This window comes from Gymnoscopelus braueri (assembly GCF_963280865.1).
Source record: "Gymnoscopelus braueri genome assembly, chromosome: 10".
In the NCBI taxonomy this organism is placed as follows: Eukaryota; Metazoa; Chordata; class Actinopteri; order Myctophiformes; family Myctophidae; genus Gymnoscopelus; species Gymnoscopelus braueri.
The window spans coordinates 12,487,468-12,559,556 of NC_137611.1; the positions used below are offsets into that span (position 1 = coordinate 12,487,468).

The 72,089-nt window shown below is 42.1% G+C and overlaps 4 protein-coding genes across 6 annotated transcripts; 3 read left to right on the forward strand and 1 right to left on the reverse strand.

Annotated features, from left to right (window-relative positions):
• Positions 1–900: 900 nt before the first annotated feature.
• Positions 901–1,554, forward strand: LOC308093373 (charged multivesicular body protein 4c-like; the record flags this gene model as incomplete). The annotated part of the gene is made up of 1 exon (XM_080439709.1): positions 901–1,554. The coding sequence occupies one exon, from the start codon at positions 901–903 to the stop codon at positions 1,552–1,554; it is 654 nt and encodes a 217-aa protein (XP_080295835.1).
• A 6,092-nt stretch (positions 1,555–7,646) lies between these two features.
• LOC308092898 (mitochondrial adenyl nucleotide antiporter SLC25A24-like) lies at positions 7,647–28,651 on the reverse strand. The gene is made up of 10 exons (XM_080439025.1): positions 27,904–28,651; positions 26,756–26,882; positions 26,013–26,100; positions 25,807–25,918; positions 19,817–19,978; positions 15,291–15,431; positions 14,311–14,418; positions 10,495–10,662; positions 9,766–9,916; positions 7,647–8,670 (listed from the first exon to the last, which is right to left on the reverse strand). Exons 1-10 carry the CDS (start codon positions 28,105–28,107, stop codon positions 8,486–8,488), a joined length of 1,446 nt encoding a protein of 481 aa, XP_080295151.1. The 5' UTR covers positions 28,108–28,651; the 3' UTR covers positions 7,647–8,485.
• A 2,951-nt stretch (positions 28,652–31,602) lies between these two features.
• LOC308093881 (EEIG family member 2-like) lies at positions 31,603–51,356 on the forward strand. Of its 3 annotated transcripts, none has more exons than XR_013933906.1 (12): positions 31,603–31,849; positions 34,171–34,291; positions 35,023–35,052; positions 35,878–35,994; positions 37,330–37,376; positions 41,097–41,194; positions 42,799–42,894; positions 43,722–43,920; positions 45,661–45,800; positions 48,529–48,592; positions 49,096–50,721; positions 50,974–51,356. XR_013933906.1 is itself a non-coding variant. In XM_080440271.1 (11 exons), exons 1-11 carry the CDS (start codon positions 31,704–31,706, stop codon positions 49,136–49,138), a joined length of 1,101 nt encoding a protein of 366 aa, XP_080296397.1. In that variant the 5' UTR covers positions 31,603–31,703; the 3' UTR covers positions 49,139–51,356. The 3 variants fall into 3 exon arrangements, 1 of the variants encoding a protein (XP_080296397.1); XR_013933907.1 differs by having other exon boundaries at positions 49,096–50,705; XM_080440271.1 differs by having other exon boundaries at positions 49,096–51,356.
• Positions 51,357–53,675: 2,319 nt separating this feature from the next.
• Positions 53,676–59,811, forward strand: prpf38b (pre-mRNA processing factor 38B). Its single transcript, XM_080439041.1, has 6 exons — positions 53,676–54,146; positions 55,039–55,107; positions 55,284–55,435; positions 55,541–55,601; positions 56,891–57,150; positions 58,535–59,811. Exons 1-6 carry the CDS (start codon positions 53,913–53,915, stop codon positions 59,337–59,339), a joined length of 1,581 nt encoding a protein of 526 aa, XP_080295167.1. The 5' UTR covers positions 53,676–53,912; the 3' UTR covers positions 59,340–59,811.
• The last annotated feature ends 12,278 nt before the right edge of the window (positions 59,812–72,089 follow it).

Sequence of the window (72,089 nt, forward strand, 5' to 3'; positions counted from 1 at the left end):
TGCTCATTTCCCTGAGTGAATTGGTTGATCACACACTGAGGGCCAGTGTGTGATTAAACTGACACACTGGCCCTCAAACAAAAAATGGGCGTATGTATGTATGGTCATTTCAACACCTTCATATGTTTTCACATGTTATTAGAGCACTACGTCACGGAAGACTTGGCCATATATGTCACAAACGCGACGTCTGGATTTGGACAGAAATGTAATGTTTGTGAAGATTCTGCACCCCGTTAAAATAGCTTTTGTGATGTCCCACCACCCGCATCCACATGCCAAATTTAAAATAATAAAACCGTATACAGAATATTAGTATCTTGTATCTGTCTCTGTCTATCCGCCTGTGTCCCTTTTATGGCCATATATGGAGATCCCTGATGTCATCAATATGACGTCACAGTATACTGACGTCATAGACTGGCCTCCCAAGTACTATGATAATGGGTACAACGAGTACAGTGGGCACAAATGGGTACTCTGACAACGGGTACCCATTTGTAAACAGGTATTGCATAACCTGAGGGGCATCACTATATCTCCAAAATTAACGTTTTGTGTTTTTTCGTCAATTTAACGCCCTACTTTATCATACTTCAGCGTCACACAAAAGCATCTTACGTAGCAGTCCGCAAGCTCGAAACGCGGCGCGAAGCAACGCTCTAGCTACGCTCTAGCTACGTACTTAACTCCATATTAAGTCACAACTGATGTCATATTTAATGACGTGAGAGTCAAGGTGGCCTTCTTAAAGTGCTGCTCATGGAAAAAGCCACGGCGAAGTCTTAAAGTAGCTTACATTGTTAGAGGACTGAATTTAATGCATATTTCCTAGATTTTTTTTCTTGTGTTCCAGCCTCTCAAGAAATGGCCTCCTTGTTACTTAAGATATTCTACAGGATGTTTGGCGGGGGAGGACAAGGGCAAAGGCAACCTAGCCAACAAGAGGCGGCGATTCAGAAACTCAGAGAGACAGAGGAGATGCTAAAGAAGAAACGGGAGTCTCTAGAGAAAAGCATCGAGAAGCAACGGCTTACCATAAAAGAAAACAACACAGAAAAAAAAAAAACGGTGGCCGTGCAGGCCTTGAAAAGAAAGAAGAGGCACGAGAAGGAGTTGAACGATATCGAGGGTAAGCTGTCTAACGTCGAGTCGCAGAGAGAGGCACTGGAGAACGCCAATGCCAACACCGAAGTGCTCAAGAACATGGCCTTCGCTGCCAAGGCCATGAAATCTGTCCACGCGGACATGGACATCGACAAGGTGGACGACCTCATACAGGACATCACAGAGCAGCAGGAGCTGGCGCAGGAGATCTCCGACGTCATCTCCAAACCCATCGGCTACGGAGAGGTCTACGACGAGGATGAGCTGCTGGCCGAGTTGGAAGAGCTGCGACAGGACCACCTAGACAGGAAGCTTCCGGAGATCGACGGGGCGGAGAGCGTAGCGCTTCCCAGCGTGCCTTCCACTTTACCTTCCAGACCTGCTGAGAAGGAGAAGAAGGACGGGGATGAAATGGAGGATCTAAAGCAGTGGTCAGGGAGCATGTAGACATGGCATTTGCCACGTGCATTACAGATCAGAGATGGTCATTTTGTCCCAAACTCAACAAATCGACACACTTTTATCTCTGGGGATCATGAACAAGATGCAGGATGCATCTATCAGTCAGATATTCCTATTCCTTTCCTATTGACTTCCAAAGTTCGCGGGCCCTGCGTAGACAAACCAGCAGTTTGGTAGAGATCTGCGCTCTGAGGAGTGCACTTTTGTAGTTGATTTTATTTTTTTATTATTATTATTTCATTTTGCTACAGTAGGAAGTAATTGCTAAATGTGATAGGTGCAGCTTGTTTGGTACTCTTGAGACTATAGCAGGTTTTCTCAAACATTTTCATCGTATATGGACCCCCATTTGAAAAGATTTTGTGCCAGTGACTCCCGTAAGAGATGTTCTTAAAATGTATTTGAAAATAGCAGATATACAAGCTCACAATGCGTCGCATTGCAGTGCGTTGTGAGCTTGTAGATGAGCTATTTTTTTAATAGACCAAAAATAAAATGGCACAGTTTAAACTGTTCCTCATCTTGGTGGGGACCTCCTGGAACACCCATTTCGGATGCTGTCAATGCACTGAATGGGACATTATCACGTTTAATCAGGCTATTGATTGGTCTAAGTATGGTGAGATACTGAACTACCCACATTTAATCAGACTATTGATTGGTCTAATCAAGAGATGCTGACCTACCGACAGGGCTCAGTAGGTGTTTTGCATAAAGTACAGTTTTGGACCGCGTCGGAGGCGCGCCGTCTCAAGCGAACTTGAGCCACGAGAGGCACCACTGAGCGAGCTAAAGCGAGCGAGTTGCCGTGCCGAACGCTGCGAAGTTCGCTTGAGCCTACTCAGCGTCGTCCGAGTTATGTACCGATAGGCACAGGAATTGTAAATCATGTTTTGGGGTGAGCGTTTGCCCCAACTTTCATCAACCCACAGAATAACGACAAAACACCTACTGAGCCCCGTCGGTAGGTCAGTATCTCACCTACCTAGACCAATCAATAGTCTGATTAAACGTGATAATGTCCCATTCAGTGCATTGACAGCATCCTGTGCCTGGAACCCCCTCAAGGTCCTCAGACCCCCACTTCTGGAGAACCAAAGAAGCTGCAACTGACTGGAGTCAACACGCATCTACGTATACGTGTAACAAAACCGGTGATATTGATGTTTATAACAAAAAAAATCTGTGTCATTTTAGATTTTTTGCATTGGCTATCCAAAAATAGCAGATATACAAGCTCACAGTGCGTCACTTTGTGCCGCGCTGCGAGCTTGTACATCTGCTATTTCTGAATGTTTTTGAATAATCTTGAAGGTGTGAGAACTATGGATTTAGAAGGCATTTGTAGTATCGGCCTCAGATCTCAATGGGTTAACTTGACATCTGAAAAGATTGTCAGAGCATGCTTCTGAACTCACCCATATTCTGTTGATACAAGCTTTGAGACAATGCAGAAAAGTAATCACTCATGCGTATAAGATAATGTGATGTTTAATATGCCTTTCCATATATGGCAATTTGCTCTAGTAGAAAGAGAAAGCACCATAAATGGGAAAGCACACGTCATCAAGGATCTGTAGCTGTATATAAATTAGCTAGAGGTTCAACTTCAGCCATGAGTATTGATAAAGGGAATTGTAGTAAATTCTTCCACCACCTTTAAGATATTAACTACTTATCTACACTAACATCATACGTCAATATCCGTTACCTTTACCACAATGTCATTAGTGTTCAACTATCTAAGGCAAGTCATTGCTGCCGGATCACTGGGACGATCGTTTCTCAAGCGAAGCGCCAGCTCGTTTGGGCCTTCTCTTAAACGGGACGGTCTGGGGGAAGATGACGACGAACTGCGTAAGAAATGCGAGCAGAACATGACCAGGCTGACTGATGAAAATCACGCTCTGGCCGAAACGATCCTGACCACGGAGCTGATGATGAAGGATATGGACAAACACACGCCGCAGCACGACCACTGGGAGCAGTACAGGAGGGAGCTGACCGTTGAGAATCACGTTTTGGCCAAAGAGCTCCTGTCTGCAAAGTCGCTGATGAAGAAGATGGAGGAACAGAGGGAGGAGCACAACAAATGGGCGGAGTACAGAAGGCAGATGGGCTACCTCGATGCGCGGCAAAATAAACACATTCTAGACTAGTGGGTTTCAAAGTGGAGGCCGCCATGGGGCCAATTAGAAAAGAAAAATGGAAAAAAGCTAAATCAGACAAAAGTTATCTGGATTCCAATTTTCAGCATGTCATTAATGTCAACATTTTCAAAATCATTTAAAAATAGCAAAAGTAGACAATCTACAAGCTCACAACACATCAAATTGTAGATCTGCTATTTTCATTGTATTTTCACACTGTGGGGGCCCAACAGGATATGGCTCTTTGGGTTGGGTAATCTGGCCATGCTGACCATGAGGTTTTGTGAGTTGATCAATACTCTGCTTTCTGCCATTCTTTCGGATTCAACAACGTAAGGCTCAATTTGCTCGATGTTGGTCATGTCAGACATTGTTCATTATCGGATTAACCCCAGTTTACCTGTACTCAATTCCGCCTGTGTGCTGTGGAAGTGAGTTAGAATATACAGAGTATCACCTTCCTCCCAAGGCTAACAGAAAGGCAGAAAGATGCTGTCACAATCACAAAGCACCTGTACAAGAAAGCACCTCGCTCAGCATAGCCAGTGACAGGCAATGTTGCAATCTTCTGCTTTATTCAGATCATAGGAGAGACAGGAAACCGAGGGCAGAGAGAGAGAGAGGGGGGGGAGAAAGGCATTAGACCTGAGTTCAAATCTGATTCATGGCGTCATCATGTCTTCATGATGCCACAAGTCCGATTCAAACCCAGGTCCCTGCAACTCAAAAGGACAATGTGATCTGGTTGAGCTACAAGGCACCCCCAATAGTTTTTTTATGGCGTGGCTCTGTAGGTGGTAAGCCGTCTGAGAGTAGAAGAGGAATACCACCGCGCCTCAGCCAGAGCAAGGCCTGTCTGGTGTGTCACAGGAACGGGACAGTACAGCAGCGAAGGAGAGGACACTGGAGCAGCTCGGACATTTAAGCCTTTTTATTTTAAGATGCTTGCAACAACAGGTGAACTGACTGTTACGAATGCCGCAGGCTGAGGAGGCATTTAAATACAGAACATTTGTTTAAGCATTATTGCGTGCCAAATGTCTTGTGCACTGTGCCGGTATAGGCCATGCATTTTGAAATATTCATGAGATATTTAACTTTCATTTCATAATAATGGAAGTCAATGGTATTCGGATCGGGCGAAGACCGTGCCCAGATTTTGAGTCACAACACAAAACTGATGATGTCATAGATAAATTGACGTAATATGAAGTCTTTGTTTTTTGTTGTTTTTCCTGACTAAGTTTTGACATTTTATAGCTGCTGCGCTGCAATGAGTTGTTGGGGTAGGCCTACATTCAGCATAAATGAAACCACTATGGAACCATCAGTCACGTGTTTCTAATTCACACACAGTACAATGTTCTTTCTGAGGTCATCCAACTTTTGGTGGATGTGTAACAATTGGGCATGTTTGTGGTGGGAAATTACCATAACATGCATACAGTATGTAACAACTCTGTATGTAACAACTCTAAGCAAATACATGGTAATTTTTCGCCCCAGTGTTATTCCAACAAGTACTTTTTACAAATTGCATAATATTCCTGTGTGATCACTAGAGGCAGTACATACCACACTCAACTGTTATTTGTCCATGTAATAAGCTAATATGGCCATTCTATAAGTGACTGACCAGCACTCAAGGTCTCAGGAAAAGAGGCAGAAATGGCTACCAACTTACCTCAGTCAGGAATGTGTGTAATAGGTGATGCTGAAGTGATGAGGAGGATCTCTAGTTCACAAGTCTCAAGTTGTGGATTTTTTTTAGGCCTCACGTCTTCACAAATTACCCCCTTCCTTCCCTCACTGTAATATCTGACAATAACAATAACAACAAAATGGTGTGCCAAGGCACAAAGATGGCACAGACAACTTCAATTCCAGGTGTGCCTTAGGGATTTTGTGACAAGTTCAACCATGCATTATTATTGCTATATAATATTGCACTATACAAGAGGTTATGAATTATGTTTTAATTTAGGCCTACTACCTATGCCTATCACTACTTTGTGCACATTAATTTCCCAATGCAGAGGGCAAATAGCCTTCTATACCCACACAATAATTATTTCAACCACTTTCAACCTGGCATCCATATGTTGGGCATGATTAGACCATCATACACACAATAGCACAATATTTAAAGGCAAAAATAATTTATTAGGGAATTCTGAATTTTAGTTTTCTTTCACATTTCAAAACACAGAACAGTAACAATTGCGTCAACCTTTCGCCAACTTGCACCAGTTTCTTTTCGCCACAAGATGGAGTCAATGAGACTCCCTGCTGACCTCAGAGCAGATTGCCATACACATTTCCGAACCTAAATAAAACGCAGACAGTTATGTCAAACAGCCATAGTAAAATATAAATATCATAACAAAATAAGAATGATTGACCACATTTTAACATTAGCATTCGCTCATCCAAACTTAGTACGAGATTGTTCTCCTTTTTTAGGGGTGTGTGTGTGTGTGTGTGTGTGTGTGTGTGTGTGTGTGTGTGTGTGTGTGTGTGTGTGTGTGTGTGTGTGTGTGTGTGTGTGTGTGTGTGTGTGTGTGTGTGTGTGTGTTGATTGTGTGCATTCTGAAATTCAATTACATAAAGCAGTGGTTCTCAAACCTTTTTATTTGAAGGACCAGGACCCAATAACTCTGAGATTGTACAAAATGGGGTCTATTTGGTTCCATTTGTACACTTTCAGAATCACAGACCTGTTAAGGGTCCATTAAGAACCCTCTCAAGCAACCCTGTGAGGGTCCCTGGACCCCACTTTGAGAACCACTGAAATAAAGTAAATAAATATTAGTATTTAAGTCAAATGATCATAACCAAGCCTAGACAGGTGGCCTGCATATATACAATGACAGACATTTAAAATAGTAAATAACTGTAAACAGGAAATTTAAATCAAAAAGACCACATAAAACAGTAACACACCACAGCAGACGATATGGGTCACTTAGCTGTCAAAAATGTGCAATTGTAAATTTTCATATCGCAGCAGGATAAAACATATTGAGTGTTTGCATGCACACAGTACAGTACTCGTGTTAACCCATTCAAACCCGGAACGCATCCGTGTCATTTTACCTCATTTTGCATCACCATCTTTTAAACACTTTAATCAGATTTTATACTTTGGCTATTGAAAAATAGCAGATATACAAGCTCATAGCGTGTCACTTTGTGCCGAGCTATAAGCTTGTAGATCTGCTATGTTGGAAAAATCGTGGAAAATGTTTGCAAATCTTTGAATATATATATTTTTAAGCAAACATTTGTAACTCAAATCTTTGCTTCTGGGTGTCCCTGGAACAAAATATTTTGAGATGGGGGTCCGCAGTCAAATACATGTCATTTTGGGTTCGGGTTAGGGTTAGGTTGACATGATAAAGCTTGAGCACCACTGATATAGAAACATCAGTCTTTCATAAAACTGTTAGGATTTAGAAAACATTTTTAGAATCGGCCTCAGCTGTGGGTTAATGGGCTCACCGACACATATTAACCCATTAAGACCGGGAACGCATCCATGTGTCAATTTAAGATTACTTTGGCTATTCAAAAATAGCAGATCTACAAGCTCATAACGCGGCACAATGAGCTTGTAGATCTGCTATTTTTTGATAAATCGTGGAAAATGTTTGCAAATCTTTGAATATATATATTTTTAAAGCCAACATTTTTAACTCCGATCTGTGCTTCTGGGGGTCCCTGGAACAACATATTTTGAGATGGGGGTCCGCGGCCAAATACATATCATTTTGGGGGTCCTTGACATGGAAAAGTTTGAGAACCATTGATATAGCAACATACTTTTTTTTTTTCTTCCAAAAACTGTTTTTACGATTTTTCTAAAATAGCAGATCTACAAGCTCATACAGCAGAGCGGCACTCGGTGCCGCGCTATGAGCTTGTATATCTGCTATTTTTTAATAGCCAAAGAAATCTAAAAATGACACACAGATGCCTTCCCAGTCACAATGGGTTAATGTGTCAGACACCTTAGTGTCCTACAGTACATGTCCAAGAAGGTATCTTATTTGGGTTTCTCATCATTTGGATACAAACGTTTCATAGTTACTGTAAACAGGATATGTCTGAACTCGAGAGCAGATTTACTGGTGTTGATTAAAAAAGAAAAAAAAAGAAACGTTCACCGTATAACAGGCATTAGCCAAAGAAGCGCTAAAACATTGGTTTGGTCACAGTCTTCAACGAACAACATAGCGAGACATTCCAAGAGCCATTCTGTTAACTCTTTTCGCCGGTGTCCACTTCATATCAGTGTTGCAAACAGTAATGTCTTGTCTGCGCGTTCAAGTCTTTCCTTGGACAGAGCTCGGACACTGACGAGCGTTTTCAGTCGAGATCTTAAATATGCTTTTGCTGCATGCTTACTAATTTAGTTCCTACAAATGATTAATAAGTGGGCTGGTGAAAGGCAACCCTCTAGTTTATTATGCATTCACATCACAGGCCTTTTAACCTCGGGACCAGTTCGTTAAATCTGTGCCCGGTATGTTTGGTCTCACTTGGCACTATTTTAAGTCAATAATAATTCTTGAAATCTAAGACGTAAATCGCTCTTTTTTTTTCCAACTTTCCCAACGGTATCACGGGGGTGTCCGTGCACTCGGTTGGCTGAATCCGTGCCCGACAGTCATGTTTGGCGTTGGTCTCGTTTTTTAAACGCGGCAGTTAAAAGTCGGAGACCTTATTGCTCTTTTACTCGGCTATACTCGTCGTGGGCGAGGTTGTCATTTGGAGATCCCCAAGCTGGTCTTCATGTTCTCGTACACCACATAGCTGATGCTGACGGCGGGAATGACCTTGATGAAGTTGGGCAGGAAGCCCCTGTAGAGTCCAAAGAAACCGTCTTTGGCCACAATGCTCCTGACCACTCCACGCATCGACGACTGGTCAGAACTTACATGCAGAGAGGCTGGGGGACACACAAGTTTTATATTAACATAGCATGACGTTGCTGTCGGGGCAGAAATTAACGCCCTATGTCATACATGGGCAACTGGCGGCCCGTGGGCTACATGCGGCGGCCCCCACCTTCACTTAATGCGGCCCTCAGGTTAATATCGGAATATTGATATATTATTGATTTCAGCTGTTACAATTGCAAACATGACCCCCTTTAATTACTTCAGTCCATATTAGTAGCTTAATGACTAGTATTCAAATTCTATTTTATTTTTTATGTCCAATGTATTTGTATTTTAAAAAAAAACTAAATACATCTGAAATTAAATAAAACATTTTACTTTTCAGGATTCCAATAAAAAAAATAGCAAAAATAGCCGAATACAAGCTCAAAACGCATTGCAAAGCGCCGCGTTTTGAGCTTGTAAATCGCCAATTTTGCTACTTTTGAGTAACATAGAATGGCCTGACAGTATATGCAATGTGGCCCTACAAGCGCGAAACGCGGCGCGAAACGACGCTTTTCGATATTGTAGATCTGCTACTTTTGCAATGTTTTTCATTTGAATCCTGAAAAATAACAGCTTTGGACATATGAGGTTTCCACCCGACAGAGACGATATAATAATGTACCAAAGGCATGTTACCAAAAACACAATTAAATCGTTAACTGCAATTAATCGTCGAGAACAATTTCATGATGGTGACACTGACTACTGGGGATGGGACGATAATCGTTATTATCGTTTATCGTGATAAAAAAACGCTCACAATAATCGTATCGCGGAGATTTTAAGTTATCGTGAAATCGTCCTCCATCATACACTAGGATGAATTATTTGTTGAGCTGCAAATTCAGTACAACTTCCAAAAATAGCAGATCTACAAGCTCACAACGCAACGCGTTGTGAGCTTGTAGATCGGCTATTTTTGGCGAACGTTCCCTCCAGAATAGGGATGCTGGGAGTTCAAGTGGTTCACAAAAGTGGCATTTTAAGTTTTAAGCATATTTGGATTATCGCAATAATATCGTTAATCGCAATTAGTTTTAGTTTGTAATTGTCATACCATCCCTAGCACTGACAGGCCTAGTGATGGTACTTACCCTGCGCCTGCATGCGTGTGCGTATGAGAGCCAGTGGGTAGCTGGCCAGCTGGCCACAGGTGCTGGACATGGTACCGCAGCCCAGCAGCACCATCACTCCAGGGTTGGCCGTGTCCGTGGCGTAGCGCGACAGCCACGCGTTCTTCAGCAGCTGAGGCACCGTAACCATAAAGAGTACCAACATCAGGGCGTTGTTGTCACACAATCCAACAATTAAAAATATACTGCCAGGAGGGGAAAGGAACTGGTGGGAATAACGTGTTCCTTCAGCACGCAACGTCCTACCGGGGGAACTCCCCCCTGTCAGGTGATAAGAAGCGGCCTGCTAACTCAGTTCGGGGCTCTCCCCAGGCTGGCAGAGGGAGAGTAGCGCCCAGGATTACAAGCTTAGGCAATTGGCACCGGGTGAAAAACGGGTTACAAAACCGTGGGATAAAAATGTATTAAAAAAAAAGAAAAAGAAAAAAGATTCTTATATATCAGTGGTTCTCAAAGTGGAGTTCAGGTAGCCTGGTAAACCATCCCGTTCGCATGAATTCACATTATCATGTTCTGTTCTGTTCTGTTCTAGTTCTTGTTATTCCTAGTGTTCTCAACATAATCCTTTGTGCTTCCTAGTGTGTTCCTGGTTTTGGCAATTAAATCATCTTGCACTTGACCTGCTCTGCACCTGTGCCGCCTGTCTGTTCTGCGTTTGGGTCCAAACACAGATATCACACACACACATACCTCGTAAACAGCCAGGTCTATTCCAGCGTAGGGGATGATGCCTATCAGGTTTGGAACGTAGCCCTTATAGAAGGCCTTGACCCCTTCTTTCTTCATGATGTTTTTGGCACAGTCAAATATTCCTTTGTACTGGCCAGTTTTTCTCAGGGTCAGCCTGGTCTTCAATACCTGAACAGACAAAGCACACAGAGGGGGAAAGAGAGTTACGGTTTGTAGTCCTAAAACCCCAGAAATGCGGATTCTGACAATGATTTTCAATGGGAACAGAGAGGTTTGTTGCCATTCGAGCATTTCCTCACAAAAACACAAAAACTCAAGTCAAATTGTGAACACAGGACTTTTACTTGTAACAGAGTATTTTTATTTTATGGTATTGCTGCTTTTTAATCAGAGTACTTCTGCCTCCACTGGCGGGTGTGTCTGGTAGCTGAAAAACTGCAGGTTCAGGCTGAGTTGAATGAGAAGTTCTGAACAGTCCAATCTCAAGCGACAAATTCCTTCCTTCAGCGAGTAGGACAGCTCCACGATGGATGTTAAGAGATATACCCACAGTCACCTGGGATTGTAATGACCGTTGGGCCTAGTCCCAAAACGCACCGTGGTGGACTGCAGTATAGCGTGTTCGCTACTGGGCACCGGATCTCAGCGGGGGCGATAGAGGGATGTACCTTTATAGGGTTATTATGAGCTGTTCCGATTGATGACTAGTTTAGTATGGAATTAGAACGTCTCTAGACTCTTTCTGACCTGGTGTAATAAGAATATCCCTGGCTGGACAATGACACTTCTGTCAGAACTTTTCTTCTGGACTCCATCTGTCTGAACTCTTGCACTGTGCAATCCTCTAGGTTCAAAAAGGTTCCATAAACACACATGACGTCATGCCAATGCGGTGCCCGGATTAAGGTGGTTTTAGTATCAGATGTCGGGTACATCCTATATACATTTGAGGAAAGTCAGCCCTTCCTGTGGTGCGACTGAAGGCACTTCATTTTTAAGCATTTGTTTCGGCGAAATAACCACAATAACATCTCACATGTCACTACAACACCAGTCACAACGTGCGCAATTCATTCACGCAGTTATTCGTCCACTTTTCATTGCTCAACACACATTTGCCCCCTCACACCATAATTAAATCCGTCCAACACAAAATTCCCCACACATTACCGACACACCGGAAGGTGAGACCTTTTAGGAGCCTCAAAGACGTTGCCAGGTTGCGCGACAGTAATACGCAATCCGCTCCGTGATTTTTCCTCCGGAAGACAAAAGGCCAGCAACAAGCCACCAGGTTGATGCCAAAAACACCACAGATGGGGACAGACACGCTGGATCTATATAATATATACTAACATACCTATGCCTATGGACCTTTCCATATATTCAATATATTCTTTATACATGTTATATATTATTAAACGCACTTTCTCTAACCAATTTACACCCACTTCACGCTTACAACTCCTGGACATGGCAACGTCGCTCATCGTTCTGTGATTGACAGCAAATGTTGGCCAATCAGGTGGCGAGTTCGCAGCCTGAAAAAATACGAACGGCATCCATTGTTGGTTGTGCGAGTCAGGGTGCACTACTGCACTTCTTATTTTCGCTTATTAAACGCTCTCAAACTTCTTCTTTGAGGCAAGGAATTCACTTATAATATATGGTTTGGATATAATTCAGTTGTTTCACTTCATATGTGTGGTTAATTAATCATGACAGAGCCTATTTAAAAATAAAAATTCGCCTGTCCCCCCCGCCCCACCCCCACCACACACACACACACACACACAGATCTGTTGTGCTGTAGTCAAGGCTTTGTATTGCAAAAAAAAAACAGCCGATGGGGTCCGCGATGTTTCACGGGGGTCGCGATGTTTCACGGGGGTCCGCGATGTCTCGCGGGGGTCCCAGACTCCCAGGGGGTCCGCGGACCCCCTGGGAGAAAAATTATTTACAAAAATTAAAACTTTTTTGGGGGACATTTCTTCATGAAAAAAAAAAAACAGCCGATGGGGTCCGCGATGTTTCACGGGGGTCTGCAATGTTTCGTGGGGGTCCCCAAGACTCCCAGGGAGTCCGCGGACCCCCTGGGAGTAAAATTATTTTAAAAAATGTAAAAAAAAATTTGGGGGACATTTTTCTCCCACGATTTTTTAACCCCAAAATAAGCAAGCCCTCGCTTAATTTTGCCCGGACGTAATTTGTTTGTCATGTTTGTGTGTTTGTGTTGGAGCGCCTCAGTGCGGCTGCAGAGTTCATGTGCAACATCTTGCATGTGTGGCTGTGGCTTTACAGTTTTCCTTCACCAGGGACCCCTAAGGGTGGGGGGGGGGGGGGGGGGGGCGGACGCTCTGGGTATTTTTTTTTTTCTTTATCCCATGATTTTGTACCCCCAAACACTTTTTTCTTTGGGGGGGTTGGGGGGGGGGGGGTAGGGGGTAGACGTTCTGCCCGCGTAGCGGGCAGAACTTCTAGTTCATTACATTTATGGTATTCCTATTTAGCGTATTTCCTATTTAATATTTGATAGGAAATACACTAAATAGGAAATTCATATTTATTGTATTCAGATCAATAAGAGATAGATCAATGTCAATTGAGCAGTCACTTGTTTGCAAGTTCAAGTTAGTCCAACCCCCCAGAGTAACTATTGCACTAAGTGCATCACTTTCCTCAAATTCTCTCATTCAAAAATTAGTGGTGTTGTGTTGTATATTAATTGCAGCAGTACGTATTTAAAACTAAAATATAATATATCGGTATTAAATAAGCGTATGATAACCATTGCTACCCATTCATAGCCAATATGATAACAGAAAAAATATAGCTTTATCATATGATTTCCTTTTGGTAAAATATTACAATACTCCCACATTTCCCATTTTCACATTGGGTTTTACAATCTGGTCAAAGATTGCATTGACTTTTCTTTACTTTAAATGCCAAAAACTGGAATGAACAAGTTCAAAGCTGAAAATAAAGCTCAGTCTGCTCCCTGCCTTCTAACTGGCTATGTATGCATCATGTGCATGTTATGAGCGCACCTGGACGATTGTGCAGTCATTTTGTCGATTGCAAGGTTGTGAATTGCAACGTTTAACTGTGCATTATTGTGCAAATGAACTGGCAGCAGGAATGGAGAAAATGCATGTGAACGAAGTCAACGAACAGACCGCGGCCCCATTCCACATTAGTTTAGCTCTCCTCGACCATGTTGTAATGAATCATAATCGCTGTATTCCAACTAAGTAGCATGCAAATCTCGACCAATACAACGTACGCGTTTGGTTTCGAGACACGGCCACAAGTCGTTCAACTAATAGAGACACGAGAAACTGATATTTCTGTTGCTCACAGCAGGTCAGGATAGTCTAACGGTAGCTAATCACTTAACCTTGCTCGCTCGCATCTGACAGACATCCCTGTAGCAATCTATAAGGGGCTTCATTAGCCATTGACGGACATCTCCGTCATTTAAGGTCACGATGATAATTTTGTTTTTTTCACAGAAGCACAGTGAAACCCTCCGTGATTAGCAACCATCAGGGGATCGATCATACTGGAGATAAATATTCTGTGGTTCTTGACAAATTTGTCAGAATCAATGCTTAAAAATGCTGGCAGAAGCTAGACCTGCCAGCATTAGAAAGCCCTTGGCAGTGAATGTGTTAAAAAAAAAATGGACTGTACGTGTGTATGGTGAGAGGTGCTTACCTCCATGTGGTAGATGGACTGTACGTGTGTATGGTGAGAGGTGCTTACCTCCATGTGGTAGATGGACTGTACGTGTGTATGGTGAGAGGTGCTTACCTCCATGGGGTAGATGCAGGTCTGTGCTGTGGCTCCAGCCAGAGATCCAGCCATAAACCTGGTGTGTGTCTCCACTACCTGGCCCTCCGTTGTCAGCAGCTTCTTGTACTGCAAACACATTTTATTTTATTTTATTTTTGAACAAAGAAATTCAAAATAATGCAATAACTTCAAAAGTGATAAACGGCATTGGTTCTCAAAGTGAACCAACGCTTTTTCTTTTTTTTTTTACATAGATCCGCTCTTCTGGGGGTCCCTGGCACAAAACATTTTCAGATAGGGGGGTCCGCGGCCAAATATATATCATTTTCGGGTTCCTTGGCATGAAGAAGTTTGAGAACTACTATTGATATACGGGATAGTGTTGGCATTTCGGTATTGGAAACTTCACTTGAAAGTTCAATTTAAGAAACTTTAATTATTATGACAACAACGAAAGTTTTATGTAACATTGTCCGTCTGTAATGTTCTCAGGATCTCAGCTCTGCTTCTCTCTGTCCGTGTGCGACATGCAGTTAAGCTGTAGCTCCGCCTCAGCCGATCTGCAAGCCCACAACTGATGCAATGCGTTGTGAGCTTGTAGGTCAGCTGTGTTCCCTGCGCGACACTGTCGTACACCGAAGCAAAAACAGGCACTAGGCGGTGATGGGTCACAACGAGAGAGATCCCCAACATATATTACTCTCCTCTTATCAAAAAACCCGAGAATGATCCTAAATTAAAGTCATAACCCTTAACTAATATAGTTGATTTCAGCATTTAGTTTAGCCTGTTATTAGAGCATTTGTATGTGTGCACGTGGGTGCTTATTATTGTACAACTATAAATTATTTTATGAAATGTTATATTATATAAAATATTTGAATATATTGGAATATTAAAAATAATAAAGCATTCGAAATTCAAATGGGATTTACAGAGGAGAACTGACAGCCCTAACACGGGACTACGTATACGAGGAGCACTAGGGGGTACTGTACATTTTCATAGGCCATAAATTTGATTGCTGTCTCTGGGGCAATCTTGAATATGTTGATGCCGTTGCCTCTCCACAGCGATCTTATGCCTCCTTCTTTGATCATCTTTCTGTAGCCTCCCAGCATGTTGATCTTGGTGTTGACCTGCAACCCATCAGTGCGATGATTAGTCCTTTTATATTTCATCGCTGTGGGGCAGAAACCTCTTATCTCCATATTTCAACTTTTTGAGTTTTTTTCCCGTAAAATCAACGCCCTACATGATCACACTACAGCAATTTGAATCCTGAAAAGTAACAGTTTTGGACATATGAGGTTTCCACCCGACAGGCGATTTCTAAAATATAATAGCAGTAGTAATAAAAGAAACAATAACAACAATAATAATGATAATAAACTCTTGAAAATGATTGTACCTTTGATAATATTGCAAAGATAAAATACAAGCAGTGTACAGTTTTATGCTGCAATAGTGAGTTGTGCGGTCCGCCGTGGTGTCTGAATGACGGACATTACATACAAAACCAAGCTGACATTCCTGGAACTGTGCCATGGATACTGGGCAGTTGTTGTTTTTTATGTGACTAGCATGCAGAATGCTTAAGTGAACAAGTGTGCACTTTTAGCGATAAACACAACTCATATTGTGTGGACTTTACACATTAATGATTTAGTACTATCATTATTATATATTAAGTATTACATTGCCAATATCTTGTTTTTACCAATTGGTTTGAACTAGCTTTTCTATATAGCTTTAGTTTACCAAACCATATTTCCCCTGAGGGTTGCTTTGCTGTTCAACTACTTCCACTTTTGGTAGTGGATTGGTAGGTTGCAAAACTATGCTTTCAAAGAAGCTTCCTCAACACGTGTGTGTGTGGTGTGTGTGTGTGTGTGTGTGTGTGTGTGTGTGTGTGTGTGTGTGTGTGTGTGTGTGTGTGTGTGTGTGTGTGTGTGTGTGTGTGTGTGTGTGTGTGTGTGTGTGTGTATGAGTAGTGTACCAGGTGCAGTAACTGGCCAATAAAGCAGAACTACATTCAGAATATGAAAAAGAAACATCTAAGAAAACGTTTGGGCCTGTCAAGAAGCACAATTGCAAGAATGTGTTGCAGTCAGACCTCCTCATTGACCCCCAGTTTGAGAAATTCTGTTTTTTTTATGGTAAATGCATGATACCCACTTCAGTCTAGAAGAAGATACTGTAGATCTTTAAAGTGATTTGGTAGAACCTAGGTAGGGTTGTACAGCTGCCTATGCCAACTGGGAGCCTAGGTTCCCGGTTTGATCCCCGATTCCTCCTGTGTTCCAAGTGTCCTTGAGCAAGACACTGAACTCCCTAACTCAGTGGTCGGCAACATGTGGACCATCAGCGATAATATCTGACCCGCAAATTAAATAATTTACAATATCTGACTGTCCTACGTGTAGGCTATAAAGTCCAAGGTGAATCTACCCCCACCTGAAGAAACCTTTTATTAATGTTGAGGGTGAATGACTGCTTAGCAATACACTGTTGCTCTCCATATCTAAGAGGATACCATGAGCTCCAGTTCTATGAAAGGGCTCATTTATCTCTGCTCATAAAGGAGTATGCCTGAGGCCAAGCTTACTTGCCGACCCCCGTCCCAACTGCTCCAGATGAGGAAGCTGCTGCTTTGCAATTGCACGGTTGCCTCCGCGCAACCATCGCATTCATTCACCAACAGTGAATGTGTGTGAATGGGAGAATGTACATGTACAATTTTAAACAGCTTTGGATTAAAAAAATGATGTTGACAAGAGGTTATGCCAGAGAGAGCTATACAGGACCCATACCCTAGAACATGGGTTCCCAAACTTTTCAGCCCACGACCCCAAAATAAGGGGGCCATTGACTCTCGACCCCACCCAAACCTGGAGGTAATTTATGCACATAAACTTGCACGTTCGGTGCGCATTTAAAATGTATTAAAATGGTAAAATGTACTATTTGTAATCATTTTAGGTTGTATTTCATCCATTCTGTTGAATTTAAATTAAAATAAAAAATAAATATATATATATATATTTTCTTTTAATGACCCAAAATAATTCCGCGACCCCACCGTCAGTCTCCCGCGACCCCAAGTGGGGTCGCGACCCCAACTTTGGGAACCCCTGCCCTAGAAAGTGTACAACCTTTAGGTTTAAATGAGGATTTTGACATGAGTGTTGTACTATAAATAAATCACAATAGATTACTTCATGCCTGAAGCTAGCTATATAAAAAGTTTAAAAACTAATAATAAAATCAGATTTTGCACAGGTTTGAGTGTGCGGAGGCTCCCTTTAATTGTTCAAAGAGCTTTGGATAAAATTACCCATTATTTATGCGTCAGATTTTATCCGTTATAAAACTCTATGCATCAGCACACGTTTTTATTATTACTTGCATGCTGAGGGTGTTTACTTACTTATTTCCAAACAGCCCTTGTGCTGTTTTCTGGCTGTTCTGGACAAAAGTTAAGTCAAATCATGCTAGGGAGAGATGACAAGAGGAAGCGCAATCATTTGAATCTTCTACAGAGCGCCTCATACAGTATTAGTCACTCAAAACGCATAGGATCTGTGCATTTGCCAGTTTTAGCAAGTAAACACCCGCAAACTATAACACTGTGTGACATCTATTTTCAAGTGCGAGACGAGCAAGAACACAATGAGCTAGATGCATACAATATAAAGTACATATAACAATGTTTTGAAATTGTGTTCAACTCCTCTGCATTTAGACATCAGATAAAAGTATTCATATCAAGCTAGTGTAAAGCACGATCACACTGGTCCAAATGTCAGACTGATCTCATTCCCCCCCAGATTCGGCACAAAAATGGGGTTGAATTCATTCTACGACTATGCCACCAAAATGTGGAAAGCCCTACCAACTCCCATCAAAAAGTGTGACTCCCTACCCTCCTTCAAAACCGCTATAAAAGAGCACCCGTCTGCAATTTGCAACTGGACCTAGACAAGCTTGCCAAAAGAAATGACCCCCCCCACTGGTTTTTCTGTAAATATACTTTTACTGCTCCTAGTATTGATGATTTCTGGTATAGTATTGTATGTCTTGATGAATTGAATACATAGGACCACCATGGAAACAAGCTGTCAGGGCGTTTTGTGTTATCCTTTTAACATTATTGTATAACTGTACCTCTGTTACCGTACAACAGTACTAGTCTACCCAGAGCGATGCATGCTTCAGGTGAGCTACATCCAGGTTATTGTGGGACGGCGCAGGACGTGGAGGTTTTATTTTTTAACCTGCAATTCTTAAATTGAACCAATTGAACCATTGAACCAACATAAGAATGTAGAGGCCAATCTAGGGCTCTACATTCTTATCTCTCTGAAAACACTATGAATTTAACATCTGATGAATTAGCACACGTATTTTGGTTGAACTGGTTTCTGTGAGTTTACTTGCATGCTGAGGGTAAAAATGTGAAAGTTCCAGTTGAATGTGACTATTTTTAGGCTGTTGAAAATTAAGCCAAATCATGCTAGGGAGAGATAAAAAAAAAGGAAGTGCAATCATTTAAAGTATATAATTTACAGTATAAATACACATGTGATCTCTCTACCGACTTCTTTGAACTGCTTCACGTCCTCCTCCGCCCCAACCGCCTCCTTCCTCCTCCTCGATTCCCGCTCTTCCTCGTTCTGTGTGTATTTCTCTAGGAACCCATGGGTGGCAGTGATGGAGCAGAGACGACCGACCGCTCCCCAAGTAGAGCAACGGTGGCCGCCAGCTCCCGAGACTATGCCCCCACCCCACCCTGAGTCTCGCCACCCTGAGTCTCGCCCCACCTTGGGCTCCTCATTCCGTTTCACATTCATCTCATTACGTTTCAATAAAATGGTTAACCTTAAGTAGAGGTGTGGTCCTCTTACTAGTGAAGTCACACTGTGACAGCTATGATGAATTGTAGGATGAGTTGCGTGAACAGAGCTGAGTGCAGCTGCTCTGAGCAGAGCATGAGTGCGTTTATGGACATAATCTTTGTGTGATTAGAGAACAAAGGAAGGTTGCATCCCTGTCTCTAAAAACACACAAAAAAAGAAGGAACCCCCTCTCCTCAGTAAAAAAAAACTGAAATTAAACTCCATTTGCCCAAATATATATATTTTTTCTTTCTTTTCGTTTTTTACCTGGCCCGGGCAGTTGGACATTAAGCCTGATTAATACTGTATGAGCCAAGCTGTGGCTCATAGTTCATAGTAAGGGTGCAACAGTTAATTGAACTCATTCATTTAATCAGTTAATTCAATTCATAGATCAGCTATTTTCGCTACTTTTCGACACTATTGTCTGACTTCTCAATTATCCAATTAATCAAGAATGTGATAGTTGCAGCCCTAGATCATACAGCTCCAATAGTATCTAGTACAGAGCTATGAGCCATGAACGAACCATGGCTTGGCTCACACATTTTAAATGAGGCTTTAGCGTTTAGCCATCAATGGCTTCTATTACAACCCAAGGTTTCTGCTAATGAGGATACACACACCTGCATGAAGACTTTCAGCCTGTCCAGAGGTGCGGTGCCGGTGCGGGACACGGCCCCCGCCACCGCCCCGGCAACGAGCTGTCTCCACCAGCCTCCTGTGTTCTTCTCCTCTTCTGTGAACTCATCTGGGATGGCAAGACTGTCCCCTACGTCCACCACCACCTGGTGAGGGTTGAAGCACATTCACTCTTTACTTACACACATGATCAGTCTCAAGTACGCATACGCACTCTACCGGTGGTTCTCAAACGGGGGTCCGGGGACCCCCAGGGCAGGGGGGCCTTTGAGGCGGTTCCAGGGTTTCCCCAGCAAAATGAGGAACAGTTGAACGTATTTGAACCCTATATATTTTATACTCCGGCTGTTCAAAAATAGCCGATCTACAAGCGCACAATGCGTTGCATGTTTTATTCACAAAAGAGTTATGCTGATTAAGTTTCTTCACTTCCTGTTATTTCCAGTAGAAAATGAGAAATAAAATCACTATTATTGAAAAGAGGGAAGCAGCATGGAAATGAAAACCAAGCTCACGTATTAGGCTACTTTCAAAGGCTGCTTGGTCGGTGCTTTTGAAATCCAGACAAACTACATTCCAGACATACTAGTGCAGTAAAGACTAAAACTTAGCATGCTTTAACCCATTAAGACCTGAGGCCGATTCTAAAACATTTATTCTAAATCAGTTTTAGAAGACATAGGTTCTCTGAAAAACCTATGTTGCTATATATCGTAAATGAATGCTTTACTTGATCATACTACAGCGTCACACAAAAGTAGCAGATGTTTTGAGCTTGTAGATCTGCTACTTTTGCTGCTTTTTCCTAAAAAGTTACAGTTTTGGACATGTGAGGTTTCCACCCGACAGAGACGATATAGCTAAAAAACAGAGTCTCCTTTGTGTCTCCTACCGGAACCGATGCCTACCGGTCAGCTGGTCATCAAATTATTGGCTTAGGAATGCGACAAAAAATAAAAAATATCCATGAATTCAAGTCTCCATGAGGTGACTAATCGATAGAAAAATAAAACATTTTGGGTGAACTATCCCTTTAAGATGCTTCATATAAACTGTGGTCACATTTCTCATTGTTTGTTTTTTGATTCCCAGAAGGTCACAGTGGGTAGCTGTTATGACGGGCCATAACACAGTGATTATAATAATCAACACATTAACAACTTCCAACCTGGTATCCCTATTTTAGCAATGTCACTATAGCTGACAAATTGCACAGATTTGCACAAACTTACCAATTTCTTTTTACAAAATCTACAAGCAGTAACACATAAATAAATATAGGGCTGAAGTGGTTACCCTGGAGGAATATGCTGTTACTGTGACTATAACTAGATCAGTAAATGTATTGATGATGATGATCAGAGTCTCCAAGACCTTTGCCAACCAGAAACTGGTTGATCCTGTAAGTGTGAGGGCTCGGGTGACAAAACAGCCCTCAGAACAGTGAGCGAACCTGACCCGTGAGAGATCAGGGGTGCAAAGCATGCGCACGCACAGAAAATATATAAAGACACTTCCTGGTCATCAAGGACACAAGGTGTCAACGTGCTGTGGTGCGGTGAGAACCCAAATGCAGGACAGCCAGGCAAGGGAGTGTTCAAAAACCCAATATTGGGTGTTTCAATACAGGAGACAGGTGACCCTGAACATCTCAGACAAACTAAAACACAAGACATTAAGACAATGACTCAACAATGACTGACTGATATACACAAGGGCTGATTACAAATGAGATACAGCTGGGGCAAACAAACATAGAACCTAGAAAACTAGACCAGGGGAACATACATAGAAATACAAGACCTAGACAGTACAATCAATGACACAAAATAAATGGTAAATGGTGTATTTAGAGTGTGACCTCTATTAAAACGGGTTTGGGTTGGTAGCACTATGGAATGATTCCGGTCAGAGAACATTTTATCTGGAGAGACAGTTATACTCCTTTTTTGAACAGATAAACAAGAGCTCTTTCATAAAACAGGAGCTCTTTGATTGTTCAAGGTCTCTTATGAGAGAAACAGTGTATTGTTTAACACACTCACCGCCAAAGGGGAGAATTCTCCCCTTTTCAGTCAATGGTCTGAACCGCCAAAGGGGAGAATTCTCCCCTTTTAATTATTTTCTTTTATTCTGTTTTTGAATTCCTAAAAAGTTTCTCTAATTTTTGAGTATAAATTTATAACCCTAACCCTAACAAATAAATAAATAAAAAATATAAAATAAAAAAAAATCCATTCACTTCAATGTTAAAAAATAAACAGACAAATAATTCACATTGTTTCTATAAAAGAATGATAAAAACCCTGGCAGTGGGTGATTTTATTATGAAAAAACTTTGGCGGTGGCGTGTGAAACGCAGTTGGGTGGTTTTTTTTTAAACAAGAGAACGTTTTCATCCAAAAGTCTAAATAGGAAGGTTGACAGTGAAAACAGATCATTTAAAGAAAAGACCTATGCATTTATTCAACCCATTCTGCTGATGGCACTATGGGAGGGTTCAGCACCACAGTGCACCCCGCTGCCCAATTCATGTGCCTGTTTGCTCTCAGTATGGATAAAAGCATAATAAGAATTCTTCCAGTAACGGTAGTCTCTCTATTTGGACATTAGAGCCTATATGTGGGACTGGGTCAGTCAGATATTGTAAATAATTTTTAAAAAACTAATATGCCGGGCCAAATAATAGTATTGTTGGTGGGCCAGTTCTGGCCCACGGGCTGCCTGTTGCCTCTTTAAGATCCTGAAAGCCAAGTATAGCTATGGATATTATGAACTGAGCCAGGCACGAGAGGAAAGGGAAAGTTTCATTAGCCAAGTACATTCGCATTTCAAATGTGCTTGTTTTATGTATAAGGCTTTTTGCATGAGCTTGGCCTGCCTCCTTTAAATGAATTCATTACTCAGAGAGCTGACACTGCATTGGCAGTGGCACCAGGGCCAATACTACAGGGGACAGTGAGGTGATATAGGAATAGGCGCACATAGCATTTGGACAAAATGCGCTGTCACTTAAGTAAATGTTGTAATAAGGGAATGTCCTACATACTGTATCCCACTTTTAAGACCCTGAAACAGTGGCTCACGGCAAACCGGAACTGTGATTATTTCTTAAAATTACATCTGAAACAAAAAATCTGATTTGGGGATTTTAGACCTTTTTAGTACCTACAAAAACCCTGTTTAAAAGGTGCTGTTTGAACTCTGCACTGCCTAATAGCAGTAATATATATTTTGTTCATCCTATTTCATACTTTTAGCCGGTTCTGAAGCCCTTCCCCCACTGTTTTTTTTTTTTTTTTTTTGTGGCAACTGAGCCACGCGGTTGCCCCAGTTTGCTTCATCACCAATAAAATCATCCCAGTACCCAAGAAACCCACAATAGCCTTTCTGATTACCACTCGATTGTGCTCAAGCCAGACTTGTTGCCACAATGGACCCCTACCAGTTTGCATACGGCTCAAACAGGCGGAGCATCCGACAAGCTGGTTTGCAGACCAAGAAGCTCCTCATTGACATCAGGAGATGTCCATGCTGAACACTCAACTCAATTAGTGTCTGTTCACGTGAAGTTACAAGTGAACTGGCAAGTGTCAATGGTAACAGGTGGTAACCAATTGCCCGTTAACTTCACGTGAACGAACACTATTTAATGGGTTTGTATGTTTGTGAGTCCAGTTCTCGCCCTGAGGAAGACCCTTAACTGGTCGAAACATGTTGGCAATTTTTATAGAATAAACTTTGTTTTAAACTTATCTACATCCTGTCCTCCACATTTTTGGACCAGCTGCATCACTGCTCCACCTCTGACCGAGATCCTGCGACAGGTAGTGTGAACAGTAAACCACAGGATGCTGCCTACCGCCAGTCATGGACATCTATCACTCCCGCGAACCCTCTTCTACCATGCCGTTGAAGGCACAAGGGGGCGGGGCTGGCGGGCTAAGTTAGTGCAGTGAGTGGCAGTTGGGCCAAACGCAGTCCCCACCAATATTATTTACGATTCTGTGCCTATCGGTACATAACTCGGACGGCGCTTAGTCGACTAGCAGACCATCGGCCGGTCGTCGCGGGCACTCGCGCCTGGAGGCGCTCGGGCGCGACTCCTTGGCCTCAAGGTCGGCGAGGCTTCCCCTTGTGCCTTCAACGGCATGGTAGAAGAGGGTTCGCATCACTCCCACTGCATAAGCAGGGGCCCCCAGCATCGTGGAAGTCCCCTCCTACACTTCCTGCAGAGCGTTCACCCTTATGCCTTCTAGAAAAGGAGGAAACCCACTAGTCCACAATACTCTGGCTACCCCCCCCCCCCCCATGTACAGCACCACTTTGTCTTTCATTAACATCTGAGGTGCACTGTCTAAAACTAAACCACTTGCACTGTTGTCGTTTGCACTGCCGTGTCTACAGGAGGACAGGAGGAGAGAGGATGAGAGGAGAGGAGAGGAGAGGAGACAAGAGGAGGAGAGGAGAGGAGAGGAGAGGAGAGGAGAGGAGAGGAGAGGAGAGGAGAGGAGAGGAGAGGAGAGGAATTGTGAAAGTGTGCACGCAGCTAATTAGCAAGCCAAACGTTGGATTGCGTGAGTTGAAATGTGTAGGATTGATGTTTCCTAAAGCTGGATGAATTCACGGAGGAACCTGAACTAAGCGTTAACACTGTGAAGAACAGCTCCAGAACAATATGACTGGATGTGATCACCATTCACTGTATAACAGCCGTACAACACCTGTCGTCCTAGCTCCATAAAGAACCTCTCACTCCGCTATACAGCTCCGAGATGAGGTTCTATGTCGTTACCTTCCAGAATCGGGTGAACGTCCGCTAAGGCTCCGCTGTTTACCCTTTCGTATATGTTGTATCCCAAAACTAATGGTAGATTCCAAGCCGCACGGATGTTTAAAGTTTGGTTCGGCGCATAACATTTTAGGAACGGAGCGAAACTACCCGTTTAAATCGCTTATTTAGTCAGCCTGTGGCCATGTTTCCCATTGTAGCCAAACCGGGAGCAGTACTGGCAGCGGACGTAGGGGGGTTTTCCGGGTTGAATGGGAAACATGGCCACAGGCTGACTAAATAAGCGATTTAAACGGGTAGTTTCGCTCCGTTCCTAAAATGTTATGCGCCGAACCAAACTTTAAACATCCGTGCGGCTTGGAATCTACCATTAGTTTTGGGATACAACATATACAAAAGGGTAAACAGCGGAGCCTTGGCGGACGTTCACCCGATTCTGGAAGGTAACGACATAGAACCTCATCTCGGAGCTGTATAGCGGAGTGAGAGGTTCTTTATGGAGCTACTGTCGTCCAACCTGGAGGAGCTCAACCCATTCAATCAGGGAACGCATCTGTGTCATTTTAGATTTGAGCCTATAACCATTTTTTTAATACTTTGGCTACTCAAAAATAGTTGATCTGCTATTTTTGAAAAATCTTGAACATTTGTGCAAATCTTTGAATACATATATTTTTTTGAAACAACATTATTACCTCAAATCTTTGCTTCTGGGGGGTCCCTGGAAGCCCCCTTTTGATGGGGTTGGCGGCCAAAAACATATAATTTTGGGGTGTCCTTGACAAGAAGTATCCCACTGTAAACTTCAGGTTACTACATTAAATTACGATATGAATATTATGGTTATGCTATTGTGCGTTCTTTTGTGTTTGTGTCACTATGGCCCGTGTTCCAATAGCCTAGGGCTATTAGGCCTATACAATGTGTGCATGTGCGCACAAACGTTTGTAGGCATAAATCACTTCCAAGGATAGTGGGGGTTGCAAGTCTTTGGCAGCATTATTTTGGGTGGTGGGGGCTGAAAGGTTTGAGAACCTGATGAGTTAACCTAATAAAAGGCCACAGTTTTAGTTCAACAGCTGATCTGAAAGATCTATAATATCTGAACAAAAGGTTCAAGATGGCCTGTCGGTGCATTCCACTTGCTTACTCTTTTTTTACACGTGTGTCCCTGTCCCTCACCGTGGAGTGTTTCCAGTAGCGTATGATCTCCTCCAGATTGTGCGCAGGGTTGAACAGGAAGTGTTCCCTCCACTCATTCCAGTCCACCATCATGGTTCCATCGATGTCCATACTGAGAAGACAGAGAGGAAACACGTCGTCGTCAGCTATGGGCTGATGTTTAACACACTCTAGCCATAATTGGAGCCGCAAAGAAGATGTCAAACCTCTGTAAGATCTTCAGGGCGTCCTCTCTAGATATGTCCATGCCCAGCTCTGAAAGGGACTGCTGGATCTCAGAGGCATCAATGCGTCCTGCAGGGATGTGGGAGACACACAGCCATGTTGCAGTTTGAACAGTCAATTGTCTTGTCGATATATATACCGTGATAAAGAGAACATACACTTGGGGACTAGAACTAGTAGACGAGAGTAGACGTGTACCGGATCTACCGATACCATTTTTTTCCTTTCCAATATCGATTCAGATACCCATAACTTGTAGTATCGGTCGATACCGAGTACCCATCCGACAGTGTGTAATAAAAAAACATGATATATCTAGACTAGGACAGTGGTTCTCAAAGTGGGGTCCGGGGACTCCCAGGGTTCGTTGAGAGGCCTGAGGGCTCCAAATGGACCCTTACAGGTCTGTAACTCTGAGAGTGTACAAATGTGTACACTCTCAGAGTTATGGGGGTTCTTCAAATTAAAAGATTTGAGAACCACTGATCTAGGAATAAATACAAATTAAAAAAATATATATAAAACAGTAGTGCAACATCAACTGAAGAATTCAAAATAGAAAATAATTGATAACTGTAAATGACATATCATCATGCGATGAATTGTGTGGTATGGGAATGGCATAGCCTGGCATACTCACAGACACCAGCACCAGCATTTTAGGCAGTATATCTGCAGCTTTTCCGGTACTGGTATCGGAAACAACTCTAGAACTGAGCCTTACCGTCGTTGTTTTTATCCAGACTCTTAAACGTCAGTTGCAGCTTCTTCTCGTGCTCTTTCAGATACCTGGTGAACTCGCTGAAGTCAAGGCACCCATCTTTGTTTTTGTCACCAAATGATACAATTTTCTGTGGAGAAATACATGACCTGGTTAGTGCAGCTGTTCCATTGAGAGTTGGGAGGGAGGGAGGAGGGTCTGAGTGAAAATCCCCAGAAAGTGTCTGTGTGGTAGCCTATTATCTGGTCCACATCACTGTGCTAAGTCGTGACCTGTTAATATTACTGACTTGCACTAGCCCTCACATCCTGCAGTGCACGCACACACACGCACACACACACACACACACACACACACCCTTTTTGAAAAAGTGATAGTCAGCTTTTAGAACTGAATCCACTTTGTTGGAACAATCATTAACCTCACACAGGAGTCACCAATCAGCCAGATGCACATTGAAGCCTCTCGATAGATAGATAGATAGATAGATAGATAGATAGATAGATAGATAGATAGATAGATAGATAGATAGATAGATAGATAGATAGATAGATAGATAGATAGATAGATAGCCTATGTATTTTTAAAAATCAATACTGTTTTGGCAATAGTAACCCCTTTACCCCTCATTACTGGGGAACGTAATACAGTAGTTACTTAGTAATAATAGTCTCTACTGCACAACACAATTAGGCTATTTGGCATTCAAGACGTGGTTTTCTTTAGGGGCCAGTCGGCAGCCGGTAACAACACATAACGCACACGCATTCATAGGCTACGCATGCACACACACACACACGAACACACACACGAAAGACGTTGACGTGCAATTTCGCAGACAGAAAACAACTACCTCCTGAACCCTGACCCAGTCAGTGATCCCTGACTGAACCCCGGATTGAGCTGTGTTGATGCCGGTGTCGGGTAACAGGTCACATTGCACAACAACATATTACTGCAGCGACCCCCGCAAAAGACCCCCGGCCGTAACTTGCTCCCCCAAGGGAGCTATAGCTCTCTTGGCGTTGCCTGTTACCTGCTGCCCGGTTCTGCCGAGCTGGAAACGGCTGGGGGTTCGATTCCAGCTCGGTGCGTGAAACGTTACATTGGTGTCAGAAGTGAGATATGTGTTTTTTTGGTTTTTTTTTTACCTGTGCAGCACCCTGGCGGAATATACCCATTGCAGTGAGGCCAGCCCTCAGCTCAGCCACATCGATCTTCCCATCTCTATTGGCGTCCAGCTTCTCGAACAGGTCCCGGTAGAACCTGCTCTCACTGCCACTACTGCCGGCGTCCCAGGAGGACTGGGAGCACCGGGCGTTGGATAGCAACAACGTCCGTAGGGTCGCATGCATTGTGATGTGGCAGAGCCGAGCCAAGCAAGAGATACAAGAACGCTCGCCCCGAAACACGCTCGCCCCGCGGGCCAAATCCGGCGACCTCGGAACGGTCGCCACCAGGTATTCCAAAACGTAACCTCAGTGAAACTATGCTTAAAACTAACCTTATTCCTAAAGGTAACCTCGGTAAATCTATGCCTAAACCTAGCCTTATTCCTAACCGTAACCTCAGTAAAACGAATACAAAAGTACAACTGCACAAGAACCGCTGGGGGGCTAGCGGCACCGCGAAAACAATAGGGGCGAGTGTGTTTTGGGGCGAGTGTTCCAGTTACCGCAGGCAAGCCAAAGCAAGACGAGTCAGGAGGAGGCGTCCTGCTGCTGCGGATGCCTTGGATAGCCGGGGTTTTAAAGCTATTAATCCATCAATAGGAAACGATCGCACGCGTGGAAGTAATCGATATGCACGCCTGAGCCCTTAGCGGCCAATGTGCGTGTGTTGGCTTCACGCTGCAATCATTAATCGAAAGGAATTCGAACACCGGCTGGGCTGAGAGGTGCATCGAGGACATAGGGCTACAGTACTACTGCCAGTGTGATGCCAGATTTGGGGAGAGAAATAAGCAACCAGTTTTATGAAAAAAATACAAAAAGAATTGACTGGGCCCACATGAGCACTTTTTACCCCATGTCCATCGGATATTTGAAAACAAAAATTAGATTTTTTTATATTCTTTTTAACGTTTCAACAACACAAATCTGGTACGGGGTCCCTGGCACATGTTTGGTTTTGATGGATGGTCGGTGAGTGAACAAAATAAATACATATTATTTTGGGGGGTTTCCCCAAAAAATATGAAAACATGAAAATGTTCGAGAACCACTGATTTAAACAACATAGGAAACAAGCCCCAAATAAGCAACTACACTTTAGAAACAAGCCCCCCAAAAAAAACGCAATCCGCAAACTTTACACATGCAAACAAGGATTTCTTGTTTTTTTTTTTTATTCCTATAAGCTGACCTTGTATTGAACTGTACTTTCATGTGTTTTTTTCTGCAAACTTCTGATAAAGTATTCAATCTGAATCAATCAATCAAAACCACCAATATTTACAAGCAACTTTAAAGAAAAACAAGCACATAAAAGTCGCTTATAATAAGCAGACATGGCAACGCAGACTGCTGCTGCTGCTGCAGTCGAAGGCGGGGCGAAACCAGACGTACTACAGTAGACGACGTCGCCTGGGCCAAAAAGAACAGATCTACAAGCTAACGACGCGTAGCGATGCTACGCGTCGTTAGCTTGTAGATCCGTTCTTTTTGGCCTCGCGACACCGTCGTACTTGACGAAACGCAACCGAGTTCTGTGGCATTCATCGGTCAAGAAGGAAAGGGTGTATTAATAAACGATGTATAACAGCTCGACACTTAATAAATGTCAACCGTTTTATCTGTTTTGTCCCTTTAATGACAGTGGCATTATTATTATCTTGAGGAAATCGTCGTCACCCGGCAGCACAAATAACCTTTCACTTTGTGACATTATGTTTCTCGATCCGTGGGGAAGGGATTTTTATTATCAGTAGAGGACGCTATTTCCCGACACACGACAAATAATGCAACTAAACGGATACAATTGATTGATTGATTGATTGATGTACTTTATTTAGTAAGACATGAGAACATCAGTACATGGAAGTACAAATTCACAATACAAGGTCTACTAAACTGGGAGACTCATTAAGCACTGAGCTTGTTTAAGATGAGATCCCCATGCACACAAATCATGATGTGTGGGCACTATTAAGATAGAGTGTGCACTAAGGCAGAGTGGGCACTAAAGGCAGAGTGGGCACTAAGACAGAGTGGGCACTAAGATAGAGTGGGCACTACTAAGACAGAGTGGGCACTAAAGGAAGAGTGGTCACTAAGACAGAGTGGGCACTAAGACAGAGTGGGCACTACTAAGACAGAGTGGGCACTAAGACAGAGTGGGCACTAAGACAGAGTGGGTACTAAGACAGAGTGGGCACTAAGACAGAGTGGGCACTAAGACAGAGTGGGCACTAAGACAGAGTGGGCACTAAAGGCAGAGTGGGTACTAAGACAGAGTGGGCACTAAGACAGAGTGGGCACTAAGACAGAGTGGCCACTAAAGGCAGAGTGGTCACTAAGACAGAGTGGGCACTAAGACAGAGTGGGCACTAAGACAGAGAGGGTATTGATTGATTGATTGAATATTTTATTAGGCAAACAGCACAGTTACATTTAAAATACTTTGTCTAACAGGTCCGTTCATAAAAGTCCTTGCGGACTTGTTTCCAATGAGGGCCTTGGTATTTAATTCATAGGCATATATAGTGGCACACCAGTTCAAATATCATTACAAAATAAACAGCAAAAAAAATAACACTATGTACAACAAAAAAATATTTTTTTGGAAATGTACAAGAACAGGGGGGGGGGGTCTGCTTAAGGCAGAGTGGGTATCAAGCCAGCTATGAGTGGGTACCTAGATGCGAAATTTGCTATTTTGTCCAAAATGAAAAAGGTCTTAACTTAAGTAATGTAAAGTAAAAGTATACATGATGTGATTGTGAACATGCACAGTACACCAGGCCAAAGGGGGAGGTTAATATCACTTCTCCCTTAGAAAGGTGATCACCCATCACCCCCTCCTTATCCCCCCCCCCCTTTTCTACTCTGTACATATAGAGTTTTATATTTGTGATACTGTATTTTGGTTATTTTAGTTGTATGCTATGTTGATGAATTGAATATAGGACCTCAATGGAAACAAGTCCACACGACTTTTTTGTGTTATCCTTTTAGACTAAGTATATGACTCGTTTGCATTTCTGTCTAATAAAGTATTCAATCAGTCAATCAATCAAAACCCAACTAACTATGTCATGTGCAAGGAACGAGTAGGCTATTTATGATAGTGAAGGCAGATTTGTGATATCCCCCCCACACACAGACGAGTCACGACACACACATGTATATTGGTATATTATTGTGTTTTTTTTTACTGTGTGTGTGTGTGTGTGTGTGTGTGTGTGTGTGTGTGTGTGTGCGTGTGTGCGTGTGTGTGTGTGTGTGTGTGTGTGTGTGTGTGTGTGTGTGTGTGTGTGTGTGTGTGTGTGTGTGTGTGTGTGTGTGTGTGTGTGTGTGTACGTGTGCGTGTGTGTGTGTGTGTGTGTGTGTGTGTGTTTGTGTGTATTTATACTTTTACCCTACAGTAAAACAATTTTCATAGGCCAGCTCAGTTCAGATTACATGGTAATTCCATTGTATCACTTTGGTGTGCGGTTTATTTTCTCTCTAGTGTTACATCGTTGCTAGTGTAACATTAACGCCCAATCAAACGAGGGGTTTTCCTCCACGTCACGGTTTCTTTTTGAAGCCCATCATGGGGGTGTGCGTAATATTTTGAACTGTGCACGTGTGCGTGTGCGTGTGTGTGTCTGAACTCCACCAGCAGAGAGGGGAGAGAGTGAGGCACAGGGGACAGTCAGTCAGTCACCAGACTAGAGAAAGTCACTATAGTGAAAGTGGACGAGCTGTGCAGTAGCTATAACATAGTAACTTAAGAGTTTTCTGACACTATGTCTTTCATTCTGATGAAGAAGAAGAAGTTTAAGTTCAAGGTAGATTTCGACCTGGACGAGCTCTCCTCCATTCCCTTCGTCAACGGCGTTTTATTCTGCAAAGTTCGACTCCTGGACGGCGGCTTCGCCGAGGTGTCCTCACGGTAAGAAACCTACTATTTATAAACACTCTGCTGCGCTGCGCTGGCTTTGAATACCAAAACGGTCGCCCCAAAACACAGTCGCCCTCCTCTGGGGCAAGTCGGGCGACCTCGGAACGGTCGTCTCTAGCCCTGGTCCAGAGCGTTAGTGAGTTCTCGAACTCACTAACGCTCTGGACCAGGGCTAGGTCGTCTCCAGCTATTCCTAAACGTAACTTCAGTAAACTATGCCTAAAACCTAACCTTATTCCTAAACTTAACCTCAGTAAAACTGCATGCCTAAACCTAACCTTATTCCTAAACTTAACCTCAGTAAAACTATGCCTAAACCTAACCTTATTCCTAACCTTAACCTCAGTAAAACTATGCCTAAACCTATTCCTAACCTTAACCTCAGTAAAACGAATACAAGAACACAAGAACCGCTAGTGGCGAGCGGTCCGCGAAAAACAAATGGGAGTTACTGTGTTTTGGGGCGAGTCTTCCGGTTACCTTCGCTTTTACACATCAGCTGACCAGCCGAAGCAATGTGCACGATTTGACCAATTGATTTATTTTAAGTAGCTTAACTTGATTGTTAGGCTATATTTTTAGGACATCCGATAATCTTGAGTTCATGTCAATGGATACTTTTAAATCCTGGAAACATCCAGCCTATAACCACTGTCATGACACATTGACAATGATATCCTGTGCTGTTTGCAAGCAAGGAACTGTTCTCTAGTCTAGTCTACTCTATCACAGAAAATAATTTCAGATGGGGGTCTGCAGCCAAATACATATTAATGTGTGGGTCCTTGACTTGAAAAAGTTTGAGAACCAGTGGTGTAGCCTAATAGTAACCAGAATGTGACAGTATGTTGGTTTTCTGTTAGAAAACTAACCATAATTGTTTCAAATGTCCATGCTAACATAAGAACTTTATACCGTTGAGGTTTTGCCACAGACCGTATCTGTTACTATGTAAATCAATGCACATTGATTTTCTATTGTCCATGTGGCATGTTATCTCTTCGTGTTGCCATGCCAACGGAGCACAGAGGAAACTAAACAGTCTAAACCCACCACCAGGGCTTCAACGGTTGGCTAAATCATTTGTTTAAGATTGAGACCAGGCAGCTTCTGACCAACCACTGACAGGCTAGAATACCGGGACACTTAAATGAGTCACTGGAAAGAAATGGACATAAGCATAGCACATGCCAATTGCATTTGCCAACCAACCACCAACGGTTGTGTGTGTGTGTGTGTGTGTGTGTGTGTGTGTGTGTGTGTGTGTGTGTGTGTGTGTGTGTGTGTGTGTGTGTGTGTGCGTGCGTGTGTGCGTGTGTGTGTGTTTGTTTGTTTGTTTTCTATGGCAACTGACAGCATTAATGTTCTGTTTTTTATCCATTGCTCAAACCACATCTTCCAGTTTGTCCAGAATCTAGGTTTTATTGTCTAATCTTTGTATTAACCACTTAAACCCGATAGTTGACTAGGGTCCTCCAGGGCTCAATACTAGGTCCTCTAGTATTTGCCTCTACACCAAATTTCTTTGCCAAGTTGTGAGCAGACAAGCTCACAACAACATCACGTTGCAACGTGTTGTGAGCTTGTAGATCTCTTATTTTCACCAAATGTTCACCCCAGAATATAGGGACGCTTTAAGTGCTTAAATACAGGTTTTAACCCAATTTGACCAAAGTTTAGAAGAAGTTGATGTTTGAAAGCAATCTTTTATACATTCTCTCCATTTACAGAGGCTAGCTGCTCCCAGCATAGAGCTCCAGTGTGCTATACTCGTTATTTAGCTTTTCTGAGTGTGACCCTGTGTGTGTTTGAGGTCCCGTCCTGTGTGTTATTGTCAGTGGTTGAAGAAGTATACTCACACGTTTTACTTAAGTAAAAGTATCAATACTGCAATGAAGAAATACTCTGTTACAAGTAAAAGTCCAGAATAAAAAAAATCTTTTGAAAATAGGCAAGCTACAAGCTCACAACGTGTCACATCGCGACGCGTTGTAGATCAGCTATTTTCAAATAGCCAAAGTTTAAATAGGCTGATGTGGTTAATGAATGTTTTGTAATAATAATCCAAATCTACAAAGTTAGCTAGTAACTAAAGTTTTCAAATAATTGCAGTGGAGTAAAAAGTATAATATTTGCCTCCGATATGTAGTGGAATAGAAGTAATTGAAATAAGTATTGAAAATGGGAAACACTCCAGGAAAGTAAAACTTCCTCAAAAGTGCACTCAAGTACAGTACTTGAGTAAATGTACTTAGTTTACTTTACACCACATGGTTACTGTGTTCTTGAATAGTGCTTCGCCTCTCTCCCAGGGAACCGGTCCAAGCTAACTGTGTGCAGTGGAAGAAGAGATTCTCCTTTGTGTGCAAGATGAGCGCCAACGCGGGGACAGGCGTCCTGGACCCTTGTAGGTGCCGGGTGTCTGTGCGCAAGGTACATTTTTATGGATGTCAACTTAAGCACTGCTTTGTTTACACTGCAAACACACATATACATACAGTAGTCCCTAAGAGCCTCCTCTCCACAGCAGAGTCACTGTTGTCAAGTGGGGTTTGCCAGGGCTAGGTTAACTACACACAGTGAAATCCTCAACTAACTGTGTATACGAACTCAAGAGAGGGAAAGGTGTGTGTATGGGTAATGTCCAGTTAAACAAACCAATGTGGTCCTCACAAACAAGGGTTTTGCTCTGATTGTGTGTGTGTATGGGTAATGTCCAGTTAAACCAGTGAGGTCCTGACAAACAAGGGTTTTGCTCTGATTGTGTGTGTGTGTGTGTGTGTGTGTGTGTGTGTGTGTGTGTGTGTGTGTGTGTGTGTGTGTGTGTGTGTGTGTGTGTGTGTGTGTGTGTGTGTGTGTGTGTGTGTGTGTGTGTGTGTGTGTGTGTGTGTGTGTGTGTGTGTGTGTGTGTGTGTGTGATGTCCAGTTAAACAAACCAGTGTGGCCCTCACAAACAAGGGGTTTGCCCTATGTTTGTGTGTGTGTGTGTGTGTGTGTGTGTGTGTGTGTGTGTGTGTGTGTGTGTGTGTGTGTGTGTATGTTCATAGCAAATAGTCTAAATTAGTATTTTTAAATATTTACAACTATAGCCCAACTCAGTTATAAGGATGAAGCTGTGTGTGTGAGCTCACTAATATGTTTGCTGTCTCTTTTTGTCGTTTTAGGAAATGAAGGGGGGGAAGACGTATATAAAGGTGAAGTGGCTCTCTTGAAAGGCGCAGCCAGGCTGACATTTGTATAGCTCAAGTGGTATATGATGCACATTAGAACATTCTTATCACAAAGTTAATATGATAATGAGTACTGGCCTACCAAGGGCACTGGGAAGCAGTCTTTGTTAAGGGAGTGTTTGTTTGTTAATGCTTTCAGGGCTCAGTTTCCGCCTTTGGTTACTGATTATTGTGTGAAGCAATGGACCTCTCTGTGTTACACAGTAACACTCACTGAAAGCAACAATAACAAAAAAGGTTTTCTACCGTGGGTTATTATTATATTATTATGTCCATGTTTACTCTCTCAGAGTTGAGTACTGTGGATTTACAGTGAATGTAGCAGAGTTATAGTTTTAGTTTTGGGAATTTACTAGTTTTAGTTTAGTTTGTATTGTATTCTATTTAGTTTCATCTTAGTTTTTCAGGTATTAAAGTAAAGTTTTGATTTAGAGACGCTGTTAAAGGTATAGGATGAAAGAATGCATGACATCATATGGTGGTGAAACAAAAACTAAAACAAAGATTTTGTTAGATTGTTTTAGTTAGTTCAACATTGTTCATTTTGGTTTGTATTTAGTTTCAGTTTGAGTTTTTTAAACTTCAGTTTTTATTTTAGTATCAGTTAAAATAAAAACTTTTTTTTCTAGTTTTAGTTTTAGTTTTAGTGAACTAAAGTAACCCTAGTATGTAATCCATATAGAGCCAATTCTAGATTTTGGCTTACTATACTGTAACTGATGGAGGCTGTACCAGGAGGCTGATGGAACAGAAACATGAATTCTAATATCATTTGTGTACTTTATGCAGCTGGGCTTTGCTGACCTGAACCTCTCGGAGTTCGCTGGGTCAGGCAGTACCACACGCCGATGTCTGCTGGAGGGATACGACACCAAGCACACCAGACAGGACAACTCCATCCTCAAGGCAAGTATATACAGTAACCTCCTTCCTCAGGAGGTGTGTGGGGAAATGTTTGGTTTAGCTGTTTCCCAATGGCTCTGTCCTGATACAGTCTAATGATTCTACCTCCTTATCACCAGCTTTACTAGAGGGAGGAGAGGCTAGAGGGAGTAGTAGAGGCGAAACGAGAACACAATCTAATGAAAATATTGGGGGACATTCTTGGCCAGGAAAGATAAGATAAGCTAAAACATTATTAACCATTTAAGCCCAATATACGTTGTGCGACGAATAGAGAAAAAAAGCCCATCCTAAGCATACAATGTGTGATAAAGTTTTGGGAAATTTGGGGATACGTTTTAAATTGAGAGACAACCGGTTGAAAGTGGTTAACCCCGAAACGGACGTGTTGGTTCTTTCAGTATAGCCACGAGAAGGGACAGCAGTAAAGGCAAACAGAAATAGAAAATTAAACATAAAAAAAACAAACAAATTGAAAAAATGTCAGTCGCCACTGAAATCTCAGACTCAGCACAGTACAGTAGGTATATAGGTACAGTATCAGAGCAGGAAAACACAGAGGCTACTGTATAGTCACTGCGCTGCCATGCCCCCCAACCTAGTGACGTTTACCGTTTACAAGTAAACACTAAACAGTCTGTTACTAAGGGGAGTAAATACCAGGAAATGCAGGATGATGCATTTAAAAACAGCTGTAATGTTTTGGCACATCAATGAAAGGCATGCTTGAACCTGTGATAGACTGTATGAGAGCATCTGAACCGCCTGGGTCTGAGAAATGAACCGCTCGAACCCCAGCATCCCTATCATGTCATATGACATACATGCATGTCATAATAGGCAACTTCTTCTTCTTCTTTCAGATAGTTCCCGTTCCCGTTATGCCTATTGTGACCAGCATGTCGTGGGTGAAAATAGCCCATGCTACATGCTCAAAACGTGCCCTGTGACACGTTGTGAGCTTGTAGAGTGTCTATTTTCAAATAGCCTATGTATAGGATAGGGCTAAAGTGGTCAATGTATGTTTTATAATATAAATTAAAAGTACAATATTTGCCTCTGAGATGTAGCGGAGTAGACGCAAAAGTATTGAAAATTGGAAATACTCCAGTAAAGTAAAGAATACCTAAAAATTGTACTTAATTAAGTACAGTACTTGAGTACATGTACTTAGTTACTTTCCACCACTGTTTTCATGTCACGAGATTGAACCCCCTTACCATTACAAGGCAAACCGTATCACTAAATCACTAAGCACATTCAGAGTAGCGTACGCAGAGGTACCACAGCTTGTGCTGCCTTTAAGCTAACATTGTTTTTTATCTTCTTGTCACACAGGTTGTTATCACCACACAGCTCATGTCTGGAGACCCCTGTTTCAAAACGTAAGAATATTTATTTTCATACCCACCTGGGTTGGCTTTCTTCCTCTCTTTCTTAATAATTACTTTACTCTTAATTCATTGACTTGTGATGTAATGAACATCTAATGAACTAACAGCAAATTAAGTGTCGACGTGTCTCTCACACTGAAACCGCAAGCTGCATGTTCTATCTGACCACAATCTGTATATAGGCAAACCTGCACAGGAAACTGTCTCCCTCACATCCTGTCTGTCAGCAAACTGAAAAACACTTCACTTTAATCACACTGAATATCATTTTATTGACATGGAGCGGGAACGCATCTGTGTCATTTTAGTCATCTGTGTCATTCTTTGGCTATTCAAAGATAGCAGATATACAAGCTCATAGCGCGGCACCAAGTGCCGCACTACGAGCTTGTAGATCTGCTATTTTTGAAAAGTCTTGAAAATGTGTGCAAATCTTTGAATATATATATTTTTAAAGCAAACATTTGTAACTCAAATCTTTGCTTTTGGGGGTCCCTGGAACAACATATTTTGAGATGGGGGTCCGTGGCCAAATACATATAATCTTGGGGGTCCTTGACATGAAAAAGTTTGAGAACCACTGATATAGAAAAAAACTGTTTTAGAAGACATTTTGTAGAATCGGCCTCAGGTCTTAATGGGTTAAACACAAGTTAAATACCAGTGATCTGGCATGTTAATGCAATCCATAACCTTCTTATCCTACCCACGACTCGAACCGTGGTCCCCCCACAGGAGCACCGACATTTATACTGTTGAGCTGAACAGAGAGCTTGTTTGGGAGGGCGAGATATTTCCCTTTGGATTTCATGCAGTACCTCTTGTCAACCAGGAGTGGTCCTACCCAACCACATGATCTACTACAACCACAGCAGTTGTGTTAGTTATATTGTATTAATTAACACACTCTACCACACAGATTGGTTAAATACAGCTTTATTCACTAAAATAAGTTACGAATTGCGGCTTGAACTCATTATCTACAACTTGACATTACTGCTGACCATTGTCCAAAGCATACCATAGTTTGTTAAATTTTTAGGGCCTCCGTTATTTTCAGTACAATATGGAAATTAACTTGCAGAGATTTGAAACTTGAGATAGATGTTTCAGAAACAATAGATTGTTTCAGAAACATTTAGAAAGTTTTCAGACTGGTGAAAACAAAAACAAAAAAACTAACAAGAAAAGAAAAAAAAACAGCGGAGAATTTTCACCTGCAATGACATGGCCAAAATAGTGACGCCATGGTTAAGACAATGCCCCATGCAGAACCAGGGTTAAGACAATGCCCCATGCAGAACCAGGGTTAAGACAATGCCCCATGCAGAACCAGGGTTAAGACAATGCCCCATGCAGAACCAGGGTTAAGACAATGGCCCACGCAGAACCAGGGTTAAGACAATGCCCCATGCAGAACCAGGGTTAAGACAATGCCCCAGGCGGATCTTGGCCACTATTGAAGGAGTGAGCAACAAGGAGCGTGGGACCAGCTCAGCACTTACTATAGTCATGTTGAGACAAACAAGGGCCAGTCAACCAAGGTCATGACGTAATAAACACACTCCTGGCAGAGCTTAGGCCATGTGCACTTGATCACACCCTCAATCTGCCTTTGTTACACACACGCACGCACGTGCGCAGACGCACGGGCTTACGCACACACACACACACACACACACACACACACACACACACACACACACACACACACACACACACACACACACACACACACACACACACACACACACACACACACACACACACACACACACACACACACACACATTCAGTCACCAAGGAGATGTCTAATGTCTAAACCGTAGAATTGCCCAGTCATTATTCCTCCCACAGAAAGTGACTCATAAGTGCGTGTGGAGGATGTAGGCTACAACGGAGCTCAGTGGGAAAACCTGGGCTCATGTGTCTGCCCCTCTTCTGCCTGCCGTCTCGTCTGTCGCATTCACTCTCTTTTCCCTCCTACCGTACTCCTACTACTGTCTCATGTAACTCAGTAGCTCACAGTTGATGGGGTTTCGTGTCCTTTCGCTATGTCTGCCAAAGTCCAGAGGATGTTATGAATAAAGCCTAATTTATGGCCCTGTCGAACGAAGACGGCGCGTTCTGAAAATAGCCGACCTATACAAGCTCACAACACGCAGTGGTGGAAAAAGTACTCAAATGTTTTACTTAAGTAAAAGTATCAATACTGCAATGTAGAAGTACTCTGTTGCAAGTAAAAGTCTGGTGTTCAAAATGTACTTGAGTGAAAGTAAATAGTAACTAAAGTTTTCAAATAAATGTAGTGGAGTAAAAGTAAAATATTTGGTTCCAAGTGAGTTAGGGTGGGGGGTCCGCAGTTAAATTATTATTATTTTGGGGGGTTCTGGGCACCCGTTTCAAGAGCTAATGTGGTCCTCAGTTACTACAGGCAAATCTTTGTGTGATAGGATTTTTTTTTTTACACTAACCACTTGAACCCTAGCATCCCTTTTCTGAGGAGAACTTTAACCAAAAATAGCCGATCTACAAGCTCACAACGCCTCGCAGCGCGAGGCGTTGTGAGCTTGTAGATCGGCTGTTTTTGGCAAAGAGGTTTAGGTGTAGATGGAAAAAAGAGCAGACCAAGTAAAAAACAATAGTTTAATCTGAAACACAATTTTATACAATATAGAGGGGGTCCCTGCTTCATCTCTCTCTCAGCTAGGGGGTCCTTGGCATGAAAAACGTTGAAGACCCCTGCCCTAGGTTGATTGTTTTCCTGTACAGGTAAAAACGTCTGAAGGGTAAAACATGGCAGGCCAGCAAGCAACAGTAATCAGCTGCAGCAAGTAATATTAATAAACGGGTGTGTTCGATCTAGGTGTGCCCAGGGCCGTGGGTGAGTCAATGTGCCATCAAAGACAGTAGTCAACATTATCTATCTATGCTTTCACATTGGCACGCCTAGATCTAACACAGCCATCTTGAATGTTATTAGCTACGTTGCTTACATCACGGCCCCGGGGTACGATAAGATCAGCCTTATGCTGCCTGCCTGCCAAGTGAGTGATGGGTGATATCGTGGTTGCCTCGCAACATCAAGAGGAGAAAAAAAAGCAGCTGCAAGCTGCTCTGTATTGCAGACTGCACAAAAAAACGACAGAGCAGCGCACCCTGCAACATGCATCCTGTCTGACTGGGATGCATTATGTTAACCTTTTTTTTATTAGCAGACGTACTGTAACTATACGCACATCGACAGTGGGTGCTGATCTAAAAGTACAGAACGTTTAAAAAGTTGAACCTGTGTACCAACGATATTTAAGTCTTCTTTTTTATAAACCACTTGTCTTTGAAGAGTCTCTGGTATAGGAGACTCAAAGTGTCAATTTTGAGTCTCCTACCGGAGACATAAGCATCAAATTATTGGCTTAGGGATGCAACAAAAACTAAAAGTCTCCATGAATTCAAGTCTTCATGGGGGGGGGGGGGTGTAATCGATAGAAAAAAAGTAATTTTGGGGGTGAACTATCCCTTTAACCCTGGGGTCCCTATGTTGGGCATGTCATTATGGGCGAACATTTTCAAAACAAAAATCTACGCAAAAGGGTTCAGGTGGTTGAAGAGCACAGAAAGCTTTGCTGTCTGCTTATTGATGTACTGTATGAAACTGCTTTGACTTGAGGAGATGTTTAGTAACTGTACCTGTGTTCCCTGTGTGTGCAGGCCTCCGTCCACAGCTATGACTCTGGGAATCCCACAGGCTGAGGCAGAGTGTCTTAATGAGGACACAAAGGGGGGATTCAATCACCTGTCTGTCATTGGTATGTACTGTACTGTACTGTACTGTACGCGCACGGCTGCCTACCTGGTCTCAGTAACTTGTTGACGCCCCCTTCTGTGACAACGTACTGTACTGTACTGCGTTGGTTCTCAAAGTGGGGTCCGGGGACCCCCAGGGGTCCTTGAGGGAGTTCCAGGGGGTCCCCAGCTAAATGATGGATAGTTAGGAACCAAATAGACCCTTATGGGTCTGTAACTCTGAGAGTGTACAAATGAAAGTCCATTTGTACACTCTCAGAGTTAAATTAACATTGATTTTACAATATGGGGTCCCACAGATAGAAATGCCATTAAATGGGGGTGGGTAGCCTAATGCATGTCAAACAGGGGGTCCTTGAAATTAGAATGGTTGAGAATCACTACTAGAGCCGTAAAAAATCTTGTCTTATGGGGGTCCCTGGCATATCTTTTCCAATGGGGATCCGCGGGCTAAAAAGTGTCAATTTGGGGGTCCCTGACATGAAAAAGTTTGAGAATCACTGTTGTACTGTACTGTACTGTACTGTACTGTACTGTACTGTACTGTACTGTACTGTACTGTAGCCTACATAATAGTGAACTCTATAACCCAAATAACAACCACATCTGTTTCTTGCCTTCCAAGACCTGGTGTGAGAACCTCTAGAGAAATATCTTTTGAAAGGGTTTACACACATGTCCCTATTCTGGAGGCCAACATTTGGCAAAAATAGCAGATCTACAGACTCCGGTCAACAAAGTATAGAGCCTTTAGAATAGTTGGTTAAGATCAGAGGGTAAGATAAGTGAGTTATATGTAGTCATAAGCAGGCATGGCAATTTGAGGAATCAAATAATCAAATCAACAAGATTTATCAGTTTATATATCAGTTTAAAAATTTCAAACATGTGAATGCCTGTCTTTCGTCCATTTTATAAAATTAAATTTATGTTTCTTACTGCTGTTTTAACCCATTAAGACCGGGAACGCATCTGTGTAATTTTAATATTTATTTGGCTATTCAAAAATAGCAGATATACAAGCTCATAGTGCGGCACCGAGTGCCGCACTATGAGCTTGTAGATCTGCTATTTTTGACTCGAATCTTTGCTTCTGGGGGTCCCTGGAACAAAATGTTTTGAGATGGGGGTCCGCAGCCAAATACATATCATTTTGGGGGTCCTTGACATGAAAATGTTTCTACAAATTCTACGACTCTGCAAATGTCTTCAAAATCCTAACAGTTTTCTTGAGAACACGTATGTTGCTAGGGGTTCTCAAATGTTGTCATGATTTTTCACGATTTTCAAACTTTTTCATGATCGCTCAAAAATAGCAGATCTACAAGCTCATAGCGTGGCACTGAGTGCCGCGCTATCTGCTATTTTTGAATAGCCACAGAAATCTTAAAAATGACACAGATGCGTTCCCGGATTGAAAGGGTTAACATACAGTACATTATTATTACACAATATCAAGATGTATGGTTGAGTTCAGAGAACTTGTGATGAGCATTTTGCCATCTTCATTTTAGCATCATTTTAGTGACAGCTTATTCAATGATGAAGATACAGTATACTGTAGTGGCCGGTTGCATCCCTAATGTGATCTGTTTCTGTCTCCTAGATTCTACGAGGAAGTCTGCATCCGTCCCTGATGAGCTGGCAGCTTACGGCCACTCTAGGACCTCTAGCTATGCTAGCCAGCTGTCAAAAATCTCAGGTAGCATGTAGCACACAACACACACACACACACACACACACACACACACACACACACACACACACACACACACACACACACACACACACACACACACACACACACACACACACACACACACACACACACACACACACACACTCTAGAAGACTATGCACACAACATCAGCATCTCTCTCACCCTCTTCTCTCCTTATTTCTCTCTCTCTCTCTCTCTCTCTCTCTCTCTCTCTCTCTCTCTCTCTCACACACACACCCACACGTTCACTTTCTCTCCCTCTCTTTCTCATACACAGAAACACGCAATACTGTAATTACAGAGAAATGCACCACACATACATCAGCATCTGATGTATGTGTGGTGCATTTCTCTGTAACACACACACACACACACACACACACAGAGACACGAGTAACAATCGGTATCAAAAGTCAAACGCAGGAACAACTACAGAAGCTATGGAGCACACAGTATACTCTTCTTGTGTCCTTCCTTACCTATAATAGCTTACAGCACATGAAGTATATACTGTTCCTGTGTCCTTTACCTAATAGCTTACAGCACATATAGTTTATACTGTTCCTGTGTCCTAATAGCTTACAGCACATGAAGTATATACTGTTCTTGTGTCCTTTACCTAATAGCTTACAGCACATGAAGTATATACTGTTCATGTGTCCTTTACCTAATAGCTTACCACACATATAGTATATACTGTTCCTGTGTCCTAATAGCTTACAGCACATGAAGTATATACTGTTCTTGTGTCCTTACCTAATAGCTTACAGCACATGAAGTATACACTGTTCCTGTGTCCTTACCTGTAGGTTACAGCACCAACCACTCGCGGTCGTCCAGTTTAACAGAGCTGAGTCACCAGAGGAATCCCTCTGGAAGCTCCGCCTCCACCGGCATCGGCAGCATCCTGGAGCCCGGCGAGCAGGGAGGGGGGGGCAAGACCACGCCCCCGACGTCCGTCACCTTCTACCATCACGTCCCCGAACGACCGTCCACCCCCGCCAAGAGGTATAGTAGACCTTACTCATCATGATCATGATACAGAGCTGCTACTCTGCGTTCAGGCATATTATTATTAAAGCTTGGCGTAAGTGATGGTGTCTTTGTTAATACTTTAAGACCGGGAAAGCATAATTTGTGTCATTTTAAGATTTCTTTGGGCTATTCAAAAATAGAAGATATAAAAGCTCATAGCGCTATGAGCTTGTAGATCTGCTATTTTCTGAAAAATAGTGAAAGTTTTTGCAAATCTTGGAATATATATATATATATATATATATATATATATATATATATATATATATATATATATATATATATATATATTTAAAGCGAACACTTGTAACTCAAATCTTTGCCTCTGAGGATTCTACAAATGTCTTCTAAGTCAGTAAACAGTTTTCTGAAAAACGTACATTTCTATGTCAGTGGTTCTCAAACCTTTCCATGTCAAGGGCCCCAAAATTGTATATATATGTAAAAAAAAAAATCTGTTTACTAAAGAGCTGGAGAGACGGAGACCCCTATTACTCAACAAACACTCTATATAGCAATGATTATTATCGGAATACAGAGCCTTAACTTTTTAACAATTTCTTCGTTTTTTTTATCACTTTCACCGCCTTTACTCTGAGGGTGTACAAATGGATGAATGAACAGATCAATGCGTAAAATGCATTGTAACAAGATCTTTTTTGCTGATGGAACTGAATGAGACACCGTGGTCTCTTATACATCTTTACCATCGCAGTGTTTCCACATTCCAAGCCAGGCATTGGGATTCTTTCTTTTTAAAAGGATCCGTGGCTAATAAGCCAAATATGCCTTAAAACATTATTATTGCCCTCTATAACTAAAATAAAATAATAAAATCACCTTCAATATTTAATTTATTTTAACAACAGTTCATCTTTTACTCAAGAGGGGCAATGCCCGTCGCAAGTTGATGATGTCATTTGCCCATGCGTGGTCTAGCCCTATGGAATGCATGGAATGCATGTGCCAAAAAAATCTTTAAAATATTGATTTGATGCTCATATTAAAGGGGAATTTTGGACCATGGTTTTCTTACCTTTTCTGTGATGTTATGATATGTCTTAGGATGAATGGTCGCTTTTTTTGTTTTTGTAAGATCTGACGTTCATAGTGACAGAACACTGCAAAAAAAAAGAAAAAACGGAAGTCTCGCAAGACTGAAAAAAGATTGAAATCTCGTCTAGTGAGACTTCCGTTTTCTTTTGTATTTTTTTTCGGTTGCATAGTGTTCTGTCACTAAGAAAGTCAGATCTCACAAAAAAACACAAAAAAAGCTATTAAAATACGCAATCTAGCGCAAGGCCCATTGGCGCACGTTTTAAGCTGTGGCGGACCCCGGATGGAGTTATGAAAATGTTCTACTCTACCATTCATCCTAAGATATCATAACATCATAGAAAAGGTAAGAAAACCGTGGTCCCAAATTCCCCTGTAACCTTAGGAAGTATTAAGTTGGTCACACGTATTCCATAAATTCCATAAGGCTGGACCCCACATGGACAAAATGACATCATCAACTTGCGACGGGCATTGCCCCTATTGAGTGAAAGATGAACTATAATTTCCAAAATAAATGAAATATTTAAGATGTTTTTAATTTTACATTTTAGTTATAGAGGACAATTATAATGTATTTAAGGCATATTTGGCTTATTAGCCAGGGATCCTTTCAACCTTTTGTTGTTGTAACCTCTTCCCGTGTCTCTCCATCAGACCTCCCATGAAGCAGCAGTGCTCTGTCGAGCACCAGCTGAAGAGAGTGGACGCCACCAGGGTGGACGCTGACGACATCATAGAGAAGATCCTTCAGAGCCAGGATTTCAGCCACGGTCTGCTGGACTCCAGCGCAGAGGGTACCTACGCCTACACAGTACTCCTTAACTCATTCAGTCCCTGAACGCATCTTTAGATTCGAGCTGTAACCATTATTTTATACTTTGGCTATACAAAAAATAGCAGATATACTGTACAAGCTCTGCTATTTTTCGAAAAATCGTGAAGATTTGTGCAAATCTTTGAATATATAATTTGTCAAAGCGGACATTTGTAACTCAAATCTTTGCTTCTGGAGGTCCCTGGAACAAGATATTTTACAAATGTTGCTTTAAAAATATATATATTCAAAGATTTGCACCCATTTTCACGATTTTTTCAAAAATAGCAGATCTACAAGCTCGTAGCGAACTTGTATATCTGCTATTTTTTGAATAGCCAAAGAAATGTTAAAATGACACAGATGCGTTTCCCGGATTGAACAGGTTAATTTAGCAGACGCGGGTGGCCCATCAGTTGATTGGATTGGATGATGTTGTGTTTCTAGAATAGACAGAACCTTTTATTGATACCCGAGGGACGTTCCGTTGTCATGGCAGCACCGCAGTGAGGAGGACGAGACAAAGATAGAGAAGAGGCTCAGAATAGGTCTGCGATTCCCAATTCCCAACCTGTGGGCCGCGAGGGTATTGCAAGTGGGCCCCCAAATAATTGGCAAAACACCAAGATTTTAATGATAACATTAATATTAACAAATTAATGTAGAAAAAGTTACATGGTATTTTCCTTTTTTTTTAGACCTCGAAAAATGTTGTTTTCATTGTTGATACATATAAATAGGAACTTAAAGGGATAGTTCACCCTTTAAGTTCCTGGGGTATTTTTTTTATCGATTAGTCACCCCATGGAGACTTTAAAGGATCTACACCATGAATTAAAAAAAAAAATTTGATATTTAATATCATATGGTGTATGTCCCTCAAACCTTTTTCAAAAGGTTTGAGCCTAAATCATCACTCAGATATACTCATCCCAAGTCAATTGTCTCTGGCTTATACAGCACTTTCAGCTGCAATACCAAAACGTCCTCTTGGGCAGGGGGGGGCTACTGAGCAATTCTGTCTGGCCAGCATCAATGCAATGGCAATGCAAGTGATGTCACTTGCATTGCCATTCTGAAATGGCCTGTTCAGACACGCCCATTCCGAAAATCTCTGAAATGAGAATGAATGACTGAATGTTAAAAAAAAATATTTTTTGGGGTACAAGAGACACTGGGGAGCCCAAAAAATACCCCCCCCCCCAAAAAAAAATTAAATTCATGGTGTGGCCCCTTTAATTCATGGATATTTTTGTGTTTTTGTGCCATTCCTAAGCCAATAAATTGATGACATGTATGTGTTAAACATATATATATATATTCAAAGATTTGCACAAACTGGGTGCCGCGCTATGAGCTATTTTGCGATCTGCTATTTTTGAATAGCCAAAGAAATCTTAAAATGACGCAGATACCTTCCCGGTCTTAAGGGATCAACATCACACCATGCCCCCCCGTGTCTGGGCAGGTCACGTATGCATAATGTATGTTAAAGTAGACAGAAATAGAGGCAACGGCATCTTGTGCATTCTTCTGTCACCAATAAAAAACGGCATAAAAATAGACTCAAAGGTCTAAAGACTGACCTGGTCGCCTGCACTCGATACTGATGGAGTTAGCACACAGGGCGTGAACCAATGGCAGATATATAAATATATCTTGTGCAATCTATCACCAGTAAAAATGGAATTATATAGTACTGCGCAGTGGTGGAAAGTACATTTACTTAAGTACTGTACTTAAGTACAATTTTGAGGTATTTGTACTTTACTTGAGTATGTCCAATTTCCAATACTTTTACTTCTACTCCACTACATCTCAGAGGCAAATATTGTACTTTTACTCCACTACAATTATTTGAAAACTTTAGTTACGAGTTACTTTGCAGATATAAACTATGATGTAATGAAACATACATTAACCACTTTAGCCCTATTTTATACATAGGCTATTTGAAAATAGCAGATCTACAAGCTCACAACGCGTCGCATCGCGACGCGTTGTGAGCTTGTAGATCGGCTATTTTCAAATATTTAGTACTTTTATTTTTGGTACTTTAAGTACATTTTGATGCCAATACTTTTGTACTTTTACTCAAGTAAATTTTGAAATCTGGACTTCTACTTGTAACGGAGTATTTCTATATTGCAGTATTGATACTTTTACTTAAGTAAAGAATTTGAGTACTTTTTCCACCACTGAGTATTGATCAATATGTACATAATAGGCATGTAGTTATAAAGGTATTTAGTTAGATGTAATTCAATATCAATAGAGGCACAGTTATAACGTAGTACCCATCACAGTAGTACATGTAGTTCATATGTACAGCACGGCTTTAAACAAAAGACTGAACTGTGCTTGTGGATGTTTTCTCCTCGCAGTATATTACTATACAAAATATATTATATTATACTATGCAATTTGGTCAGTGCTACCTGGAGAAAGGAATCTAATCCAAATAACGGTGTCTTGTCTGCTTCCTCCATAGTTTACAGTAATCCTATCCATAGCCATCCATTTTTATATTGCCTTACTGTAAGTGTGAGTCATATTTATAGTGGCATGACCTTGTACTGTACATTGATTGAGCGTATCCTGTGCGTGTGTGCGTGTGTGTGTGTGTGTGTGTGTGTGTGTGTGTGTGTGTGTGTGTGTGTGTGTGTGTGTGTGTGTGTGTGTGTGTGTGTGTGTGTGTGTTGCTACAGAGGAGGGGCTCAGGCTGTTTGTTGGCCCGGGTGGAAGCACAGCGCTGGGAAACCATCATACCAGGTGGGTGTGATGTTATTGTTGTGTGACTGACTCACAACATGTCTGAGCACTACACTGTACAGTACACCCTTGGTTCTCAAAGTGTGGTCCGGGGACCCCCAGGGGTCCTTGGAGGGGTTCCAGGGGGTCCCCAGCCAAATGTGTTAATATAGCATCACAATAATGTGAACAATTTTAACCTTTTATAATTTGGCTATTCAAAAATCTACAAGCTCAATGCTATGAGCTTGTAGATCTGCAATTTTTTTTTAAATCATGATGGCTTTATAGCAGTGGTTCTAAAAGTTTTTATTTTCAAGGACCCCCAATAACTCTGGGAGTGTACATTACGGGTCCATTTGGTTCCCTTTTGTACACCATCATAGTTACAGACCTGTGAAGGTCCATTTGGAACCGATGGTAGAGGCAAATATTGAAAACAATGTATTTATGGAGGCCTTTATAGAACAGATACCCATGCTTGTTGTCTCCTGTCAGCTAACTCACACTCTTTTCTCTCTCAGGGTTGGAGCCGGGGCCTATGAGCAGGTGGTCATTAAGCGCTAGGCTCAGGGACGTGTGTGTCTGTCGGTAAAGAGTGCCACACTACTCTGATGTGATCGAGGGGGACACAAGGGGTGCATGAGGAGGGTGCCATTGGCAGTTGTCGGCTGCCTCCTTTCAGGAACAACTCTCACCTAAACACAACCCAGCTCCATCTGACCCACTGAACCTGTGGAACACCAGAGCTCTCTAGTGTTCAAAGAGTGAAATTCAAGGCAACATTTCCAGATCTGCTTTGACAAAGCGAGGTAATTGGTACATTGTAGGGACATTTACATGTGTCTCCTCGCCTTTCTCGCTCATTGACATGGGAGGAATATCAGTGAATCACAGCACTATACGTACTTGTCCACCTATAAAGACTCTGTAAACCACTTTGCAAGATTCTGAAGATTACATGATACATCTTATATACGAGTGCACAACAAGTGTAAAATTATTAGGGTTTTGTTCCACTCTACAAGAATGGCAACAATAGTAATACAAATTACTTAACATCTATGCAATTAAAAAACAAATAGGCTAATCGAAATCTGTTTAACACTATGTGGGCTGAACCTTTGTTTTAATATTGTACTCATGAATGTTTTTTACTTTGTGGCAGTGGACACATTTTGGCGGTAGCATTTGCTAAACGGAGGGAGGGGTTCTGCCTGTATCGTTCTTCGATAACCACAGAGTTGAACATTCAGGCGATGATATATTACAACCTGGTCTTCTCTGTTGTTAAGATCAACAAGAGTTATAGAGGACTCCGCAGGATGCTGGGAAAGTCACTCGTAGCCCTTTCACACCGAATCAATGACCTGGGAAAGACCCGGCTTTGCTGTTGGTGTCCGAGGGTCAAGGCCGGTTATCCCACTTGGTGTGAAAGGGGAACATGGGTTACAAAACACAGGTTTCCGTTAAGAAAGCTTATTGATTATGATTTAGAGGCGTACTAGTACAGTAGGCCTATATATACACAGTGGATTCTGGGAGAAGACCTTTACATGAAAGGAACACAGCATAGAATCAGAATCAGCATGACGTGACATCACAATAGAGCAGTGGTGTAAAGTAACTAAGTACATTTACTCAAGTACTGTACTTTTTTTGTGTGCAAATAAACCTGTTATTTAATGCAGGGGTAGCGGGGCCTGAGTGGGGGGAGGAATGACACCGGACATGATGCAGAAATTATGCTGCGGAAATCGCTACGACTAGTAGGAAGAGAATCACTTAGTTGTGCGCTGGTGTCACGTCCCAGAAATAGACGATCTGCAAGCCAAGCTCACAAGATGGGTTATTTTCGGTGTTGACAACAGGCCAAACTGGCAGGAGTTGGCTACTGTTGTGTGTCACTGAGTACCTGTGTATATTTCATTATTTTGATGTTTGTAATATCTGAAGACGTGAAGAAGCAGCAAGGATGTTGACTGCAGCCTAGTTATATAAGAAGTGTTTCTGTGAAGGAGAAAGATCAAATAATAATGTATGTGATACGTTTAAGCATCATGAAATGTTTTTTTTGTATGTTGATATCTTTGCACGTGTGTGTGTGTGTGTGTGTGTGTGTGTGTGTGTGTGTGTGTGTGTGTGTGTGTGTGTGTGTGTGTGTGTGCTTGTGTGCGCGCGTGTGTGTGTGTGGTGGGTTGTCTCTACTGATAACTCTTAAGGTCCTTACACACCGGGGCGATTTTTTCGTGCGAATAATACGCTTTTTTTAAAAACCTTATAAAGTCAATGCAAGCGTACATGGCGCGAAAAAGCGGAAAAGCGAAGCGAAAAAGCGTCTTTTAATTATTCGGAACGAGTCCGAATTTTGCGTATATTCGCCACATTCGCCGGTGTGTAAGGACCTTTACGCTGCATTCACACTGGGAGCTATACAAAGCTATAGGCTACCATTACTTTTCAATGAAAGCCAGCGACATGAAGATGCAAAGATACATCTGACGCTACAAAGCTACAAAAAAAGTTGAGCTGGTTTCAACTTCAGCTACAAAGATACAAAGCTACAAATATGCTGTGTAGCTTTGTATCTGTTGTATCTGCCAGTGTGAACACAGCATAATAACTAATATTTTTGGCATTATTTATGTTACTGAGACAAGTCACATGTGGTTTTGATGTTGGTTACTGGTATTCTTATGTTATTTTTAATATTGAAAGATTGTTACATGCAGCATATTTCTAATTAAATCATTGTTGGTACTGTAAATAAATATGCTACATTCTGGATATATATATATTTTTTCCTATTTATTATGGTCTTTCCACAATCTGGTAGGTGTGTGTGTGTGTGTGTGTGTGTGTGTGTGTGTGTGTGTGTGTGTGTGTGTGTGTGTGTGTGTGTGTGTGTGTGTGTGTGTGTGTGTGTGTGTGTGTGTGTATGATGAACACATTGTGTTAGGTTGGTTCTTTTAAAGATGATTTGCGGACCCTACTGATAGGGCATTAAGGTTAGATTTGAACGATATTTTAACCACTTTAACCATTACTTAATTAATTTTAATAATTAATTAATTATTAATTTGGGGGGGGCCTTGACATGAAAAAGTTTGAGAATCACTGCAACATAGATTTTTCAGAAAACTATGGATTTAGAAGACATTTTGTAGAATCGGTCTCAGGTCTTACTGGGCTAAAGATGATTTGCGGACCGTATATACAAGCCAAGGGGAATTAAAGAACAAACAAACCACTATATTTCAACAAGCCAGCTCTCCATCTCCCCTGTGGCAATCCCCACTGGGCAATCCCCCCCCCCCCTGGGATTTCCGCAGGGGTCAGTTTCAGTTACAGACAGTTTCAGTTTGGAGTTTTGTTGTCTCTAAGATCTCTAGAACTTAAAAAAATGAATTACCTGTACAGCTGTGTCTGAGGTGACAATAAAACTGTCTCTGTCAAGTAAAAAGCTATCTTGCGATTTAATTTGGTTTTACTTTATGCACAGATACAGATAACTATAATGGTAATTTTCAAACCCCACCCTCAAGAGCTCAGACATTCTGGTTTCCCTTTCTCTTTCAGATCCCTGCCGTTCCAATCCATCATCATCATCATCATCATCATCCAACCCCCTCCTCCCCCTTCCCAACCCCCTCTAATCCACACCTCATCTCATCTTCTGCTCCCCACAACCACCTCCTGATAGATAGATAGATAGATAGATATCCTTGCACATATAATTATTATCATCATCATTATATTATTCTATTTGAAATACATTGGTTGATTAATTGATTATTGATTGATTGATAGCCCCAGGGGCTGCTTGTTTCCATTGTGATCCATTGTACTGTCTGAAACTGAATACATTAATCTAACATGGATTACCCTTTTCCACCAAGATATAAATAGTCGTGCAGCTCGTGCTACTAATTAAATCATCTTAACACTGTTAAGATACACCCTGACTGTTAAGTTAACAGTCAGGGTATTTATATCTGAGCTTTTATTTCGAAAATAGCTGGCCTGATACGACGTTACGTAACGTTACGTACTCTACAGTTGGTTGAATGACGTGCAAGTTACGTTTTTTGCATTTACCGCTCCAGCGACAGAATCCCATAGCCTGTAGGGACACTGCGCTGTGATTGGATAATCAGCTGTCCCAGCAACCGCTGAAGATTCCGATAGGTCAAAACGGTTGCTTGACAACTACCTACCCAATCACTGCCAGTGTTGCCATGTCCGCTTATTATAAGCGACTTTTAGTTTGTTTTTCTTGTAAATGTTGGTAGTTTGCGGGTTGCGTTTTTTTGGGCTTGTTTCTTAATGTTTTAATTATTATTTAGACCAGTGGTTCTCAAATATTTCTATGTCATGGACCCCCAAAATATATGTATTTGTCGCCCCAACCCCGGCACCAACTGAAAATGTTTTGTGCAAGCCAAGGGAGATTTGTTTTGAGATTTGTTTTGTAGAATGTTTCAAAAATCTTCTTTTTTTTTTAAGATTTCTTGAAAATAGCAGATCTACAAGTTCACAATGTGTCGCGATGCGACGCATTGTGAACTTGTAGATCTGCTATTTTCAAATCATACTAGTAACAAGAGATTTGGGCTGCTATGCGGCCCTCACAACTAGAGTTCAGGCCGCTAAGCAGCCCTCACACCTGGCAAAGGAGGATACAGGTTTACTGTTACATATTTTGTGTATATTTTTGTTTTTGTTAACTTTGTAACTGTTGTTATGATGTTTTGCATAGTAGTGTATATCTGTCTGTCATTAAATGTCTCTATGAATTGAGTACAAAGGACCCCGATGGAAACAAGTCATAGGCTTTCTTGGGGTTTAAATCCTTAGCTGACCTTGTTATTGAACTGTACTTTCCTGTGCTTTTATTGCAAACTGCTAATAAAGTATTCAATCAATCAATCAATCAAATAAAGTGCTCATGTCACATGGCCTCACTTCTTTTGGGCTTATTTCCCTAGCCCTAGTTGCTTATTTCTCGCACAGAACCTGGCAACACTGACCACCACCGCCACTGTCCCTACGGACGATGGGATTTCCAGTATCTTCCTCCTCCTCCACTACACAGTGCAGCAGCCGCGTTGCATTGCCGCTAACCTCTTCCGAGCGACCATCTATTATTTTTTTTTTACGACGGCGGGAATCCATCACACACACGTTAATTCAACGTTCCCTTGAGATTTCCGACACCCTCCTCGACGATTGAACATCGACCATCTGATGGCGTTCTAAATCTTAACACAGCGGACGGTGGAAGCTTTTGGAAGCGGCGTGGTGTGTCCGTGGTGGATCCATCCATTTAGCCACAACAATAATGGCGAATAACGTCGGCAGTCAGCAGCAGCAGCAGCAGCAAGTAGCACAGGCCGTTAGCATTAGCAAGCCGCCGGGCGCTAAACATGGCAACGTATTGCCCCTGTGGGGCAACGAGAAGACCATGAACCTGAACCCCATGATCCTCACCAACGTGCTGTCCTCCCCGTACTTCAAAGTGCAGCTGTACGAGCTGAAGACCTACCACGAGGTGGTGGACGAGATCTATTTCAAGGTAAGTTAAATTAACACAAACTGACTGACTGCTAGCAGGCTAGTTCATGCTACTGATGCTAGCTAGTAGCTAGCATGCTAACCAAGTGGTGGTGGTGTTGTTGGTTAAATGCAGCTAATAGTTAGCAATCGTGCTAATGTTCCTTTGAAGAAAGTAAAATGGTATAACCGTAGGGAAGGAAGGAGTTGGGCAAAACCCTAGCTGGTAAAGTATTAGTTTATGTAATGTTATGTAACCCTATATATCTGTATGTGTGGGTTTGTGTATTTATATATTAATTTTTTTTCTAATTTATTGTATTATATTATATTATATTATATTATATATATATATATATATATATATATATATATATATATATATATATATATATATTAATTAGTGTGTGTTAACATTACACTTGTAAAAACCAGACAGTAAAATTTAGAAACAACATAACTGGCCTACTTTAAGTGAATTTGTCATTATTGCTGGTTTACGGGTTAAAGTTGGATGAAAGCAATCCAGGAACCCATTCGGGAAAAAACAGACATTTATTTTTCTTTGTTTTTGCCTCTGGGGCTGTGCACCACCTCCTTTTTTTGTGTAAAACAGGGGAACTCTGTTTGGCTTCTCCCCTTTCGTAGTACACTTCCTCCCAAGTGCTTCTGTGTTTATTCCTACTAACGACAGCATTACATATTTAAGGCCGTGGTGCTGACAGATTCTGTCTTGAGAGATTAAGATGAGAGAAACATGAATGATTGATGCTTTGTTGAGTATGTTAGACACTGGTTTCTTTACGCTGTAGCAGCCTAAGGCACAGTGTAGTTTTGCTTCTTGTACAGTCCACGATAGATTGCATCTTTACAGCATTGCTTATTACGTAAATTAATGATTCCCCACTTCACAGGTGACTCACGCCGAGCCTTGGGAAAAGGGAAGTAGAAAGACTGCGGGCCAAACTGGAATGTGCGGAGGGGTAAGTTAGAAGTACGTGATTTCTGCCCTTGCTCCATTCTTCCCCTTGTTTTGGGGATACATTAAGTGTAATAGCCTGGCTCCTATCCATGTGTTGGTACCTCTTCAACCCAAAATACCATCTAACTCAAGATGTGCTTAACGAGTATTTTGTCTTTCCTAAATCTTTTTTAAAAGGTGCGTGGAGTCGGAACAGGGGGTATTGTTTCGACCGCTTTCTGTCTACTCTACAAACTGTTCACCCTCAAGCTGACGAGAAAGCAGGTGATGGGCCTGATAACTCACACCGACTCGCCCTACATCAGAGCACTAGGCTTCATGTACATAAGGTATTGTGCTCTTACGTTTCTCTTGAATATATGCATGTCCTTTTTTAAGGACGGACTACAAAGATGGATGCATGCTCATATGCTGCTGTTCTTGTTCTCAAACAGATACACTCAGCCCCCTCCAGATTTGGTGGACTGGTATGATGGCTTCCTGGATGATGAGGAGGTATGTCGCCACGGGTAATAATTTAACATTTCTTCTTATATCAAAGTGTAACGACGCAGGAATTGCATGACACACGTTTCTAAAGCTGTCCCCGCTCCCACCCCTGTTGTGATGCTCATAGCTGATTTTTCACCTTTGCCTTCATTTGGCTTAATTGTCCCCCAGTTCCTGTCCTCTAAAGTCGAGTAGTTTAGGTTACTTGCTCACTACTGCGCCGCCGTTTTTTCTTATCAGGGTAAGTATACATAAGTGATGCAAAGTACATTGTATAAGCCAATGTGATCTGAAGGCATGCCCTCTTGTCTTTGACAATATCATCAGGACTTGTTGCACAACACTAAAACTTGTATGAAGCACACACACATCTCACACACAACCATTACATTTAGATATTTTAGTTTATTTATATATGAAAGCTAATTTGAATACCGGGCTGTGCAACCAGGCCTAATTTCATGTTCTAATGCAATATATTTGAACTGATCATATGACGATCCTACCCAACTGGCTAATTCCCCTGTTCTTTTCTTTAGATGCCCAATGTGCAGCAGGTGAATTGGATATTGTATCTCAGCACTGTTGGTTTGCGTGTGTGAGTGCAAAACGGCTGTTCTCTACCATATAAAATAAAAAATGATATACTGTTCAACTGGTGTGCAATTACCTACCTGCTCCATTCTGTACTTACATTGTGGGCTAGTTTCTCTACACAGCAGCTGTCTAAATAGGTCATTTTGCTGGAGCGAGAGGAAGGAAGACAATGTTTTCCCATCCCTTCTTTCTTTGGCAGAATGGGGTCGTGTCTCAGTCTTTTTGAATGCACTCCCCTTCCCTCCATTTCTGGTGTTAAATTACAGGATGGAATGGAAGACCTTGAAGAATAAAATATACTAGAATATTTAACGACTAAGTGGCGTCCCTATTTTGGGCATGTCATAATAGGCTAATTAAAAAAATCGGAACAGAAACGACGGCATTAATTGCACCTGATTAGTGCTCACTTTGTAAATACAGAGACCGGGGACAGCCAGCCAGCCAGCCAGTCAGTTCAGATGAGACAAAACGCTTTAGAATTAACACTATGCATATTCTTTATTGAAGTTTGAAATATTAAGCTAGATGAACAGAGGTGAAGGTTCAGTACTTGGTCATCACACATTTGGATTCAAGGCAAGAACTAATCGAAAAGGGAACCAGTGAGCTTGGTTGAACAATTTTTTTTTTTGTGTTTGCTGACTGACGTCTATAGTAAGTTTCGTATGGCTCATCCTCGTCTTCTCTATCTCCAGGAACTCGACGTGAAGGCCGGAGGCGGCTGCGTTATGTCCGTCGGGGAGATGCTGCGCTCCTTCCTCACCAAACTGGAGTGGTTCTCCACTCTGTTCCCCCGTATCCCAGTGCCGGTGCAGAAGATGATCGACCAGCAGATGAAGGCCCGGCCTCGCAAGGTCCCCCTGAAGGAGGTGCAGGAGGAGGAGGAGGAGCAGCAGCAGCAGCAGCCCGTGGCTATGGAAACGGGGAGGCCAGCAGAGCGCCCCAAACGCTCCAGGTAACGTGCTGTGTGTCTGGTCGCTGCCTTAGACTGGATCATCGTATTGGTTCGACTAATACCGGATTTTTCTGTCTGATATTGATGTTGACATTTTGGAGTAGAACAGGAGTTTAAACAGGCCCACTAGCACCACCTAGAGGTCATGCTACTACTTACAAGCAACTGGACCCAAGTGGTTTAACATATTTGAACCACCCTCCTTTTAAAGGCTCTGGAAATGTGGCTTAAAATGTAAAAAAATTATCATTCATAACTTGAAAACCTAGTTAAAAACTAAAAAACAGCACTTTTGGCTGATTAGACCATTTGATAAGACTGTAGGCATGGCGGAAGACATTTTGATTGAAACCTCCCTGGCTCTGCCATGTGAAACGATCTCAACAGTCTCAGCATTTTTTTTTTCTTCACGCTCCCGATGAAGAGACGGGACATTTTCATTGTAAAACAAGGATAATTTGAATTGTACTTGACATCATAGAAGCAAGGGATTAATCATGTAACATTACTTATGAAAGAGAGAGATGAAAGTTGTTTCAGAAGCAGATTGAGTGGGAGCAGAAAACATTTATTGCACCTGTTTGGGTGGGACAACTGACGTGGATTTTTTAAATGATTGGTTCACAGGATTGATTGCATAATCTTAATAAATGTCTGAGCATAACCATGCCCAATTCAAACCCAATATCAAGAAAGTTTACAAAACTTAAAGGACGACTTCACCGATTTTCAACCTATCTTCATATAATTGGTCCTCACTAATACTCATGATAAAATGGTACCATTTTTTTCTACTCGGTCTGTGTCTCAGAGGAGGGCTGTGGACAGTTCAGAGTCCCGTCTACCAGTAACATCATCGATGGGGAATCCAAGCTAATAGAAACTGCAGGCTTTCTATTCCTGGAAAGTTGCAATGCAATAAAAGAAGCCATTGTTCTCGTGTTAATAAAAATGTAAATTAAAAAATTGAAATCTTGTTGGAAAAACAATCATGCCTAACGATGATGTCACTGGTAGAGGGGTTTCTGGACTGTCCACAGCCCTCCTATGAGACACAGACCAAGTAGAAAAAAATGGTACCATTTTATCATGAGTATTAGTGAGGACCAATTATATGAAGATAGGTTGAAAATCGGTGAAGTCGTCCTTTAAGAAAAGACAATAATTTGGTTTGAAACAAATTTCTAATTCTACAGATTACTGAGTCTTGCAACTAGCTTCAATGGAAGATAGTATTCGCTGTGCATTGATTGCACATGATTACATTTTATGACTGTCCTGAAATGGGTACCATCGTCATTTTGAGTTGGCTCGACACCAGACAGCGGTAGCAATGAATTAATCTGTATGGATCACTCTTTTACTAAATATCTTCTTCCATCAGGACTCCCAGACGGACACCAAGCCCCAGGAGATCGCCCAAGCGGTCGAGGAGCAGAAGCCACCACCGCGAACGAGAACGCCACGGTCCCAGCTTTGACCGCGAGCTGGAGAGGGAGCGCGACCGACAGAGAAAGGAGAGGGAAGGTACTGGCACTGGTAGGGACAGTAGGGACGGTAGGGACAGAGACAGGGAGAGGGGGGAGAGAGGAGGGGACAGAGAGAGACGACGTTCACGCAGCACCGAGAGGAACCAAGATCGGCGCGAGCGCCGCAAAAGTCGCAGCGGCAGCCGGGAACGGAGAGGCGAGCGCAAAGACAAAGAGAGGGACGGAGGGGAGCAGGGGAACGACAAGACCAGGGAGAACGACAAGAGCAGGGAGAATGACAAGAGCAGGGAGAATGACAAGACCAGGGAGAACGACAAGACCAGGGAGAATGACAAGAGCAGGAAGAAGGACAGGGATCACCATAAAGACCACAAAGGCGAGAAGTCCAGAGACAAGAAGAACAGGGTGGAGACCGACATACGGAGACACAAAGATGACAGGGAAAGGCACAGGGAGGAGAAGAAAGCCAAGCGCTCCAGCCGGAGTAAGAGCAGAGAGAAGAGGCACAAGGGCAGCAGAACAGAGGGAGGAGAGGAGAAGAGCAGGAAAAGGGAGCTTGGTCAGGACAGGGACAGAGAGGCGGAACATCGCTCTCACAAACGCAGCCACAGCAAAGATAAGGGCCATCGGCAGCGAGAGTCCAATAACGAGCACGGTAAACATGGTGAACGTCAGAGCATCGACAAAGCATCCCCTTAATGCAATATCGTTTTTCTACGCCCCCTGTTTCTCTCTTTCTCTTCCATTTCTACTCGAACGTCTCTAGGCTGTCACTTGTGTTAAAAGAGCTGAAATGTTAGCACGACAAAACACCTGGATGTCTACTTTGGCCAATGCAATGTTTTGTGTTGAATTTCTCTGCCCTTCTCACTTCTCTTGTTTAGACCATTGTTAGTCAGTCAACAGGAATTTGAAACTAAAGGCATTTTAATTTTCTAATGGCTCATTTGTTTTTTTGGGTTTGTTAATTTCGTTTTCACCCTTGAAGTTCCTTGGCTTTGTACATAAATGGATCTGAATGTTTAAATCCTCTAGAGCAGCCTGGGGGGGGGGACAGTTTGTACCATGCAGTGAGCCCTGCTGACATTGTGTTATTGTGACATTGGGTTATTGCTCTGTTGTATTTTGTTTTCTAATAAAAAAATTGAAAAAACAATGAACTTTTACTAAAGGACTCGTGTCAGATTATTTTAATAAATGAGAACAAGTCTGATCTTTTGGGGCAAAATGTCTAGGGCCTGGCTCACACAGTTAAAACAATCCCTTTGTCGCTGCCTTATACCTTACGTGAAGCATAAGGCCGTTTCATTCACGTGGTTTGCTGTTCTATGTGTGCCTCACGGCTCTACCTCCCCCCTCCCCTAAGCCAAAACAGCCTTATCAAACCATGTGACTTCCATAGGGAATGATTTGAAATGGCCTTATGCTTCACGTAAGGCATAAGGCAGCCATAAAACGAGCGTTTTAACTGTGAGCTAGGCCTAGTAATACATGCAATTTATATAGTGCTTTTCTGAGTACTCATCGTCGCTTTACAAAAGAAGATGACTTTATTAGGAAAACTAGATAAGTGAAAAACTAGCAGTAAAGGTAAAAAGAAACGTGTGTAAATGTTAATTTGATGGGGGGAAAGAAAGTACGCATTTTTGTATTTGTTTTTACATAAGTTTTATTTGAATATTTCAAGAATAACATAAATTCATAAGGCCAAAGGTAAACATTCTCTGTACAACTGCCCTGATGGATGGACCTTTTATGAAAAGTCTATTTTATACTTTACAAAAGTGAAAATTAATTGTATAAAAAAGTATGAAAACAATCATCAATATAAAACATTCAATTGCAAACCTACTTGCATTATAAAGAAAATATACTATCTTTTTATTAAGTTCATTAAATTCACAAGCATAGCACAGCAAATCAAGTCTGTTTTGAACAGATGCTACAGTAGCCATATCTACAGAAGCCATTAAATGTTTATAACCTGTGGTTAAATTATGTATATACACACACACACACACACACACACACACACACACACACACACACACACACTACATTCATACCCTCGAGACATGCTATGGAAAATGTATAACATCCTTAACAATTGTCATCTTTATTCTAAAGTCTGCGGACTTGGACTTTGGGATTTTAACATTTGATCCTTCACAACCTTTGCATTCTGGTTGCTCAAACACACTGCAGGTCTCTGACTCTAGAGCTGATTTTCAGACCCCCTAACCTGTTTAACACATACGCAGCATTGAAGTAGGTTTCATCTGGGTTCAGGTCAGTGAGGATGAAGCTCTTTCCTTCCACAGTCAGTACCTGAGGTGATCATGTCCATGATGTAGCACTCATTTCTTAAGTGAGCTATCTCCTCCTTGGTCCTGAGTAATGAAAAAGGCATCACATAAGTTTAGCTGTTTGCTATATACGACTTTGTTTACTTGATATTCAGTCAGGACAACTCATGAATTGAAAGAGAAATATTTACAATGAATATAAAATGAGTCAAATGTATTTGGTTTGGCGATGAATGGATCTGATATTTTCAAAAGATTTTAATACATTTTAGACATAATGATAACTTGTGAATCGGTATTCTGCATAATGAGTATTACTTTAGGTACTTTAAGTATATTTTGATGACAATAGGCTACTTTTGTACTTTTCCTCTTCCTGTACTTTAACTTAAATAAACAATTTGAGTACATTTTCCACCACTGCTATTAGGTACTCTGAGGGAGCACGCCACATCTCCCCTACCAAACAGGAAATCCCCCCGTGGTTGATAATTGCAGATCCGAAACAACAGGTGTTTAGCTGGGGTGGACGGCGAGCAGCAATCCTAGACGCAGCAGCAGTAGCATGAGGCAACAACACAGCAGGAATGAGCAATGCAAATGTCCCTGTTTAAATGGGGTGCTTTTTTAGTGAAGTGTGTTTGGAGAAAAATGGAAGCATAGAGCTGAGTCCGAACGGTAACAGGATAAGTGGGCAACAAGTAAGAGTGGGCACCTCAGTGTTCAATTGGCAATTTTTTCAAAAATGTAAAAAAAAAAGGGAAAAAAAGGAAAATGTTTTTAAGTAAAGTATGCATGATTAGAACATGCTTAAATACTCGACAATTAAGGTCTAATATTTCTACAATTGCAACAAATTGCTACAAAACCTGTATATCCAATCATTTTGGGCCATAGACAAGAAGTTGAAGGATAATATTAAGTCTGATAATGACGTACCGTGCATGTTCACATCACGTATACTTAAAAATTACTGAAGACCAAATATTTTACTTTTGAACATTTTGGACAAAATAGCCAATTTTACATTCAGGTGCCCAGATGTCCCTAATGCTCACCTATCCTGTATCGGTCCGAACAATGGTGGGCCACCGGCAACTGCAAAGAGTTTCCTGACTGAACTTTCATGTGTGAAATTCACTCTGTGAAGTAACAGTTTTCAATCATCTCCAGTCCATGGGACAAGCTGTCTACTCACTAATTCAGATCTAACACACCACCATGTGAACTACATGGCAAAATAGAAAACTAGCAATAGTCTGGGCTCCTGGGATCAGAGTAGAGGGCCAGTGCTATGAAGCATTCTTAACATGAATGTGAGCAAAAGTGCGTACCAGATGTGACGCGTGTTCCTCCACTCTCCCCTGATTGGTTGTAGGCTGTGATTACCAGGTGACTGGGGCTGACATTTGTTACGGAGCAGGACAGGCTGCCTGTGCTGCACAGCTGGGACTTTGGTGAGACGTTGTCATCATACACCTTGTATGTGACGGCATGTACGGAAGCACTCCATGAGACTGTGGCAGAGGAGAAGTTACCGCTGTATGTCACTCCTGTTGGTGGACAAGGAGCTGTGGGAGGGGTTAAGGTTAGTAGTTAGTTTTTTAGTGATAACCCTGCCTGAACTGAGCAGCACAATCACACTTCTGAACAATATGTAAAGTTCTCAGTGTACCTGTTATTCCACTGATAGGCCTTGATTGGGTACTGTTGCCTCCAAAGGTCCTGCTTCCCACTTTGGAGAGGAAAGACGAACCACAGGGCAGGGGCATCTCATAGGCAGTCGAGTTTGTCCAAGGTGACGAGAGGTCAAATAACATCTCGTTGTCTCCATAAAGGCTTCCTGTCATGGTCAGCAGGTACTGGACATCTGAACAGGAGCCCTGTGTCCAGCTGAAGCGCAACACCTGGCGCTGCAGCTGCTGTGGCATCAGCGATACCTCTACACTGTCTGGAGGGCAGGGAGCTAAAGGAGAGAGTGGGAATTAATACATCAGCTGTCATCACGGTGTATGGTAAGTGGGAATATTTTTGCACAATCCACTGCAAACATTTGTTTCTGAACTATAAAAGGAAACGTATTGAATGGCCCAGCAAGTGTTTGAGAAGCAACATGTAAAACTGTCTACCTGTTCCCATCCGCATTGTATCACTGACAGAACCGTTGCATATCCCGTCTGAGGCCAGTACAGTGAAGTCGTAATAGACTCCACACTGAAGGCCCTCTATGGTGCAGTTTGTGTCCAAGCTGTCACAGCACAGCATGTTGTCACTGTCATCCTGGGCACAGCCAAAGTATTCCACAGCATCAGTGGAGGGAGTCCAAGACAGTAGTGCCGACTGGTCAGCACAGTTGTACTCAACTGAGAGGTTGAATGGTTGGCATGGAGCTAAAAGGAGAAGGAAGATTCAGAGGTTTGAATTAGTTTTCTAAGTGAAGCACTTGTCTTGAAAGGATGTTTTACATATAAACATTAAAGGTGTGCTATATAAAACATTGGATAGTATATTAAAGCATTGTATTGGTGTTTGTGTGTGTGTTCATGTGTATGTATTCGTGCAGAGAAAGCTGAATTCTGTGGGGGCGTTACCTGTCTGCAACTGGATGGTGGTGCTGGGACGACTGTCACACAGGCCATTGGCTGCGCAGACAGAGAACGTGTAGAGGACGCCACAGGCCAGGTCATCCACCATGCAGGTGGTGCTGGTGGAAGTAGTGCAGTTTGTCGTGTGGCCTTCACCCACGGCCGTCACTGTGTACATCTCTGCCCCTAAGGCGGAGTCCCACGATATGGTTGCTGCGTTGGTCAGACAGTCCAAGGACCCGGAGATGCCCTGAGGCTGGCTTGGAGCTGGAGAATACACATAAGAGGGAATTTAGTTCGGTGAATGATTGAGGATTCAGAAATGCAAGCTGGATTTGTCACCATTATTACAAAGAATGAATCATGTATTTATAGTTATCGGTTTGGTGGTATGGCCACCCATACCTGATGAGATGTTGACTGGTAGACTGAGCTGGCTGTCACAGTAATCTGTGTGAGCCATGACTTGTAGAGAGAAAGTCTCTCCACACGGCAGATCCTCAAGGAAACATGTATTGTCAGAAGAAGACTTGCATGAAAGAACTCTTCCGTCACCAGTGGCAAGAACTGTGTAGTTGAGGTCATCTGTGATGGGATCCCAGGAAACCACCATGGTGTCAGAGGAGCAGTTGACCCAGGCACGTACATTCTGTGGTGGGCAAGGGACTGGGGAAAAGAATGGATTGTTTTAATTAGGCGAAAAAATCTGGGGGTGGCAGTGTGCAAAGGATACAGTTAGGCCTGTCACAATTATTACATAATCGTCTAATCGCAATTATTTGATATAATCGCAATTAGTTTTGCATAATCGTCATAATCGTTTCCATGTAAAATAATGTTCACACATTTTCAAATATAAAAAAGATCTGAAATAGCTGATCTACAAGCGTACAACACGTCACTTCGTGACTTCGTGACTTCGTGACGCGTTGTAAGCTATTTCAGATTTTATTTTAAGTAAAACGTTTTTTAAAGTTATTAAATATATATGTCAATAATTTCTTTGTATATTTCAGTTATTTGTCATATCTGCACTGTGCAATTGTTTTATTACGAAGCCTAAAAGGCTTCGTATGTTCCAATGTTCGATGCCAAACACACAATTAAACCGTTAATCGCAATTATTTGAGTGACAATTAATCGTCAACTTAAATTTGTAATCGTGACAGCCCTAGTACAGTATACATGTTTGCTTTGCGTGCGACCATGTCCATGTGTATGTTCTCCATCTCTTACCTGAGCTGAATACCAGCGCCTGACTTGGGTCGCTGGAGCAGTTTCCATTAATAGCCTTCACATCTACAGCGTAGTCGGAGCCACAGGTGATGTGTGTAAAAGTACAGTTGAGATCAGAGGACAGGCAGGTGGCATTGACTTGACTACTCCAGGCAGAAACAGAGTACCGTAGTGCCCCCTGGCTGGCAGACCAGGACACAACAGCAGTGTTGCTGATACAGTCAGGATATACCTGGACGTTGGTAGGAACACATGGCACTACAAAGAGAGGACGGATACATACAGAGTTAAAACACTGCACAGCTAAAATATGATGAACTAAGAAAACAAGGTATCATGAAGCAGAAAACGAATTGAATCTCCATACTGGGGGAGAAACAGAGCAAGGTGCTCTAAAAAAAAATCTGAGTTCATGTGCTGAGTAGAAACATGATGTGTTGTTCATACATTCCTAGTTCTCAATAATTTTACATTGTGGAACGTGAAACGTATTCTTTGCTGCCCCCTTTACTCAATTCATGCATCCATCCATATCTAGATTTTAAACCATTCGATCTAATTAAGATGTCTCCCGGGGAAACAGCTATTGTATAAAGGCGCTGCCCATTGTTTTTTTTTTAAAGCGCCTAGTTTAAACACAGCCTTACAGTGTTTTTAGTGTCTTCTCACCTGTTTTGAATTCCACAGCTGAACTTGGTTCACTGTGACAACCTCTGTCAACAGCTACAACACTGACAGAGTAGTTTTCACCACAGTGTAGATCAGTGAAAAAGCAGGAGTTTGCAGAGCTTGAGTTACAGGTGTGGTTGTGTCCATCATCTGCTGTTGCTGTTGCTATGTATGTTTCTGCTCCTGAAACAGGGGACCAGGACACTGTGCTATCCCCACATTCTGAGGAAACAGAAACATTACTGGGGGAGCAGGGACCTGGAGAGATGGAGGGGAGAAGTGGAGAGAAAGTAAGATTATTCTGCTTCATGTTTCATAGAACTGATCAAATAAAAGGTATGTTGAGCGAATCTTAAATAGTCTAATCAAGTTAGTCTATTGGAGACAGATCAGTACATGTCTTTTAGATTTTAAGTATTGTTCTCTCTGTGTACCTGCAATGAAGTGAAGAGGAATGCTGGGATTCCCAGCACATGAGTCAGCATATGGTGTCACTGTGATGGTATAGTTCTGGCCACAGTGCATGTTGGGTATCTGACAGACGGTACTGTTGGTGGAGCAGTCATGTATGTGTCCATCCTCTCCCACTGCTGTCATATTGTAATCTGTGGCACCGGGGCTTCTTTGCCAGGTCACATGGGCTGAGTTGGGACACACCAGACTGGCACTAACATTCTCTGGGGCACACGGAGCTGGGAAGAGAAAATGAAGAAATTACATTTGAAACTAGAAAGTTATTAAGTATTAGTTATATATTAATTAATAAGTATTATACGAAATGGCTGGTTATGTTATTTGAAATTGAATACTTCTAGCATACAGTAATACAACATAACCAGACAACATCCTAGACTACATCTACACATTAGTTAAATTTGTGAATTTAAACATACAACAGTCTGCAATCCTTATAAAGTTCAGCAATCAATCGCATTTACAGTCTCATTTCTCTTTTACCTCAATTTTCCATTGTGAGACACATTCATTTATGCATTCAGACATTGAGACGCCATGCAAAATATGAAAAAAGGCCTCTGAATAAAATTCACTATAATTCACTTATGAGTTTTTCTTTACAGTGTAACTGCTCAAGCACAGGCGCCAGTCTATAAGCAAGGTGGCTCCAGTACCTGAGTTCAGGTTGATCGGTGTTGAGGCGGGGGAACACAGTCCATCACTGTAGGTGACAGTGACGTTATATGTCTTCCCACAGGGCACTGAGAGGATTTCACATGTGTTGAGTGTGTTGGAGGTGCAGCTGAGTTGAGAGCTGTTGTGGTCCTGTATGACTGCATTGTAACTGCCTGTGGGCTGATGGTTCTGCCAGCTTATGTCAACATGATTGGATGTACAGTTTGCGACCGCTTGAATGTTGCTTGGAACGCAGGATCCTGGAAAAAGAGGCAGGACGAATTAGGAAATAGTGTGTGTTATGTGTCATTGGCTTTTTGAATGAAAATTATTATTAGTTAGTTATTACAGAGTAATAATGTTTTATACTTTATGAAATATTTATTTTGACTTTATAATGGCAGTCAAAGGGGCTCTGATCGGTCTGAAACCCAAACTTGGAGTCAAAAACATAGATATGTCATTGATGACATGACAGAGGTCACAGGCTGGCCACATGAAATCTGAGTTCCACATTGGAGCCATGCATGCGGTTCCCCTGCCGATCCCAAGATCCACATGATTCGATTTATGTTACGCTATCATTGAGGCAAAACTTGTTAAGATCAAATCTCAGACCTTCCAATGAGTGAAAAGAGACACAGTGATAGAGGAGATGCCATATCATGTCATTTCCATCATGTCACAATCAATGAAACTCTCCTATGTTAACATTTTAGGTAAGAAAACAATGACTGTGACACTTTGAATGCATGAGTATGAGTCACACACGTATGAAAGCCACACACGTTTGTTTGTTTGTTTGTTTGTTGGATGAATGAAGAACTACATGTAAGCACTTGAGATGACGTCTTTAGATGTTGTTTTGACATGGCATGATGTCAGTGTCATGATTGTTGGAACATGTGATGCAAGACACATTTCCATGTATGTACGTGGACAATAATGTATTATCTTCCCTCTGTCCTACCTGTTGTAAACTCCAGATGTTCAGTGATGGTGCTGTTGCACTTTAAGTTAGTGGCGATGACGGAGCCATTGTAAGTTTGCCCACAGTCAAGGCCCTTGATGATACAATTTGTTGTTTGAAATGACACGCAGGTGTGTACCGTGCCATTGGCATGCTGAGCCGTAGTAATGTAGAACACAGCTCCTTTGCTCGATGTCCAGTTAACAAATGCAGAATGTGGGTTGCAGTCTACCACTACAGACACGTTGGTGGGACTACAGGGTGCTGGATGGGTGAGAAGAGAAGTATACATTGTCATATATAATATATAATATAGCAGTAAACAAGTCTGCAAAGCAGCACACAGCCCACCAAATATCTCAGAACCCATGCATGATATCAAAGGAGTAGTTCACCCAAAAATGTTTTTTATTTATTTTTTCTTATTTTTTCTAGCCTTTCTTTAGTTTTTGTCGCATTCCAAAGCCTATAATTTGATGACCGGTGTAGTCTCCTGTAGGAGACTCAATTGCAGGTCAATTGAGCCATTTTTTGGGTGAACTACTCCTTTAATTGTTGTCAATATTAGACATTTCCCAGTGCCTACCAGTCACAGCCGCTTGTCCCATCACCCTGTTGGCGCATTCGCCGGCAAAGGCAGTGACCCACACACTGAGGTGTTCACCGCATGGAGCACCAGCCACAACGCAGCTGTTGCCGGTACTGGTACAACTGTATTGGTCTCCATTGTTCCCAAAAACCTCCACCAGGTAGGATTCAGCACCGGCCGCAGCATCCCAGCTTGTGGTCAGACTGTCAGACTGGCAGTCTGAGAACGTTGTCACATTTGTTGGTCTACATGGAGCTAGAAGAGAGAAGGGGAGGAGGGACGACGGAAAATTAGGCAACGCATGGCATAACAACTTGAGGACGTGTTGTTGGGCTGCCTTAAGCTGGAGAAACTAAAAGTCAGTGCATGTGGGACCTGATCGTTTTTATGAGAATTGGGTTTTAGATTTGTATCCTATTTCTACCCTTTGAATATTGTTTTGTTTGCATGTTTGCGGTGTGTACTTCCTCCATTAATGTTCCTATTTGTGCCTCTACAGTGGCAGTGATGTGTGATGACATGGGGGACCACAATGGAAACAAGTCCCCAGGACTTGCTTGTGTTATCCTTTTAAAATAAATGTCCGACTGTACCACGTGCTGTTTAAATTTCTGACCAATAAAGTATTCAATCAATCAAAAACTGACACCATTTTCCCTTTTTCTTTCTTCTGTGTGATTGCTGTCTTGTTTAGATGTAGTGTTCAGCTAATGTGCTTTGTCGATTGTTTCTGTGTTCTGTTTAGTCATTTGTCATAAAGATCTTATAAAAAGGGCAATAAATTTGTACTCACAGGCGTGTACTATTGTAGGGAGGCTGACTTCACTGTTACACTCGGTACTGATGGCGTACACAGTGTAATTGTAGGATAGACCACAGTAAATGTCGGTGAAGTAGCATGACGTGTCGGAGGTCTGGCATTCAACCGTCTCCCCACTGCTGCTCACAGATTTGGCCACGTAGTGCTTGGTGTTGTGGGTGGCCTCCCAGCTGAAGACGACCACATTACTGGCACATTCCCGGAACGCTGAGACATTAGCAGGCGCACAGGGAACTACGGAGAAGGGGGAAGAGACAGATTAGTTAGGAACAACTTATGGGGTTGTGTGTGTGTGTGTGTGTGGTGGGGAAATGAAGACAACATTCCATGTTGAATTATTGTTCGGACATTTGGAAATGCATGGTAATCCACTTCGACAGTAGGCTAGTCCGCTCTCAATGTAGAAAATATGACCACTGATGCCAAATAGGCCACATGTTTTACAAGCTTTATTTACAGTATTCAGTGAAAATTTTAATCCCAGTAGAGAAACCCATTGTCCATGAGTTATCTAATACAGCCTACTAAGAGCTGGCTCCTTTTGTGGTAATCTCTTTGTCTCCTTAAAACATAAAATTATGTCATATTCATATCTAGGTCACACACACTAGAAGAATGTGTCTCTTCTAGATCGGCTCATGGTCCCCTGTGACAGGGTGTGTTCCTCTGTTAAGGAAGAGGAAACGGCATACAGAAACACCATCAGAGGAAACTGAGCAGGCTCCCATAGGACTGACTTGATGAGGGTCGATCAGATTATAGAGTACATTAGCGATGTGTGAGAGCCACACCGGAGATGAGGTATAGAAACGTACAGACAGATACGAGAAAGGCAGAGTAATACACTTCTATGTTGATAGGTCTATCTGATTGTGCCCCCCCCCCCCCCCCCCACACACACACACACACACCCCCACACACACACCGCACACACCTGTGTCGAAGAAGGTGGAGGTGTTGGAGACGCTCTTGCAGTCGTCGGAGATGGCTGTGACACGGACCTGGTACCTCTCACCACACTTCAGACTGCCGATGGTACAACTAGTGGAGGCGGAGGTGCAGTTGAGTTCTGCGCCTGTGCCGTCGATGACCATGGCCTTGTAGGAGTTGGCCCCAAACACCGGTCCCCAGGTCACCGTCACCGTGCTCGCAGTGCAGTCGTAGGTCACTGAGATCGAACTGACTTTGTTTATGTCTGTGAGAGAAAGAGAAACATAAACAGAGCTTATAGAAAATGCTAATGTTTTTTTTTTGTAGGAAAGGGAAATGGCATGCCACATTGTAAAATCCAGAGTCATATTTAAAATCTCAGTGCAACAATGCAGTTTGTGGAAACCATGCTGGTACTCAGACGATTAGTAAATACTCACTGCTGGTTGTGTGGTTGATGTTAGCAGGCTGGCCAGCCACCAGGAAGCTGCTGACTGCTGACACTCCAACTACGTAATTGGAGCACGGCTGCAGATCACTGATGTCCATAGTCGTATCTGGGGTTCTTCTGACGACCGGGGCGATGCTGGAGTCATCGGTGTCACTGAGGGTCACTTGATACAACAGGACATTGCTCACAGCAGCCCATGTCACCCTGGCTGTGCTTTTTGACGTTGCCGTAAGTTGCACATCTGTAGGTGGCTGTACCACTGTGAGGAGAGAACATGGGCGGTTAGATCAGTAAATATACAAATCCCTGCTCTGTGCAAGTAATAACTAAAGGGTCATTTATTTGTAGAATAGTTTGCATGTTGACATTATTAACTAATGTTGTATTTGGGGAACTTCCAACTACATTACATAAATGATTCATTCAATAGAGTCATTTAAAACACTGATGCTGACTTACTTGTTGTGAGGATCTTAGATCGACTCCTGGCCCCCATGCCAGCACTATTAGAGGAGTAAAGATAGCATGTGTAGGTTGTGGATGGAGTTAGACCATCCACCTGTCCACTGGTGGTTGTGAAGCTCTGGTTGAAGGTCGGTGTTGTGGTCCTAAATACCTTGCAAACCAAGAAGTACTCATTCGCCCCTGTCACGGCGGTCCATTCAAACTTTATGGAGGTACTGGAAATGGCTTTGGAAAGGGTGAATCGGGGCGTGGCCGGCACTGTGGGAGAGTAACACCAAGGTTTTATAGTTATTCAGTTGTGCAGCAACTTCTCTTTCATTACATTTTATTTTTTAAAAGCATCCGAGTCATTTCGTTTTAACCACTTTGGCTATAAAAAAAATAGCTGATATACAAGCTCATAGTGCGTCACTTCGTGCAACACTATGAGCTTGTAGATCTTCTATTCTTGAAAGATTTTGAATCTTTGAATATATATAGTTTTAAAGCTAATTGTTTTTTACTCAAATCTTTGCTTCTGGGGGTCCCTTGAACAAAATATTTTGAGATGGGGGTCTGCGGACAAATGCATATAATTGTGGGGGTCCTTGACATGAAAAAGTTTGAGCACCATGCACTGATATAGCAACATAAGTTTTTCAGAAAACTGTTAGGACTTAGAAGGCATTTGAAGAATTGCCCTCAGGTCTAAATGAGTTACGGTAGAATTTTACCTGTCCATGATGTCTTGATGCTCTGACACAATACCGCAAAACCCTGGAAAGCCTTTAGTGTCACTTCATATAAACTTCCTGGATGCAGCCCCTGGACCTTTCTGTCATTTGAACGAGAATAGATCACAAGTGGAGCGGTGCTTGTTGAGTTGAAAACTCTGACGTCCAGTAAATACAACGTTGCATCAGTGCTAGCGTCCCACATAACTTGCAATGACGATGCTGAGGGAGATGATATGGAGGTAATACCAACACAACCTGGAAAAGAGAAATAAGTATATAACTTGATTCCATTTATTAAGTATAGCCTACCACAGAGTGCACATGTAATAAAAGCAAATAAACTAAATAACAACAAAATAACACAGATCACTCACCTGTGGCCAAGGCATACTGAATCTGGGGGGAAAAGATAAAACATTACATGTACTTAGTGCAAACAAAGACGTTATTTTATTTGTTAAGAGTAAATTAGAGTAAAATAACGACATTAAAATATTTGAATGAAATTAAAGGAGCTGTAAGTGTTTGTTTGTTAATTATACTTTAAGTGTTAAATAACTATATTCCCATAGCAATCATTG

Excerpts from the sequence above, each read along its gene's own strand:
- LOC308092898 (XM_080439025.1), bottom strand. The coding sequence starts at position 28,107 with ATGCATGCGACCCTACGGACGTTGTTGCTATCCAACGCCCGGTGCTCC. Across the intron at positions 26,883-27,903 it reads TCCGCCAGGGTGCTGCACAG|AAAATTGTATCATTTGGTGA; the intron begins GTAAAAAAAAAA and ends ATTTCTCCACAG. Across the intron at positions 19,979-25,806 it reads GCTACTGGAAACACTCCACG|GTGGTGGTGGACGTAGGGGA; the intron begins GTGAGGGACAGG and ends AACCCTCACCAG.
- LOC308093881 (XM_080440271.1), top strand. The coding sequence starts at position 31,704 with ATGTCTTTCATTCTGATGAAGAAGAAGAAGTTTAAGTTCAAGGTAGAT. Across the intron at positions 35,995-37,329 it reads AGGACAACTCCATCCTCAAG|GTTGTTATCACCACACAGCT; the intron begins GCAAGTATATAC and ends CTTGTCACACAG. Across the intron at positions 43,921-45,660 it reads CCGTCCACCCCCGCCAAGAG|ACCTCCCATGAAGCAGCAGT; the intron begins GTATAGTAGACC and ends TCTCTCCATCAG.
- prpf38b (XM_080439041.1), top strand. The coding sequence starts at position 53,913 with ATGGCGAATAACGTCGGCAGTCAGCAGCAGCAGCAGCAGCAAGTAGCA. Across the intron at positions 54,147-55,038 it reads TGGACGAGATCTATTTCAAG|GTGACTCACGCCGAGCCTTG; the intron begins GTAAGTTAAATT and ends CCCACTTCACAG. Across the intron at positions 57,151-58,534 it reads GAGCGCCCCAAACGCTCCAG|GACTCCCAGACGGACACCAA; the intron begins GTAACGTGCTGT and ends TTCTTCCATCAG.